Source organism: Euleptes europaea, chromosome 1, assembly GCF_029931775.1.
Source record: "Euleptes europaea isolate rEulEur1 chromosome 1, rEulEur1.hap1, whole genome shotgun sequence".
Lineage (NCBI taxonomy): Eukaryota > Metazoa > Chordata > Lepidosauria > Squamata > Sphaerodactylidae > Euleptes > Euleptes europaea.
The window spans coordinates 125,428,335-125,478,873 of record NC_079312.1 but is presented as its reverse complement, the minus strand read 5'-3'; the positions used below and the strand labels follow the sequence as shown (position 1 = coordinate 125,478,873).

Below are 50,539 nucleotides of genomic sequence, written 5' to 3'. Positions count from 1 at the left end.
AATACACACCGAAACCTTATCATAAGGAAGATGTCACTACCATATTACACAGACAGGAAATGAAGATGATATTTTTATTTAAAACCCTAGCTCCTGCTAGGGTTTTCGACTTGGGATGCTTTCTTTAAGTTGTTTCCAACAAATTCCCCTGCATCATTACTATCAGCTTTCCCCTAATGACTCACAGCTGTGAGTGACTGAAACCCAGGCATAAGAAATCAGTAGTATCTTAGGAAATTTACAATCTCTCTGGAGCACAGGAGAACCCGGTGGGTCGGTTTCATTTTCATTAGGGTAAGACTTTTGACTTTGTTTCTCTGCTAATATGCTTTCTGATCAATAATAATATATAATTGAATTTTCCATGAAATTTCATGTATAAAATATTTTTATTACAGAGGCAATTTTGCCCTGCGGATTGTAAAATCTCAATTGAATTGAACCTTGATAATTTTGAATCATGATTGTGGTAAGACTTTAAACAATATTTGATACTATAATAGTTTTTTAACATTAAGAATTTTTACATTAAATGTACGTTATATATTATTTACAGAGGCAAGCATGCCCTATAGCACACAACTGAAGAAGCTATTGTCAAGCGAAACGATCACCAATCTAGAGGTGTCATCTTGTTGTTGCTGTGGAAGAATACGTTCTCATTTCCTACCTATAGAAAGTTTTATGGTGAATTAACCTGTATAATTATGTTTATGGTGAAGTAACCTGTAAAATTAAGTTTGTGGAGTTCAGCTATTCATGATCTTACCTGTTTATGTTATGTTGAATGGTCAGGAATATACAAGTCTTGGACGTTTTGGTAAACATTTTTTCATGATATTCTTTCAATAATATTCTCTCACAGTAAATTGACATACATATAAGGAGCCTTCATGCTGTTGTTATTGTTATAACCAAATTATTTCAGCATAGGTTTTTGTTTGGGTAGAGTACCTGGAGGTTGGCAACCTTAAATATATGTACATTTTCCCTAGGTCACCCTATTTGGGAAGGAAGGAAGAAAGAAAGATCATACCTCTACTTCCTGTGGGGATCAGGGCTCCCAATTTGTAAGCTATAGCTTTTCAACAAGCTTGAGACACAACACCTTTCTTAGAAAACATAAGTGGGAACCTGCAAGGATTTGTGGGAAGCATCTCATTTTCCCATCCTGCACTATTTTCTCTTTCCCTTTCCTGACAGTCCCCATAGCCTCTCCCCTTTACCTGCTTCCTTCTCTTCTAGGGTTGCCAACCCCCAGGGATCTCCTGGAATCACAACAGCTCTCCCAACTACAGAGATCAGTTCCCTCTGAAGGTTGCCAGCTCCAGGTTGAGGATTTTTGGGGTGGAGCCTTGGGAGGGTGAGGTTTGGGGAGGGAAGTGACCTCAGCAGGGTCTACCCTCTGATGTCACAGAGTCTACCCTCTAAAGCAGCCATTTTCTTTAGGGGAATTGATCGCTCTCATCGAGAGATCAGTTGTAATTCTGGGTGATCTCCAGCCCCCACCCGGAGGCCGGCAACCCAAGTTCCCATGGAGGAAAGGCTATGCCATTATAACTGTTATGTATGCAGCGGGAAGATGAAACTCTGTTGAGCTTGGAGCCTCTCCAGGCTCCTGCGCTTGTGTGTTCCTATTGGCTGTAAGGGTTGCAGCCACCCAATCACAGACTTGGGGGGCGTGGCCCTGCACGGCCGAGCGGGCATATAAGCAAGGGTTCGTCACACAGTTCTCCAGTTCTGTTCCTGTTCTCTAATAAAGCAGTTGCTGTTGCAACTCCGTCTTGTGCCTTGCCCACCCATACATAATAATTCTGAGCTCCCTCCCCTCCCCTCCTCAAACTCCACCCTCACCAGGCTCCACCCCCTGAAATCTCCAGGTATTTCCTGGAGTTTTCAGATTTTTCTTCAAACTTGGGGAGTTCCAAATTTGACGAAACATCTGTTTGGGGGTAAGTATGCCCCCTATCAGCAGATTTAAGTTTGGAATTAGATATATAGATAATATGATGATGATTCACCAATTGAACTCAACAAATAACAAAAAATTATTCCCAGTTCATGCAGAGGCCTGAATCTGCCCTCAAAGGGCCCTTACATTCATGCTCACAACCAACATGACATAATGTTATGCAGACTCACCCCTCAAAGCCTACCCATGGAATTGAAAGTGACATTCTGGCAGCCTCTTCGATCTCTGTCAGTAAGTTTATGAGAACGACAATGGCCTTTCATGTTCAGCTTCTCAACTGCCTCATTTACTCCCACTCAGGTAAAACCTAAGAGGCAGTTGCAGATGTGATGCAGAATCACATCTCTGACACATTGATGTTGTCACATAAACTGAATCCTAAAATGCCTAGCACTAGCATCACCATCAGACAAACGGTTATAGTGTATGGTGGAAAAAGTGCCGCCAAGTCACAGCCGATTTATGGCGACCCCGTAGGGTTTTCAAGGCGAGAGACGTTCAGAGGTGGTTTTCCATTGCCTGCCTCTATGTGAGCTGAGAGAGTTCAGAGAGAACTGTGACTAGCCCAAGGTCACCCAGCAGGCTTCGTGGGGAGGAGTGAGGAATCGAACCCGGTTCTCCAGATTAGAGTCCGTCGCTCTTAACCACTATACCACACTGGCTCTTAAAATGGTTAGAGTACAGAGTGGCTAGTTAGCACAAGATGATCCAAATCCAGACTACCAGCCTGTGTTTTATGAGCCTTTATCCCTATTGCGATATAGAGGAGAATTCCTGTTTGTGAAGGAAAATGTTCTGTTTCCAGGCCCCACTGAAATACTTTTTTGGGATTATCATGAAAAGTAATCGTCTGCCAGTGGCATGGGCTCTCATCTAAGGATTCAAACATTGTTCCTCACAGAAGCTCTATGAGGAACTGTTACATGACAGGCAGAAGTTCAACAAATGCAGCTGTTTCCAGAACATCCCGTTTAATTACTCGCCCACGGCACAGTTCTCCCCCCACCAGATGCCCTGGCAGCCGTGTATGCAGTCCCAACCACAAAACAGAGTCAAGCGCACTACAGGAAGCTGGTTAGTTGGACAAATACCTTAAGGGGTGCTTTTCAAAATATGTTCTCAGGGAGCCTAGAATTCTTAAAAGCGTCTCAGTGATTCTTCTGTAGGAAGAGTAGTCATGATGGTGTACCTTCCTTGAAGGACAGCTTGCTTATCAATAACAATTTTATGCACTATGAAGCCACAGGGAGGGTTGTTACATTTGGGCAAGGCCTGCCTCCCTGTGTGTTTCGTAGCATGCTTGTGTTTTTCTTTAGGTGCTTGACAAATACTACTATTATTAATAATAATAATTATTATTAATAATAACCCATGTGGGGTGATGGCAAGAGCCAATAGGCCTGTCGAGCACCCTTTGTGAACTGTTTGTACCCTAGATAGAAAATGTCTGAGAATATATCCTTTGCAATGTCCATGACAGGGCAGACAATTTTTTGCAGGGCTGACTATGGTTGTTTATGTATGGGAGTTTTACCTGAGGTTCGTTGCTTGCTGGACCCAGCACCAGCAGTCTCCAATCTCAAATCAAGAAGCATTTGAGTCCCCGCCCCTTGAAATGCTGCTTTGTAATTGGCTGTAATGCTTACTATGAGAAAAGTCCCCTCCCGAAACCCAATTGCCGCATAAAAAAGCATCTTAAAAAATTGAGCGCTCTAAAAGGAACCGGGGGGTGGGGATGGGGGACGGACCCAGGCCTCATTTCTAAAATCCTTTCTTCTGCTCAGAAAGAACTCAGAGGAAGCAGGAAGCATTTTAATGCCCACCCCTTGACACACAGCTTTGTAATTGGCTGTAGTGCTGTCTGTGAGAGAAACATCACTCCCCCAAGCTTCTTGTTCCACACTTTGCCTTATGCATGGGGATTTCACCCGTGCTGAGCTCAGAGGATATGGAAGAATCGGGTTAATAGAGGAATGGGAAGTCCCTGGATTTGCGAGGGCTGGCAGCAAGGTCATCTCTAGTGGAGGGAAAACTCATGCATAACCCCAAGAAACAACTGAGACAGACCGGGGGCGAATGTGAGTGAAAGTACCCTTGCATAAACAACCTATGAAAGAGTTCTGTAAAGCTGTTTCTGGTTACATGGCTTCCCCTCTATGCGTCTCTGAAGCTCAAGAAGTCTGGGCTGGCTGCTACTGATGGGAAAGCAAACCATCCCCTTCTTCTCAGGCATAAGGGTGCCTCCATGTTTTCAGGCCTTTATACCTCACCCCCAAACAATGGTGGTAATGCTTGGATAACTGATCAAAACCTCAATATTGGATTAAGATCTTGGACATGATGCTAGATTATCCCTTTCAGTTTAATTTGGCTTGTTTCTCCGTCAGTTTATTGGTGCAAGAAAACAGCCAGGCTGGCTGATCCACACAGATGAGAAACCGTAGAATCAAAGGTTACCTGTATATTAAATGAGTAACCCAAGGTTTTGCCAACGGAGATGGTTCCCATAGTTCTACACAGAGCCATGCCCTATGTTCTGGTAGTGCAGAGGTCCAAAGAGGCTGGTGGAGGCATATGAAGGAGATTGCATAGATCAGGAGAGGAGCTGGCTTTAGGTCTTTGGAGAAACCCTCATCACGGACCCCAAGATGAAGGAATTTAGCAGAAATTCCTCTCACAGACTGTAAAAGAAGCTCACCAGAGTAGTTCAAAAAGTCTCAGTAGCTTTAGAAGAAGAAGAAAAGTTGGTTTTTATATGCCGACTTTCTCTGCCTTTCTAAGGAGAATCAAACCGGTTTATAATCTCCTTCCCTTCCTATGCCCACAAGTGACACCTTGTGAGATAGGTGAGGCTGAGAGAGCTCAAAGAGAACTATGTCTAGCCCAAGGTCACTCAGCAGGCTTCATGTGGAGGAGTGGGGAAACTAACCCGGTTAACCAGATTAGAGTTTGCCGCTCATGTGGGGGAGTGGTGAATCAAACCCGGTTCTCCAGATTTAGAGTCCACCGCTCTTAACCATGCTGGCTCTTTAGAAGAGAACACACTTTTTCTCCATAGTCAGTGATGGCCTGGGTAGATTGATAACAGTCTTTTATATATTGTAAAGGTGGCTATCAATCTGCTCAAAATTAAAGGGTCCACATCAGTAAACATGGAGAACATGAAAGAGGTGATGAAGGCAGGGGATTAAATGTGTTCCAGGGAAAATTTAATCAAGCACCCACTTTGGCCCCTCTAAAAAACCATGTGTTTGGGTATAGAGAGATGTTTTTTGATGTGCCGTGCTGCCCAGTATTTCAGCATTCTGCCCTGGATGAGGACATATCTTGAGGAAGTAACCCTTGAGTACAAATGATGATCAAACGTGCTTCCTCTTTGTTAAGTCTTGTGCTGGATATATATCAAGGAGGCACATGCTGATCTACAATTCAGAATACCAGGGCTCATAATACTGAAGCTGCCAATTAAAGTTTTGAGAACAGGAGAGATTAAGAAGGCCGGCGGGGATCATCTTTTTTATCTGTATCTTTTGATTCCTTTAATCCCTTTTTTTTGGCATCAGAGCCAAAGTAGTGATGAGCAGTACTAGAGAAAGAAAAACAGAATCGTTCAGTATCGTGTGGACTGTCAGTGGCAAACTGCAAAGAAAAGGACGACCAGTGAGCAATTGAGTGAACGTGATCCTTTGAGACGTGGGCCTTGGTCCAGCAAGCAGCCTTCTGCACACATTTCCAGGGTTGATGTGCGTCAGATTATACACCCCCATTGCAATGCTCATCCAAGCCCTATTAAGCTAGCTCTCAGGCATTGCTTGGTACAAAGGGGAGGATTCATATCTGGAAGCCCCAGTTGCCACTTGCACAACTAAGGGCTCAACAGTGTGGCAAAGGCGCTTGGGCAGTGTCTCGTTTAAATGATGCAAAGCTGCTACACATACTTAATTAGCACGCCAGAGGTTCATAGCCTGAGCAAGTGTTGCATTGGCATGCTAATTAAGCACACATAGCTGTTTTGGATGAGAGCAGTTAGGGTTGCCAGCCTCCAGATGGTGTCTGGAGATCTCCCACTGTTACAACAGAGATCACTTCCACTGGAGAAAATGGCTGCTTTGGAATCTGTGGCATTATAGCCCATTGAAGTCCCTCCCCTCTCCAAATCCCACCCTCCTCAGGCTCCACCCCCAAAATCTCCAGGTATTTCCCAACCTGGAGTTGGCAATCCTAGGAGCAGCACAGTTTAAACAAGAAGCCGTGTGAGTTGTGCAAGATGAATTCTTTAGCTTCACCAGCAACGTATGTGAACCAGGCCTCTTGGGCTATGACGACAGCTGGATTGGGGCCTTGATGCCTAGAATAGTTTGTTCATCAAAGAACCCAAAGCCAATCCCCCTTATGGCAGAAAGCAGAATGCAGGTATAAAATCCCCTGTATAAAAGTGGTGGGGTCTACAAAGCTTGGGTTCGGTCAACCCTGCCGTAGAAAGTGGACTGGTGCATATGGGACTTTGGGAAGACAATGCTGCAGCAAATGCATAGAATCAACAGCATATGTCTTGGGAGGCTTATGCAAAAATCCTTCCATTGCAAACATAATACACAAACACAGGAAAAAAATGTGAATGTATTTGCAATGGTAGTTGGCCATCAAACTGAAAATGGCCATGTGTTTAAAAAGAACAGCAAAGAAGCAGATTCAAGCATAAGCTTGTCGGAAGAAGAAATATATCCTGGGGTGCCTTTCGAAGTGGAGTTTAATTTGGAGTCAAGGATTCCCACTATGCAAATTATTGTTAATAAGAAGTATGTGATTAGGGTCCCCAACCTCCAGGGGGTAGCTGGAGATCTCCCCTGCTATTACAACTGATCTCCAGGCAACAGAGAACAGTTCTGGAGAAAATGACCACTTTGGAAGGTGGACTCTATGGCATTATACCTCTATTGCATGTCCCTCACCTCCCCAACCCCCCCCCTCCTCAGGCTCCACTCCCAAAATATCCATGTATTTCCCAGCTTGGAGCTGGCAGCCCTATGTGTAATGGCTTAAAACATTTTCTGGAACTTCCAGTCTATTCTGAAAATGTTCACTGACTGGAATTTGGATTTGAAGCCCAACTCTTCTCTGCTGTTTGGTATTAAGGATTTTCCCTCTTGCAAGTGTGATTCTAGCTACTCTCCCCCTGCGAGGGGAGATAAGGGATGTGGATAGCCCAGTGACTCAAGGAACCGAAGAAGGAAGATTGGACAAGGTCAGGGAAACGCAGAGCAAACAAGCAAGGAGGAGGGAAACAAACTAGGCTGGCAGGGTTCAGGGCACAATCAGAGGTCCCATCTAGCAGTTTAGGGTATCCCCTCAAGGGGAGGCACGACCCAGGGGCTTCTTGCAGATTAGAGTCAAAGAGCACAGGGCAGGACAAGTGGTGTCCAGTGCAGTTGCATTCCAAGGTAAAGAAGGGCTGAGGAACAATCCCTGACTGCTCCTCAGAGGCAAAAGGAACATATGTTGCTTCACACCTCAACTCTCTCTCTCTCTCTCTTGCCCCCCACCTTCTTGTCTCAAGGGGCACTTCTTAAAGGGTGTCAGCTGTGTTGGCCAAGTCCTTTGTTACACCTCAGCAATCAGATTACCTTAGGCATTCACTTCGAGTCAACGTCTGTGGTTTTCAATTGGTCACGTAAGGCGCCTTCATTTTCTAGGTGGCATGGAAACCACAGGATGCAAAACCAAGACTTTAGCAATCCCTTTTTCCTGGCTTTTGTAATAAAGAGACTAAAACTAGGGCTCACATTAAGAGACAAGTACCACTGCAAGAAATGAGAAAGTGTACGGTCTCTTCCTTCTTTCACATATATGCACCCACACATGACACTGAGGAGTCGTGCCTAGATGCCTAGACATATACGTAGGGTTGCCAATCTCCAGGTACTCCCCTATATACACAGCAGCACAAGACAACAAAACAAACTGGTCAAGCTATGCGCTTCAACAACAAGATATTCAATCTTGACAACCTTGAAAGGATTACACATGGACAATGATTCCAAAAGAATAATGCTTCTAAAGAAGGAAGATTAACCTTTGTAAATAGTTCTATTTGTTTAGCTAAGTTCACTGTATATATTAATAAGTGTTTATTTATGTTTTGTCATTGCACATAGAATGTAGCACTTGTTGCATAGCTTGACCAGTTTGTTTTGTTGCCTTGTGCTGCTGTGTATATAGGTGTGTAACTAACATTACAGCAGGCTGATTATTTGTTTTGCTACAATCTCCAGGTGGCGATCTCCTGCTATTACCACAGCTGAGCAGATAGTATCTACACTGCATGTTCACCTATTTAAGCTTTCAAGTGTTCTTCTTTAGGCAAAGGTGGGCCTGGATTGGTTGATCTTTTGTTAGCTCAGTTCAACCAGGCTTAGAGCCAGGGGTCAGCATGGATTGACATATGCCAAGGCCCACTGCATGGAAGAGGGCCTACCATCAACCAGGTCACTTGGTTCCTGTACTCCCACAGTAGGAAACAGGAATGATCTAACAGGAGCCGGCGATCAGCAATTTACTGGTTGGAGAGTCAATGGACAGAACAGTTGCTGCTCACTCCCTTCCATTACTTTTCTGGCTTTTAGGGCTCCTGGCACCTACTCTGGTTGTGTGTGTGTGTGAAAGATGCACCCCGGGGGGAGCCAAATTAATGGAGGAAGCATGGGAGATGTGCTTAGTGGGGATGCCATGGGTGTACTGCCAGGGCCAGACTGGGATATTAATACAACCAAGTGGAGCTAAGCAGCCCCCATGGGGGCTGGCATCGCGGCAGGGTCCACTCAGCTCGGATATGGGCTGCTGCAACAATAATGCCGCCTTGGGGTGTATCAATAGGCACATGATATTCAAATTGCAAGATATTATAGTCCTGCTGTACCCCACATTGGTCAAGCCACACCTGGAGTCCTGTGTGTAGTTCTGGAGGCCTCACTTCAAAAAGGATGTGGACAGAATCAAGCAGGTGCAGAGGAGAGTGGCGAGGATGATCAGGGGCCAGGAGACCAAGCCCTATGAGGAAAGGCTGAGGGAGTTGGGAATGTTTAGTCTGGAGAAGAGGAGGTTGAGGGGGGAATGGATTGCTCCCTTTAAGTATTTGAAAAGCTGTCAGAGGAGGGTAGGGAGTTCTTGTTGGCAGCAGAGGCTAGGACTTGCAATAATAGGTATAAATTATGGGCAGAAAGGTACTGGCTGGAAATGAGGGGAAAACATTTTTACATTGAGAGTAGTTCATCAGTGGAATTGGTTGCCTAGGGAGGTGGTGAGCGCCTCCTCTCTGGCAGTCTTCAAGCAGCTGGCTGGACACTCTAGGCTGATCCTGGACTAGATGGCCTGTATAGCCCCTTCCAACTCTATTTTTCTATATACATGCCAACAAATGAAAATTCAAGACAGGAGGATGGTCTCACACAGACCTAGAAGCATGTTGGCCCACATCCCTACCCTTTCATCTCTATTAGGCATAAAGCCAATAAAACTACCTCTAAAAGTAGTTTGTTAGATTTTTTTTTTAAGGACTACACATGGATATGTGTACAAGCACCCATCTTTTCATACATTTAAAAGAATGTATAAAACACTTTAAGAAATTTTCAAACCTGCTCTGGACACGGAGTGAGCAGAATCCACTGTCATACATAGTGTGTGATAAGCTCCCATGACAGTCACATGAAAATACGCACACATCTGTTGCTGCAATATTAGCTCTGCTTTGGGGATGGCTTCGCCTTTTTCAGGATATAGCATAAATCAGGGCACACTCCAGCATGAACATGTGAGCCCATGCTGGGCAATGTAGCCTTAGGTCTCTGAAAAACAATGTTTGACACCTCTACAGTGTCCAATAATTTATTGCTAGAGATTACACCGTACACAGCATGCTACTTTATGATGATGAACCTTTTCAATTTTTTAGATTTGGAAAAGAAAATGGATGGCTGTGAACTCCCTTGCCATACTATTTGGACATAGGAATGCATCCCCCGCCCAAGTATAGAATATTTGCTACATCTCTGGCACCTAGGCTGTCTTTTCAGTAACCCATCTTTTCAGGAATGCTAGGATAGTGTACTGTCATCACTGAAAAGGCAGTTGATAAAATGCTCTTGCACCATACTTGATATCACTGGGTACAAAGGTTTTTTTTATCTCGATGACACTGGGTGATTGTTCTAGTCACCCAGCATGCTGGGATGAAATGGAAGACATTTATGACCATGTTGATCGGAGGAAGGTGAATGAAAGCATATGGGCCACCTAAATTCCCAGACTGGACCTGGCGACCCGATTGTTCCACTACTGTTCCAGCCGGGTGCCCGCTCCAAACGCTACTGGATGGCCGCTGCGCGCTCCGTTGAAACTGACATGGCTGCTCCTGCGAGCTCCGTGCAGCCGGCAGCTAGAAAACAGAAGCAAGGGCAACCTCCAGTGAACCTGAGGGACTCTGTTCCAGCTGCAGCCATGTCGTGGAAAGCAGACAGTCACGTAGTCAGTGCCAACACACACACCCCGTCCCATTGCAACATCAGCCGCTTAATGGGCAATCAGCAGCGATCCTGATATCAGCGATGAGTCGTTCCTCCAGTGATGCAGCAGCGATCCCCAGACGTTTGCAGAGATCGCGCCTATTGTTTCAGAACGTTAATCACTTCAGCAGAGATCTCCCGGTTCCTCCCGGGTTGCAAAAGCCATTAGAATCAGAATAGATTTCCAAATTCTCACTAGCCCACCCCGGCAGCCACAGATTAATCCTTTTGTCACCTTTTGTCACCTGGGAACCTAGGAGGGATAAATCTCTGCCCCCAGAAAAACAGTATATCTGGGGTGCCCCCAGCCCATAGTGTTACCTTAGGTCTTTCCTGGCATCTTTGCCGTTACTCTGTTGGTTTGGTTTTGCGCAGCCTGACCACGCTCCCTCCCGCCTTGCTGGCCAAGTCTACGGGAACCCCTTGCCCCCGCCTTTGCTCTTAATTTCTTCTATCTTAGTATACGTGAATTTGGACAACACCTCTTCAAGAACGGTAAATATCACCCCATCAACGATCCCTGCCATGTTGGCATCTGTGCTTGTGCTACTCTCTTTTAATTTCTTAGACTTCTCTGTATGTGTGTATGCATCACTGATTTGAAAGAAAACAACATAAACTCTCTTAATTCGGAATCCTTTGCTTCTGTCTTTATTTAAAGGTCACCGTTACCGGCTCTGGTATACAAAGGTTGTTCTCGCTATATAAATATTGTAGTTTTGCCATCTTGCTTGCTAATTCCCCAAGTTAAAGAGCAATTTGGCTAACATGAATTGCCTATTGACTGAGATCTGAACTGAGCTTTGGGATGGGGGCAAATAACTAGCAATGCAGAAGAATCAGGACACTCTCATGGCGGCTGAATCAGAAAGAGAAATGCGGCGTACTTAAACCTGTTAAGCTTTCCCAAGTATAGGATGGCCTGATTGCTCTGCCGTCACCTGAGTTGAAGGACAGATTTAGTAAAGTTCCATTTCCCAGCAGGATCTGCCCTTGTGGGTCTGGCAGTATAGGTACAATAAATCACTTGTTTTTTTTCACTGTCCGTTATTTGAGGTTAATAGACAGAGACTGGTCGAGTCATTTGAGAATGGAAAGAAGGCATTCATCCTTCCTGAATTTTTTAAATAACAAATAAATCAGAGATGGTAAAGACTGCAAAATTTATATGTATTGGCCGGCTATTTTAAAGGATAAGGGGAATACATTAAATATTAAATATTTTTGGCCATTGTGCTTTAGTGTGGCCCTGCTTAAGACCTATTGGTCATTCGAGCAGAATCATTAAAGGAAAAAAAAGAAAGAGGAATGTCCATATCAGCTCTTGTTCCTGCATCCTAGAGGCCCAAAGGATCATGTGATTGAATGGCTACAGCAACCCCAGGAACACAAGCCATCTTCACTCCCTTTAGAACAGGGTGGGGAACCTTTTTCCTGCCAAGGGCCATTTGCACATTTATAACATCATTCGGGGGCCATACCAGGTGTAGATCTCCTGGCGGGGGGGTGGGAGGCTAGGGTTGCCAGGTCTCCAGCCACCACCTGGAGGTTGGCAACCCCAGGGGAGGCCACACAGAGAAGGCCTGCAGGGCGCCCCCGCTCCCCCCTCCCAGGCGGGAGGGCAGCCAGTGGTGGGCCTGAGCAAATGAGGCGCCAGGGGGGCGCAGCCCACAGTCAATCGGCAAGGGAGGAAGGGAGGAAGGAAAACAGACAAAGAGGAAAAGGGAGGGAGGGAGAAAGAGAGAAAGGGAGAAAGAAATGGAAAGGGGGAGAAAGAAAGAAAAGGACGGAGGGAAAGAAAGGACGGGGGGAGACGAAAGAGACAGAAAAAGAGGGAGAAAGAGTGACAGAAAAAGAGGGAGAAAAGCCTTCCTCCACACACAAGCACACCTGCGCACGCCGGCCCCGCGTCACCGGGCCCCAGCCTACCCACCTACCCCGCCCACACCTGGCGGCGCCCTGCGCGACCGGGCCCCAGTCTCCATGATTCCCCCCCCCCGAGTCCACAAAAGTCCCCCCCCGAAGCCCGATCGGCTCCTGCACGCATGCTCTGCTGCTGGGAGCCAATAGCCTCCCCCCCTCTCGCTGCTCAACAGCCAACAGGCAGCGAGAGGGGTTTACAATGTGCCATGGCGTTCCTGCATCCCGCGGCTGTAAGGGGCAGCCTTGGGGGAAGCGTCCCTCCCCCTCCCCTCTCGCCGACCAACAGCTGACAGTAGGGGAGAGGAGGTCCAAAGGGCGCTGCAGCGCCACTATAAGCTGCGGCTCTAGGAACACCCTTGAGGAGGGCCGCCCTGTGCCCCGCCTCCGTGGCAGGGCCCCAGAGCTCCCGAGGGCCACGAAAAATGTCCTCGGGGGCTGCATACAGCTCCCGGGCCGGAGGTTCCCCATCCCTGCTTTAGAGAGTGGAGAGCAAATACCACTAATGGTTACTTATTTACTTTGCTTTATTTAGTAAGTGCTCAAAGACCTATCAAACCAAAATCATGATTACAACAGCTAAATCAATTTAAATAACATAAAAGCAAGAAGGCAGCTTATTCGTGGGAGTGTATTGTTTAATTGCAGAGCTAATGGCATGACGCATGAAGCTCCCAGTATCGTCCATATAGCTCCTGTCTCTGTCTGAACTATGCTGGTCATGCTCAAAAAGTCAAAAGCAGGAAATCCATGAAAGGTGCTACGTTGCTTGCAGGGGGTCAGAGTGCTCGTCCATCCCTACCCTCTTAAGCAAGAAGCATGGTGAACAGATTGTAATGCATTGCAGGAAGGAAATCTGAATGTGAATAGGTCCTATGATATTTTGGGTTTTGGCTGCCACAAGAATTAATTTGACTCTGTTGTTCAGCTTCAGTGATCTACGGGTAATGTCATATGCACTGGAGCACTACGTTTGGCATCACAGTATCACACACTGAAATCCAACCTGGTATAGTGGTTAAGAGCGGTGGTTTGCAGCCGTGGACTCTGATCTGGAAAACAGGGTTTGATTCCCCACTCCTCCAAGTGAGCAGTGGACTCTAATCTGGTAAACTGGATTTGTTTCCCCACTCCTACACGTGAAGCCAGCTGGGTGGCCTTGGGCTAGTCACAGCTCTCTCAGCCTCACCTACCTCACAGGGTGTCTGTTGTGGGAAGGGGAAGGTGATTGTAAGCCTGTTTCATTATTCCTTAAGTGGTAGAGAAAGTTGGCATATAAAAACCAACTCTTCTTCTGCTTCTTTTTGCAGCACTACATATTGCCACGAGAGAAGTGCATTGTTCTATAGGGTGTGGCGTTGCAATAAGAAAAAAATTGTGTATATTTATTACAGGCTAAAATCAATAACATATATAAGGCCCTGCAGTAGCCTACCAAACCCAACATATTTGTGTAAACATGTAACACAAATCGACATACAGTCACAGAATTAGACTTTGACCAAACGCGTTTCAGCCAAACAGCCTTCTTCGGTGGTCAAAACAATCACAGTTCCAGACTACCAACGTACATGACTTTCTAAAAATCTTTATGGCTGTAGGTACGTTGTGTTCTGCAAAACTTCCTAATCTGTTTTATGCTTCCATACAAATGGGCAACTAACCCCCGTGAGTGTTATATTTCAGCCTACCATAAATACAGTTGTCAAAGTATCATAGTCATAAAGATGTCTCCAATTGCTCCAGTACACATTTTCTACTGACATAACCTTTACATTGTAAAATCTTTGGTCTTGAATGTTGATTTTTTTCTTGACCTTTGGGTACTTAATTCTGTTGATTTTAGGGTTAATCCCCCCCTTTGTTGTTGGTGTTGCAATAAAAACACTTTGTGCTGCACATTGATCATCCTTGGTTACATTTTTTGGTTCTGCTGCCAACAAACCAAAAGCCTGCTGCCACCTCATGGGCCAGAGCATCACTGCAGTTCTGCCAGGTGAGGAGAGCCTGGTTTATCACCTACCGTCAACGTGCTGTTATTGATATCCACTTACACTCTCACCCCAAACACTGGATCACCAAGGGCAGGGCACAATCTTAAGCCTTTAGGTTTACTGTCCTTTAGGGCATCCTTTTACTCCCCCTCCCCTGCCAGTCGTGCCTGTGGCACAAAGTAGGACACAGTTGTGGGGCAGAATCTGTCCGCAGTCCCTGCCAATGAACAGCCCAGCCCCCATGGTTAATGAAGGTGCATGCATGCAGTATATACTCCTTGCAATAAAGCCGTCTTTCACTCTGTCCTTCTTGGGATTTCCTAAGTGACCTAATTGTTGTGTATGTATATAGTTGTGGAGTAAGCAAGGGGAGACCTAGGAGCTTGAGTTCTGCACAAAGGATCCTAAACCCTGCTCACCCTATTGGTCAAGCAAACGGACCCCATTGGCTCTAAGCCAGCATGCACCATTGGTCACCAGGAGGTTATGTCCCCCTATCACGGATTAAGGGGGGAGTGGCCGCAGGCGGCCAAGGGGGCATATAAACAGGGGTTGCTCATTGTGTTAACCAGTTCTGTTCCTGTAATCAATAAACGCGGTTGTTGTTTGAACTACGTCTCCGACCTTGTGAATCCTTCCCGCGCGGACTTAACACTAATTATGATAGATGCTAAGTTCAGCTCAAAGAAGAGGAGGAAGAAGACTTGGTATTTATATGCTGACTTTCTCTACCACTTAAGTGAGACTCAAACCTGCTTACAATCACCTTCCCTTCCCCTCCCCACAACAGACATCCTGTGAGGTGGGTGGGGCTGAGAGCGTGTGACTAACCCAAGGTCACCCAGCTGGCTTCATGTGTAGGAGTGGGAAAACAAATCCAGTTCCCCAGATTAGTCTCCTCTGCTCATGTGGAGGAGTGGGGAATCGAACCCGGTTCTCCAGATCAGACTCCACTGCTCCAAACCACCGCTCTTAACCACTACACCACGCTGGCTCTCAGTCCAGGAATGGTGCTGTTGCAATTGAGATGTTTAAAAGAAGCCACAAACCTGCTTTCTTTTTTTTTAACCTGCCAATATCTGCAGAGTTACAAGAGATATTTTTGTGAGCTCCCCTAACCAAGAAGTCCAGACCACTCTTTAAAATCACCTTGAATTTTTTTTTTGCCATCAAGTTGCATTTGTTATGATGACCCCATAGGGTGTTCAAGACAAGAGACATTCAGAGGTGGTTTGCCCTTGCCTCCCCCCACACTTCCTTGGTGGTCTCCCATCCAAGTATTAACCAGGGCTAACCCTGATTAGCTTCTGAGATCTGAGGAGTTCGGGTTAGCCTGGGCTATACAGTCACGGCTTGAAATTCTTATTTACTGATAATAATGATTAAGAAAGTGCTCAGGAAATATCCTGTTGGTGGCAAGCTAGGCAACAATAGATAATGTTCAAAAATAAACATAGGAAGGTGAATATGTCCTGTAAACCAAGTCAGGCTTGTAAAGTTGATATAAAGGAAACATGATCCCCCACCAAAAAAAAAAAAAAAAAAGATTTAGCATGTAGAAACAAATGGGAGCACAATTTCTCAAACTCCTCAAGGGGACAGCACAGAGACCATAATGGGCCACAGACCATCAACTTCCATTTAGACCTCTCATTACTTTCTCTTCCCTTTAATTTTCCCTCCCTCTCTGTTCACCAGCATCATATCCAAATAATTCTTTGTAAACTGGATAGAAGACAAAAAGACGTGATATACAGGTTGAGTATCCCTTATCTGGACTGCTTGGGACCAGAATGGTCCATATTTCAGATCTTTCATATTTTACAATATTTTGGAATTTTTGCATATGCATTATGAGATATCTTGGGAATCGGTCCCAAGTCTAAACACAAAATTCATTTATGTTTTATATATAGCCTGAATGTAATTTTAAACAATATTTTTAATAATTTTGTGTACATTGAACCATCAGCAGCACTGCTGAGGGCCTGTGAGTAATGCCTGCATGCCGGCTCAAAAGGTCCGGTTTTCAGATAGTGGATATCCGGATAAGAGATACTCAACCTGTATATTGTGTTTTACCTAAGAACATAGCTAAACCAATAACCTGCTAATTTAGAAAAATAGCATCAGACGGCTCAGCCCACAGCAGATTACTATTTAAAGAGAGACAACTGGCAGGATGGATACAATTTCCATTGTAAAGTTAAGACATACTTGACATCTTACCCTCGGCTTTTTAGGATTCCAACTTTTGGATTTACTCCATTTAGATTAATTCTGAGATTAATTCTGAGTAGAAGACAAAGTCACCATGTTTCCAAGATTAGACAATTGAAAAAGGTAAAATGCTGAAATTGTTATTGCCCGCAAAGAAAATTGTTTTGAGCTTTTAAAGCTCTGGATCTATATGCAGGGCTCTTTTCTATACATCCCAGCCAAGTCACAAATCAACCTATGAAACTGGAAAGGGTTCTTGGGTTTAGTCATGTTAGAAATTAATATCTTGCCCATGTAGATTTGCCCTGAATTTTTCCTTTAATTTGTAGCCAGCTTTGCTGCTGTGGAGGATTTCCCATCACTTCATGCTGTTGAGGAGGAGGGTGAGAATAATCTCCCTTCAATAACACGCAAGTACAAGGGAGAATGGGCCTTTGAGGAGAAAAAAAACTTCAAAAAGTTCTTGGGAATTGAAAAGGTCCCATTCAGCTTTGAAGAATACAAGCATGGAGAGGGTCACCTAGCAACCTGGAGTAATGTGGCATGGCCTGGATTCCTGGGAGGGAGAAACAATGATTCCTTGCTACCCCACTGAGAATTCAAAGCCTGGGGAACTTCTCCTATACAGCAGGGATCGAGCTCAAGAGATGGGAAAATGTCTTATGAGAGAAATGTCTGTATTGGAGAAATGGCAAATGCAGTGCTCATGCTGCCTATCTCCCTCAAATATGAGGAAAACTTGACAGCTCATAATTGGGTTTTACTCTTCTCTGGCATATATCAAAAGTTTAAGCAACTGTAGCAAAGTTACAGTGGTGCCAACTGGGACGAGAGAAAAGGGGGTGGAAACACCGTTGAGAATACGGTGAGGCCCTTTCTTATTCACGTTCTTGTATTGAGAGCAGCGAAGGAAGGGAGAGTGAGGCCCTTATCTGGAATGGGTAGGCTTGTTTCATCCACAATGTGTAGTTTGTGCCTTTCCTACATAATTTATTTAATGGAAATCCCCTTTTCTAGAGGAAACACATTTTTAAAAAATTGTAAATGGAGATTTCGAGCACCCTGATCGAAAACAAAAACCTCTGTATCCCCCTTCCTTAGCTCTGATTCTTGTACTTTTTGGCCTGGATCTCTCAGCTGTTGAAGCCCAACAAGGACTAGCTCCTCTCTCTGGGTGTCTCTGCACTTTTTGTGAGCTCAATGTCAGTAACCCTTACCTAGAATCCAAATTGGCAGGAACCTGACTGGAAGCAGCGATATGGGGGTCAAGTTTGCGTGGTGAGATAAGGCAAGTGGGGAAAAGGCAACTAAGGCTAGTCAAGGTAGGGAATGAGAGCGGGGTAGGGTTGCCAACTGCCAGGTAGTAGCAGATCTCCTGCTGATTCAACTGATCTCCAGCCGATAGAGATCAGATCACTTGGAGAAAAAGGGCCGCTTTGGCAATTGAATTCTATGGCATTGAAGTCCCTCCCCTCCCCAAACCCCGCCCTCCTCAGGCTCCACCCCCAAAATCTCCCACCGGTGGCAAAGAGGGACCTGGCAACCCTAGAGTGGGGCTATAGTAATGAATCTATAGCAGTGGTTCCCAACCTTTTTTCAACCAGGGACCACTAGGACTTTTTTGTTCGGTGCAGGGACCCCAAGGTTCAAAATAAAAATTCAGAGAATTTGAAAATAAACCTTAATCATAGCTGTTAGTTAAACATTAAACTTAGAATAATATTTGATTATATATTTTTATAATAGAGAACTTTTAATTGAAAATATTAATTTATTATGGGTTTATAACTTTGTTTCGCGGACCTTAATTTAGTTCTCACGGACCCCTGGGGGTCCGTGGACCCCCAGTTGGGAACCAGTGATCTATAGTAATAAAGGAATCGGCCTGTCTGTCCATCTGTCCATTTGTGGCAGGCAGAACTCATCAGAGAGAATAAAGGTAGGAGACTCAAAACTGGCTACTGGCTTCAGGATGATTGTGGGTGTTCCAGGGCCAAAAATGAAAGGTATGGGTATGGGACTATCCTGGCTCAGGTTATCTCAAAACAACCCCCTCCCCATGCTATTTGCAATGAAAGCTAAGGGTCACTGTTTGTGGCAGGCATAACTCATCAGAAAACAATGCTACGTTTTTGAAAACTGGCCACCAATCCCAGAATGATGGTGGAAATTGCGGTGCCAAAAATGACGAGAATCGAAATACCCTGAACCAAGTTATCTTCACCATAGGCAACATGTAATAAGAGAGCTTTTAAGCAACCTGTCACGTGTCTCTAATACTCAGATCTCCACTCTGCCATGAAATGTTTCTGGGTGACATACGGTCAGCCAGACCTTCTTTACAGAGTTGTTGTGAGGATAAAATGGAGGACAGGAGAGAAGTGCAGCTTTGGGTTCTGACTGGGTAGAAAGACTGGGTATGACATTTATTATAAATCTGATTTTGCCTACAGTTCATTAAAAAAATGATAGCGATTGCTGTTGCTCCATCAAGTATTTCTGCAACCCTTTTGTCAGGAGGAAGAACTGATCATTCATTATTCAAACTACTTTTAAATATTGTGATCAGGGGCAGGCCCTCCCTATCTATAGAAGACATCCTAATTGTGTAAAAAAAGCAGCAGTTTTCCTTCCTCTTTCCAGATAAGCTGTGTCTGCCAAAAATACCCCTCATATCTACTTGATTTGCACAGTCTGTGCCTCTCAATGATACTCTCTATAGCAATGTGTCTAATTTTGTAATTTAGTATTTACCCACACTTATATATGTCTACCAAAATAGAATACCCTTCTTATATCTGATGAAGTGGGCTCTAGTTCACAAAACTTCATGTCACAATAATTCTTAAGTAAATCAGTAATAAATCTATTTCAGTTTACTCTTGTAACTTTACCTACCACAAAAGTGGGGCAAACTGGGTTATGTAGTGGGCTGAATGAGAAGTACTGGGACCACTTGGATTGATCTTGCTGACATTAAAAAGATTACATCATTTGTCATACAGCAAAGTAGCCTTTGCAAAGGGCTATACCTCCCGCCAACACAATAATAATGATAAAAAACCAGCATATGAACTGCTCCAACTTCTGTTCCAGGTGTATAACCACTAAAATAGATTAATGTTCCATTGCCATGCATGTAAAGGGTGGAGGAGGTGGGAAGCATCCTTGTACTACTTTGTTAGATCATGGGGAAATATTAACACACACACACCCCATTCTGTTCATAATATTAACAAAGGTTTGCTACTATACTAGTATTAAGTGCATTCTAAGTTGCCAGGCAGGATAGGGGTGTGAAGGAGTTGAGACCAAGACTTGAAAATAAGTGTGTGTGTGGAAAAATTAGATGGAGGGAGAAAGAAATGGATGAGAAATTTGTAGAAAACGGGGAGCTAAATTAAGGAAAACAGAGAGAGAGTTTGTTTTATCTTGATGCAATGTAAGATCTGTTAGGCGAGTTTGCTTCAGTGTTGCAGAAGGGCGAGTCTAGCCAATAGTCAGAGTGCCTTTTACTGTACTCAGACTTCCCCGCATCCCTAGTGGCTGCAGGCAGAACTGCATGACAAGGAAAATAAATGGAAAGGCATTCGGCTACGTGTAGAATGATGCTGACTTCAGGGGCCCTCCTGCTGACTTGCCCCCCCCCCCCGAATATTGTCCCCCCCAGTTCTGTCTCTTGGTGGCCTTGCTGGCTGGCCGACTAAAATCCTTTTCTTTAGTGCTGTCAGACTTAGAATTATGCTTCTGTAAAGGGCGAGAATTTAATATATACCTTTCTGGACCCACAAGGCCTATGAGACTCCCCTGTTCTTTCTCTGTATGCTACTTAATCCCTTAGTGGTTCAAACAAAATTGCACGACTAAGACTGAAAATTCAAAGGAATTATTTTTTTAATTTACTTCATGATTATTTACTATGGCCTTTAAATGTATTTATTCATTCCTATACTATGCAGTAAAAAGAAGGCAAAAATTGGACTTTTGGTGATTCTTCTTTGATATACAAAAAGGATAAGGCACACATTTACTGAAAGAGGGAGGAAATTTCTTTTTTAAAAGGACAAATAGCCACATGGGATAAAGATGTCATTTCTTCATCAAATATTTTGGCTCAGATTCTCCAGGTAGTGATGGCATCAGCGTTGACTACTGGAATTTAAAGCAATTACCCAGGCTAAAGGCTACAAACATTCAGCTGAGCTGATAATGGAATACAGTAACTTCTCCTAGACAGCTGCTGGAACTCATTCAAATCTGAATGCAGTTCCTCCTTGCTGTATCATAAACAGGAGCATACATTAATTGGTGCGACATACAGAAATATAATGCAGATTTTCTAGGCCAAAGAGCCTATATGCCTTTGGTAATCATCCACCTGAGAAAGATTGTTCAAGTCTTTCTCACCGGCTTTCTTGAGTAGTGCTGTAACTTGGAAGCTAAAACTGCCTGGTATACAGTGAGAGATTTGGTCAGTGTCTCCTGTCAGAAGGAGCAAATCTGCTGGGATTCCAAACTGTCTGATTTGTAGTGCAACCTTAGGCAGAGTTACGCCCTCCCCTAAGTCCATTGAAGTAAACAAGTAACAGTCAGTGCAAATAAAATAAATAGGGCACCAGCAGAAGAGAATTAAAGACTTCCAGAATACATCCAAGCCATCCTCTATAAATTAAGATCCTTAGGTCCCTAGAGAGATAGACACTGCACTTTTTGAAGGTAGATTCTTGCTGGAGAAACTCACATCCTAAAGGAGAGAAGGGGCAGGAAGCAAGTGGTCAACCCATAATATCATAATCTTGCAACTGCCCAGAGGATCCCAAATAGAAAACAGGAAGCCACCAACACGATGCATACACTGGGCACCCACGTGCTCCCACAGGATCAGTGCTGTAGACAAGTGCATTTCAAAACTGTATTGGCCCAGAAGGCCCCCCCCCCTGCCCCAGCTGTTCCTGCTACAAGAGGAAGAGATGTGTTACGCTAATAATTCTCCAACTTTGGTTGAACAAATCCTAACTAAGAGAGAATATACAATCCTTGCAACATCTTAGTGGTTCAGTCAGTTGAAACGAAAGAAGGGAATGGGGCTACAGCTCAGAGGTAGCACATAAGCTTTGCATGCATTTGGTTCCAAGTTCAAACTGAGGAACATCAGGTAGCAGCAAAGGGAAGAACCTTTGCCTGAGACTTTGCCAAGAAGTCAGGGTAGGCAGATAAATCTATAGACCTGCCCATTACAATCAAAATGGACTCTCGGGACATAGGTAGCCCGCCAATATGTTCTCAAATAATAGAATTCTTGCTTGCTTGCAGTTTTGTTTTTGTCCTGCAGCTGACAATTGTGTATGGGTACAGTTGTTCCTGCAAGAAGAATGAAACCTTTAGATTCCAAATCTTTAGGGCCACAGAGCTACTCTTCAGCCGTAAATAGTAAAAATATGGTTTAGTTCTGGATGATATCCTTGCTTCCACACACACACACACAAATCTGTCCCCTCTAAGTTTATATCAGGGAGCAAACCCCCCCCCCCAAGGCTGCTGTTGGCATTATGTTTCTGCTGCGCCCTCAATCAGGGTTGTTGGTAGAGCTTTATGATGTTTGCATCGTGAAGCTTTTTCCACAACCTCCGTTCCAGGTCAAAGTCATGGTTGGCATAAAAGATGAAGCGTTTCCATTCCTTGTCGTAATAGTGGTCTGAATACTTCTGGTGACCTTCCGTGATGTACCCATAAGCGCTTACCTGGTGGAGGCAAAAAGTCCAAAACATTAGGGAGATACAGAAGGACAATGCGTTGGCTGCAGATAATTGGGACAGACATGAATTTCAAAAGGGAAAGTATACAAATTATGGGAGGTGGGTGAGGACCAGCTGGCTTACCAAATTGTGGGAAGTGCAGAATTGGCAGATGTTTAGGGTTGCCAGGGCTTTCTTCTCCACCAGCAGAAGGTTTTTGGGGCGGATCCTGAGGAGGGCGGTGTTTTGGGAGGGGAAGGACTTCAATGCCATAGAGTCCAATTGCCAAAGCGGCCATTTCCTCCAGGTGATCTTTGTCGCCTGGTGATCAGTTGTAATAGTGGGAGATCTCCAGCTACCATGTGGAGGTTTGGTAGTCAAACAGAAATAACTAGTGCCCCAAAGGAGACCGTGAAATAAAAAAATTGAGCACTTATGGCATTAAAAAGCTGTTAAGCCAATTTCAGAATAGTTTGTAATTGCACAACTTTGAAAGAATGTACATTATATACAATTTTAAAAGAATTGCATATACCTTAATTCAACACAGCTGGGCTGTGTGTATGCAGCTTTAAACGTAGGGCAGAGTTTGTCCTGGGTTAGATGCCTTATCCAGTCATCCATTAGAAGCAGGAAGTCATACACTGTACGAATGGGTATGTTTATATATTTGTTTATAGACAATGTTTATATGATTTTCAGACCTTATGTGGAGTGTTTTCACTATGCAGTGTGTTAAATATTTGTACAGCGGCAAGGTGCTCCCCTGCTAGCTGGCTTTGTGTGTGTAAAGTGCCTTCAAGTCGCAGCCGACTTATGCCGACCCCTTTTTGGGGTTTTCATGGCAAGAGACTAAGAGAGGTGGTTTGCCAGTGCCTTCCTCTGCACAGCAACCCTGGTATTCCTTGGTGGTCTCCCATCCAAATACTAACCAGGGCCGACCCTGCTTAGCTTCTAAGATCTGACGAGATCAGGCTAGCCTGGGCCATCCAAGTCAGGGCGCTAGCTGGCTACACCCTGTATTTTACAAGTGTCAAGGACCTAGATCAGTGATGGCGAACCTTTTAGAGACCGAGTGCCCAAACTGCAACCCAAAACCCACTTATTCATCGTAAAGTGCCAGCACGGCAATTTAACCTGATTACTGAGGTTTTAGTTTAGAAAAAAAACTCATACGTTAACATCTTATGCTAACAAGCATAAAATGATTCAAACAAAGTAAGGAAAGCAATCCCAAGTGCTTTAATTGATTTAAAATTATTTGGCAGAGAATTCCACACTTTAAGGATTTCATTTTCAGAACTAACTGTACTATCCTTTGTCATCCATAAAATTAAATCATGGCAATGACTGACAAACACCATTTTCCCCATCTGCATTCTCAAAACTCTGCAGGGGGGCTTATTGTTGAGTTGTGCATCTGAGTGGCAAGTCCAAGGCAAAACCTCTCTTTCACAAATAGACACCCCCCCATGCAGTTTTGAGACTCTGGATGGGGTAAATGTGCATCTCAGTGGCAAGTCCAAGGCAAAACCTCTCTTTCACAAATAGACACACACCCCCATGCAGTTTTGAGACTCTGGATGGGGTAAATGTGCATCTCAGTGGCAAGTCCAAGGCAAAACCTCTCTTTCACAAATAGACACCCCCCCATGCAGTTTTGAGACTCTGGATGGGGTAAATGTGCATCTCAGTGGCAAGTCCAAGGCAAAACCTCTCTTTCACAAATAGACACCCCCCCATGCAGTTTTGAGACTCTGGATGGGGTAAATGTGCATCTCAGTGGCAAGTCCAAGGCAAAACCTCTCTTTCACAAATAGACACCCCCCCCATGCAGTTTTGAGACTCTGGATGGGGTAAATGTGCATCTCAGTGGCAAGTCCAAGGCAAAACCTCTCTTTCACAAATAGACACACACCCCCATGCAGTTTTGAGACTCTGGATGGGGTAAATGTGCATCTCAGTGGCAAGTCCAAGGCAAAACCTCTCTTTCACAAATAGACACCCCCCCATGCAGTTTTGAGACTCTGGATGGGGTAAATGTGCATCTCAGTGGCAAGTCCAAGGCAAAACCTCTCTTTCACAAATAGACACCCCCCCATGCAGTTTTGAGACTCTGGATGGGGTAAATGTGCATCTCAGTGGCAAGTCCAAGGCAAAACCTCTCTTTCACAAATAGACACCCCCCCCATGCAGTTTTGAGACTCTGGATGGGGTAAATGTGCATCTCAGTGGCAAGTCCAAGGCAAAACCTCCCATTCACAAATGGCCAATAACCCCTGTCCTGAGCCCAGGCCTCCCCGGGCCACCTCGGGACTTCCCAGACACCGGCGGGGGCTAGCCACCACCCGCAGGGGGAGAAAAGGAGTCAGGACGGCAGGATAAAAGCCCCTCCCACCCGTCCTTTCCTCCGCCCGCCGACAAACCGCCACAGTTGGGCGCCTGGCCGGGGGGGGAGGGGGGCGAAGCGCCGACGACACCACCCCCAGACAAGAGCCGACCCCCACCACCTACCTTTCCCCCGCAGGTTCCCCAAAGGCAAAAAGGGCAGACGCCCCTGAACCGGCCCAACTGAAGAGGGGTGGGGGGCCTTCTGGCAGGCGGGGAGTCCAGCCCCCCCTGACACATGTGTGTGTGTGTGCACGCGCGCACCCTACTCCTCCACGTGGACCCCTCCAGAGGGCCGCGGGGGACAGCCGGCCAGCCGGCTGCTGGGAGTGAGAAGGGCGGCTGGGCGGAACACCCTCCGGGGGGGCGGAGGGGCACCAGACGCCGAAGGAGGCGCGACAGCGTCAGCGAGCGGAAGCGGCAATGGGCTCCCCTCTTCCGGGCAGCGAGAGGCGAGGAGGCCCGGCTCAACGGCCGGGGAAGGAGCAGCGGGAGGCCCTGATGCGCGCACCCCCTGCAGGGATTTCTCCCCCCACGGCCAGGCCCGGGAGTGGAGCGGGAGGCAGCAGGGAGGGGGGGTTCTCCGCCCCCCCTCGGCTCTGGGCAGGGGGGGATCGGGACCGAGGCTGGGGTGGAAAAATTCGGCAAGGAGTCCAGGAAAGGGGGGCTTTGAACCGAGCGGTTCAAAGCCCCCGCGGCCCAGCTGGGCAGCCGCCTGCCTACAGCCTCCCCCATCCGGGGCGGGGCGGAGCCGGAAAGGCCAGCAGCTGGGAGGAACCATGCGTGCCGGCAGAGAGGGCAACGCGTGCCGGAAGTGGCACGCGTGCCATAGGCTCGCCAACACGGACCTAGATAAAGGTTGCACTATTCTGAAATAGGCTTAACAGCTTTTTTATGCCATAACAGCTTTTATATGCCATAAGTGCTCAATTTTTTTATTTCACAGTACCTGGAGGTTGGCAACCCTAAAGAGGGTGGTGGCACTGTTCCAGATCATGGAGAGAAATGAAGAAGGGGCATAAATTTCCCATTTAGGAAAGACAAAGACTGCAACTGGACTAAGACTGAAACCAAATATGTGTTGTAAAGCACAGGAGACGGAAGGGTTACAACATCACCTTTGGATTTCATTTATTTATTTATTTGGTTTTTTACTGACTCCGAAAAGTGCTTTTATGTCCTGTGCAGCAGCCCCGCCCCCAGTCCTTACCTGGTCACAGAGATGGAGTGCAGTTAATAAAAGGAACGCGCCTGTTGAGGGTCTATAGATCCGCCAGTTGGATTGGTCCAAACTTTTGGATTTTAGAAACCTGCAGTGGGACATAAGATAGCAGGTGAGATTCTTGTTGTATGCCTGCATGGTAAAAACGGTGTGCATCCATCTCACAGAATGCAGGCAATATGGTATTCTGCAAACCACCCACGGTACCATGAAGTTGAAGGTTGAAGGTTGAGTGCTTACCAGCAAAACAGAGCCATTGACAGACTGAGAGACTTTCCAGGTATGCAGAAAAAATAGTAGTTGATGAACTAGTCTTGATAAGGACTGGTAATCATTCAGGGAGACCAAGTTTTAATAACAAAACAAGAACCCGCCAAATTGGGGGGGGGGGGAGTTCAACCAGTTGCTAGTTGTTAAAATTGCTGGGGTCCAAGCAGGGCTTTTCCGGGAGGAAAAATGCCTCCTTCAAGGCAGCTGGAACAAGCTCCCTTCTTTAAAGAAGCATTAACAGATTCCTTGATTCAACCGATCACCAAGGGTTGCCTGGGGATCTCCTGCTTTTACAACTGATCTCCGGGAGACAGAGATCAGTTGCCCTGGGGGAAATGGCTGCTTTGGAGGGTCTGGCATTGTACCATGCAGAGGTCCTTCCCCAAACCCCACTCTCTCCAGGCTCCACCCACCCAAATCTCCAGGTATTTCCCAACCCAGAGCTGGAAACCCCACAATCACCCCACAATCACCCCACCCGCTGTGGGGCAAACTCTAATAACTTTATATGGGCAAGTGAAGAGTTGATAGGCTGAATTGTGGATTCCAGGGACGAAGAAGGAGAAGAGTTGCAATGCGTTTACAACCGGAAGTGCCACCTCGCGAGGGGCCTTATACCACTCAAACTCTTAGTGCTTGCGATGCGGCACTTCCGGGTGTAAACGCATTGCAAGGGGGCTTTTAAAGGCCCCTTGCAATGCGTTTACAACAGGAAGAGTTTGAGTGGTATAAGGCTCCTTGAGAGGCGGCACTTCCAGTTGTAAACCGGAAGTGACGTGCCGTGGTGTTTACGCGGTGTAAACCGGAAGTTTACGTGTTGTAATCCGGAAGTGACGTGCCACGGTGTTTAAGCACGTGTGCATGTTCGCCTGCTGACCCTCAGCTGGTCGGTGGGCAGAGGGGTAAATTGCCAAGGGTTTGCCCGCCACCACCAGACACCTGGCAACCCTATTTCACATACAGTTCTGTCATTTGACAGTCATAACACAGAGGAGAAAGGAGTTGATGGGGCTGGCTAGCATTGCCATCATGGCTTTATGGGGCATCCATTCATACCGTGCAATGACCCCTTCCTCTCAAACTCATCAGCAACTACTGCTAAATAAACTCTGGAGTTTTATAAACTTATAGAGAAGCAACATGTTCGGTTGGTGCAGCTACTCCTCCCATTGCAGCATTGTAAATGGAGAAACTGGGCCTGCCCACTGTTGCTACAGTTGTTAAAAGCCCCAAAGCACTCACATCCATTGAATCTGGCAATCACACTTGTTTTGGACATTGCAGTGACAAAGAGTTCTTTATTATTGACATTAACTTTATTTACGATCTACCTGTTTTTGGTGTATCTGAGAAAATCTGGATGAATCACAAAGTATGTATCCAGGCTGAAATTGTTATCAAATTTTTCCCTGGGCTTTTTCCTAGGAAAGGAAGCAAACAAAAATTTGGTTTTAGTTATCTATACCCTGCTTTTATCCCAATGGTGACCCAAAGCAGCTTATAACATTCTCCCCTCTTCCATTTTATCCTCACGGCAACCCTGTGAGGCAGCTTAGGCTGAGAGAGTGTGATTGGCCCAAGGTTACCCAGTGAGCTTCCATGTGGGGTTGCCAACCTCCAGGTACTAGCTGGAGAGCTCCTGCTATTACAACTGATCTCCAGCCGATAGAGATCAGTTCACCTGGAGAAAATGGCCACTGTGGCAATTGGACTCTATGGAATTGAAATCCCTCCTCTCACCAAACCTCACCTTCCTCAGGCTCCACCCCCAAAATCTCCAGGTATTTCCCAACCCAGAGCTGGCAACCCTACTTCCATGGCAGAGTGAGGATTAGAACCCGGGTCTCTCCGATCCTAGTCTGACACTCCAATCATTCTTCTGGGCTGTTACCCCACGCATACACCATACTCTCACATCAGGCAATTTGGCTTCCAATATCCAAACCTGCTTTTAAAATTTAATTGCAGGTTACCGGTGGGTCAGACATTTTTGTTAGCTGCCTTCAGTTACCATGGGTGGTAAGGGAAAGTGGCATATAGAAGAAGCAGAAGAAGAGTTGGTTTTTATGTGCCGACTTTCTCTACCACTTAAGGGAGACTCAAACCGGCTGACAATCACCTTCCCATCTCCTCCCCACAACAGACACCCTGTGAGGTAGGTGGGGCTGAGAGAACTGTGACTAGCCCAAGGTCACCCAACTGGCTTCATGTGTAGGAGTGGGGAAACCAATCCAGTTCACCAGATTAGCCTCCGCCACTCATGTGGAGGAGAGGGGAATCAAACCTGGTTCTCCAGATCAGACTCCACCCCTCCAAACCACCGCTCTTAACCACTACACCATGCTGGCTCCCAGATTTTAATAAATAAAGGGGGAGAGTAGTGGGTAATAGTTAAGAACCACTGTCACAGAGTCTTCTATAAAGAAGAGTTAAAACTGCTACAATGCTTAAGGAAGAGTGTTCTGAACAGGGCCTCGACCACGCAGCCGTCTCACCCATAGTAATCCAAAAATCCTTTCCTGACTTCCTTGTTCAGCAGAAGAGCTTTCAGCCACTCATAATCTCTTTCCCCTTCCAGGAAATGAAGGTACTTGATCTCCTAGGAAACACATCACACATATGTTAATGGGGAACAGAACAGAAGGAACAGAAGCGGTGCCAGAATGCATTTAACCATTGGGCAGGACTGAGCAGACAGTATGCCAGACCCCTCCCCCCACAATCCAAATTCTGTTCCAGACCTCATTCTGAATAAATTATGTAAATGATCCAAGGCCAACCTCAGCTTTTCAGAGCAGCGGAACAGGGTCAAAATGAATGAGGGGATAAAAATGGAATGTTCTGCAAAATTTGGAGTGCTGATTTAAGAATCTGGAGATAGCCCAAATTACGCTAAGCTGAGAGAAATCAGAAACCCAGCGGTCATAAAGACTAGGGTTTTATGACGTAAAACCCACACTCTCATTGCCAAGCTTATTGTCGCTAGATCTATAATGCTCACAGTGTGAGGAACTACTGCCTAGCTTCTAAGTAATGGTTCCTCATCCCGTCAGCATGAATGCCTTAATCATTCAAGGAAGTGGACACAAAGGAGACTATATTTACCTGTTACCACTTCTTCACTCGCAGTGGCTGATTGTTGGTTTGAGGCGAATGGTCAGTCATCTCAGGGGCTCTGTACTATTCTGAGATTTTATGGATTTTTATGCATACTTAACATGGATATCCTTAAATTCATACAGGATGTGTTTGTGTGTAAAGTGCCGTCAAGTCACAGATGACTTATGACGACCCAGTAGGGTTTTCAAGGCAAGAGACGTTCAGAGGTGGTTTGCCATTGCCTTCCTCTGCATGGCGAACCTGGAGTTCCTTGGTGGTCTCCCATCCAAGTTCTACAGTGAGGAAAAAAAGTATTTGATCCCCTCCTGAACTTGCCCGTTTGCCCTCTGACGAAGAAATGACCAGTCCATAATTTTAATGGTAGGTCTATTGTAGCTGTGAGAGACAGAATAACAACAGGAAAACCCCCAGAAACCCAGAAGACAAAAGTCAGAGATTGATGTGCATTATAATGAGTGAAATAAGTATTTGATCCCTTTGCAAAAGATGACTTAGTACTTGGTGGCAAAACCCTTGTTGGCAATTACAGAGGTCAGATGTTTCTTGTAGGTGGCCACCAGGTTTGCACACATCTCAGGAGGTATTTTGTCCCACTCCTCTTTGCAGATCCTCTCCAAGTCAGTAAGGTTTTGAGGCTGATGTGTAGCTACTCGAACCTTCAGCTCCCTCCACAGATTTTCGATGGGATTAAGGTCTGGAGACTGGCTAGGCCACTCCAGGACCTTAATGTGCTTCTTCTTGAGCCACTCCTTTGTTGCCTTGGCAGTGTTTTTTGGGTCATTGTCATGCTGGAATACCCATCCTCAACCCATTTTCAATGCCCTGGCTGAGGGAAGGAGGTGCTCACCCAAGATTTGACGATACATGGTCCCGTCCATCGTCCCTTCAATGCGGTGAAGGTGTCCTGTCCCCTTAACAGAAAAACACCCCCAAAGCATAATATGTCCCCCTCCATGTTTGACGGTGGGGATGGTGTTCTTGGGGGCGTAGGCAGCATTCCTCCTCCTCCAAACACGGCGAGTTGAGTTGATGCCAAAGAGCTCGATTTTGGTCTCATCTGACCACAACACTTTCACCCAGTTCTCCTCTGGGTCATTCAGATGTGCATTGGCAAACTGCAGACGGGCCTGTACATGTGCTGTCTTGAGCAAAGGGACCTTGCGGGCTCTGCAAGATCTCAGTCCTTCACGGCGTAGTGTGTTACCAACTGTTTTCATGGTGACTATGGTCCCAGCTGCCCTGAGATCATTGACAAGTTCCCCCCGTGTAGTTCTGGGCTGCTTCATCACCGTTCTCGTGATCAGTGCAACTCCACGAGATGAGATCTTGCATGGAGCCCCAGACCGAGGGAGGTTGACAGTTAGGGTTAGGGTTGTCACCTTCTCACCAAGCTGCTTGGCAATAGTCTTGTAGCCCAGTCCAGCCTTGTGCAGGTCTACAATCTTGTCCCTGACATCCTTGGACAGCTCTTTGGTCTTGGTCATGGTGGTTAGTTTGGAATCTGATGGAGTGATTGCTTCTGTCGACAGCAGAACCCTAACCCTAACCCTAACCCTAATCTGGTTGGTTGATAGGGGATCAAATACTTATTTCACTCATTATAATGCACATCAATCTCTGACTTTTGTCTTCTGGGTTTCTGGGGGTTTTCCTGTTGTTATTCTGTCTCTCACAGCTACAATAGACCTACCATTAAAATTATGGACTGGTCATTTCTTCGTCAGAGGGCAAACGGGCAAGTTCAGGAGGGGATCAAATACTTTTTTCCCTCACTGTAACCAGGGCCAACCCTGCTTAGCTTCTGAGATTTGACGAGAACAGGCTAGCCTGGGCTATTCAGGTCAGGGCCTCATATAGAATACACTTCCTATATAAGACACATAGTGATAAATGTTAAAGGTACCATGCTAATGGTGTGTAGTTTAAAGGTATCTTTAGGACATGTCCTAAAATACAAGGTTTTTGCACTGGTGTTTTGGACCAAGTATCTGAAATTACAAGATACCAGTTGCTGATAAATCATATGGTGATATTATTATTACATCTGAAAGATTAAGTACTTGGCATAGACTTCCAGGAGAGACAATTCCTGCTTACAGGAAAAGTGTGGACTGACATTTTAATGTCACATAGCGATAACTCCATGTCTACATTTTGATTGTCAGTATTACATGGTTTATTTCCTGCTTTTTTCTTCAGAGAGGCATATTGATTTCCTACCTCCCTTAAACAAGCTGAGTGTAATTTATCAATACTATCAGCCATTGATCTTAAAGCTGCAAAAAAAAATTGGACCGTTTCAGAAATTAAAAGTGTTTTTGTGCTAATAAGGTATAGTCTGAGTTGCTGCTAGTCACAGAGATATCTGTCTGTAAATTAGTTTGAGAGCTTTGAGCAATCATACTAGCGTTGTCTGTCTGAACCCCCACTGATCTTACTGCTGGAGGAGTCACCGTTGGGTCCACAATATTATCTAATCCTTAGTTTATGAATGAATCAAGACTGGTTTTGTCTTGGGATCTATCTTGAGAATAATTGGTTTTCCCCTCATTACTGTTAAACTTAGAAAGAGCAGGGACATCGAGGGCTAGGGCAGTGTATTTATCACTAGTTGGGAAGTTCAAGAGATCATCTATTTTCCGCTGCTTGGATGGGAGACTTTAGGATTAGAATAATTTATAAAGTGTTTGCGACCCATTTAAAGTAAGCGTGTTTTCCCCCCCTCACTTCTCCTTTGTTCCTCTCCCCTTTCCACCTTTCCCACCGCCCCTTTCTACTTCCTTCTCCTTTCCCCCTTTCTTTTCCCTTTTGCCTTTTTTCTTGCCTCCCCCTCCTCCCTTATGATAAAATACGATGAAAAGAAACATAAAATATATATAAAATCAGATATAAAATAAAATATAAAATGTCAAATATAAAAAAGAATATTAATAGATTAAAAGTTTGAGAGTAAAACAAATAGAAAATAAATAAATTAAAAGTAGCCCAAATAAGATAAAATACGATAAAACAAAGAGCTCTGTAGCAGAGTACAGAGTCTGCCTCACACTCTTAGGAACTAAAAAACCATAAGCTCTAATATAATATAAACTCTGAAACTCTAAGACTTAAAATTCGAGTATACTATCAGACCATTCCTGACTTCAGAGCACAAAAGTCCTTAGGAGGCCAGGAAGGGGCTGCACCAGCGTTGGGGCCCCTTGTGGCGGCGCCCAGGCTACTTATGCCGTTGTGTGTAGCCCCAACATGAGCCAGGAGGCCGGGACACTGGTCTCCTGACACTGCTGCGCCGCCCCGGGACACTGGCTGGGCCTTCCACCAGTGTCCCACTGCTGTAAAGGCCCCTGCCAGCGTTCCGGGGGGACGTTCCAGTGTCTGGGGGGTGTTCCCGGGGTGTGCTGGGGCGGGGGCGGAGCTGTAGGTAGGCAGCTTCCTGTCCCCATTCAGCCTGGAACGTCGGCAGTGAGAACAGCGTTGTTGTGCCGGCTAAAAAGATGTTCATCGCTGTTCTCTATGGGGCATAAAGCTAGAAACAAAGATAAGAACTTGAATAAATATAGAAAGGCAATGGGAGATAAAGAGAAACAAATAAAACAAGCCCCAAATAAAGCAAAAACAAGCAAAAAATAAAAACCTTGAGCGTCCTGCAGTATCACAGTGGAAACTGGAAACCCTCTCTGTACATTTGACAGAGAGGAAGTGGGCAGTACTTGACATAGATTTGGTTATAAATTTGGTTATAAATCTTTTGAATGTGGCAAAAATTGTATTGCAAGAAACTGGAAAAAATGCATAAGCACCAAAAAAATCAGAATGGTCTAATAAGATCTGGAAAATGAGTTTAATAATCAAATTAATATACGATGCATGCACTCAAAGTATGTCATTTTTGGGAAATGAACAAATTCTATGAATGATGGCCTATCTTTTACTGTACTGGAACTCTAAATTCCAAGATGGAATCTGCCCATACTTTGGTATGCTATAACAGATGATATTAAATTCAATTGTAAAATGTACTCACAGTGCATTCCTGACTTCTGAGGATGAAAGTTCGCAGTAAGCCAGGAAGGGGCTGTGCCAGTATTGGGCCCCCCATGCCAGCGTCCGGGCTTCTTATGCCACCGTAAGTGGCCCCAACGCTGATGGGGAGGCCCAGACTGCCATGGCAGCGCCACCCCAGGATGCCGGCAGGGCCTTCCGCCGGCGTCCCACCAGCGTAAAGGCTTGCTCCGGTGTTCCAGAGAGCGTCTCGGCCTCCCAGGGGATGTTCCTGGGGTGTTCTGGGGGGCCTACTTTTTAGCAGGCACAGCCTCGCTATTCTCAATGGGGCAAAAAGCCCCATTTGAAAAGAAAAATACTGGAAAAAGGCTTTTTTCAAGGTTTCGGCGGGTGGGGAACTGCTTAGGAGGCGCTGCTGCGGCGCCTCTGCCACGCCATCCCCGCACGCCGAAAACTCAGGAACGAGCTGTCAGAGTTTGTTATAATCTATTCAATAAATAGTATTTGCTAAAAGAATCTGACGCATACCATAGCTCTGCAGTGTCCAGAATTTTTGAATTTGGGTCGCCCATCCCTGAGTAGAGGATCCCCGTGGCACAGAGTGGTAAGCTGCAGTACTGCAGTCCAAGCTGCCCTGAGTTCGATCCCGACGGAAGTTGGTTTCAGGTAGCCAGCTCAAGGTTGACTCGGGATGTGACGTCACCCCATGGGTCAGGAATGACCTGGTGCTTGCACAGGGGACCTTTACCTTTTTTATCCCTGAAAAGCTAAGACACCTGGCAACTATACCAGAAACATGAGTGTGGACCCAAAGCTTTTACTTAATAGGTTGCTTTAGGTCAGAACTGGGATGTAGATCTGCCCTTAGGCAGCCAAATTATAGAGACCAAATTACAAGTAAACCCCCTGCAGCCCCAACAAGGGAGGAAAGGACAAATGTTAGGCATCTGTCTTACCGGTCCCATGGGGATCTTCTTAAATCCATGGTGCCCCAGTACCATAAGTGAAGCCACTAAGGAATAGGATGTGAATCCATAGAAGGATGTTCTTGTTCCAACATCTCTCTCATAACCCTTGATCACGGCCCCACTCACCCTGGATCAAGACACCATATTGAATTGTTAAGTTAGTCATACAAGGCTATAGCATTGCATTTCATTCTCTACTGCAGGGTTGAGGAACTTCAATAGCTGATGAAAAATAACTGTCTCAGGGTTTCTATAATTCCAGAGGAAGGCATGTAGAATGTTTAGTTGTCCTATATAGAAAACACTAACAGAAGCTCCAGTTAAGACCACAGGCCTTACATATGCAGATGGTTCAAGTATAATGGATGTTTGCTGGAATTTGAAATTCAGTGAATATTCCAAATATACTTGAGTGACTTTATAACCAGATCCTGATACCAACATTTGTATAAACTGCTGGAATCCTCTCACATTTTGGAAGAAAAATGTAGGCAAAAGGGTTTAGGGATCTTCACGCTTGCTTAAGGTTTGGAACACTACAATCAGATTTTTGTAAACCCAGCTACTCAATAAAAAGAGTTTGGTAAATTCACCCTCTTCCTACAATTTCAGGAAGAATTTAAAGCCCAAAGAGATTTCATTGCAAACGAGAGTGGAAGAACAGACTGACCTAAATGTCCCTCCCTACTCCATTAGTTAAGTGGGGTTATTGTGGTCATCCCAGTCTCACCATGTAAAAATCACAGAAATGACAGACCAGTGATTGTAAGACGCAATACTAATCAAAAGGATGGCTCCACAAGTAGGGAATCGCCTCATACTGAAGGCATAGCTAAGCTTTGATTACATACCCTGAGGACAGTATGAGCACAACAATAGCCACTATGTTTCCTAGGTAAGCCTGTGACAATATTTGAGAACTGTAATGATTTAAGTAGGGAAAGGGGAGAACTTTGTTAGAATCAGACCTGCCTAATGCATATAAGCCTAATTTATACATGCAGCAGAGTAAGCTGATAGACTCCTGAGTGTAGAATGGTCTATACTATTTCAGACTGCAGTGAGGAATTTCATTTTTGAATGCTCACTCATATAAAATTCCCAATATATAGAAAACTAGCATGTCGGAAACAAAAGGTCTAGCCTAGTCCATTTCCCAATGTACTAGTTCCACGGAGACCCGCTGTGGAATAGTGGTAACTAGAATGTCGGACTAGGATCTCGGAGACCCAGGTTCAAATCCTCACTCCGTCATGGAGGCTTGCTGAAGTGATACAATCCGTTCTGCCCCACCCAAAAAAAGAAGAGAAAAATACCCAACCGAGAAAGATAGGGTAAAGCAAAATGTTGATAAAACAAACCAACAGCGTATGCCAAAATATACAAATAACGGATGATTCAGTTGTGCACATAAAGCACGACACAGATTATTTAATATAATGACAATTCAAGAACAGGATGTGAAAATCCACAGGCAGTGAGACAAAACGGAGTGCCATGTTTGTTTCCGCAAACAGCCTTTGTCGGTGGCTTACACTATAAACATAATTAGTAGTCACATCCCGTTCACAGTGAAAAATCATAACCACAAAGACCAGTTAGAGGACCAAACTGTGTGTGTGTGTAAAGTGCCGTCAAGTCGCAGCCAACTTATGGTGACCCCTTTTTGGGGTTTTCATGGCAACAGACTAACAGAGGTGGTTTGCCAGTGCCTTCCTTTGCACACCAACCCTGGTATTCCTTGGTGGTCTCCCATCCAAATACTAACCAGTGCTGACCCTGCTTAGCTTCTGAGATCTGACGAGATTAGGCTAACCTGGGCCATCCAGGTCAGGGCAGAGGACCAAATTAAAAACCTGCAAAAAATGAAAAAGACTTTAAAAAGCAATAAATAACGTTATAAAAAAATTACATATACATACTTGGAATATGTTATGGACTCCTTATAACAAAACACTAGTGACTGTACTAATTATGCTTATTAGTGTAAGCCACTGATGAAGGTTGTTTGCTAAAATTCTTATGGCACTTTGTTTTGTGTCACTGCCTGTGGATGTTCGCATTTTATGTGTAGTGCTTTATGCACACAACTGAATTGGTCATTATTTATATATTGCAGCGGTTTTTCAGTTATGGAGCACTTTTCAGGAGAGAAATTCATCACAGAGTACTAATTTTCACCTAGCACCTATATACTAAGCCAAACGACAGTCGTATTTTTCTTTCCAATCTCTTCATGGAGCACTAGGAGATGCTTCGCAGAACACCAAGTACTCCATGGAGCACAGTCTGGGAACCTCTGATATATTACATCATACTGGTGATGGTGGGCAGTACATGATGGGAGAACACAATTGAAGAAGCAGGTTCCTCTTACCGGAAGACATAATTATGGGAGTCAATCTCCTGGCCCATTCCGGAGTTGTTCAATATCCCTCCATTTCCTACTACAGCACAGGTGATACACCTGGAAGCCTGGCTGCCGTTGTGTGCCATGAGAATCTGGTGATAGGGTTTTGGAGGAAGCATGGTTATGACTTCTTTTACCACTGGAAAAGACAAAAATACCATTGTTCAGCATAAAGGACTAGCAGGAACACATGCCAGATCCACACACCGTTGGTTATATCGCATGATTGTTGCTCTGTAGTTGTCATTCACCTCTTGATTGTCTTGCTGCACTGGGAATTCCAGCAGGTGAATGGTTATGATGATACGATATCAATGATGTGTCAATCCAGCTGTACTTTGAACTGTGAGGAGAATATAACAGAACTAAGGAAATGAACTGGAGTCCATGAAGTTTGCTGTTGGGGAAGGGGAATGGGCCATGAAGGCTCACTAGTGCATGTGATGCTTGGCTTGGGCTACAAAGAACTCATAGGCCAGAGAGAAACTTCACACGTGGCCTATTTATCTGTCTCAAGCAGATTCCAAGCTTTCAGGAAGAAATGGCTTTGTAGTAGGGTTGTCAGATCCCCCGATTTGGGCCCCCTCCCCCTGGCAACATCCATCTAGCTGGTGGGGGTCTTACCAGGCTTACAATGAGGCCCAATCCCCGTCGGAGCAACAACATCACTTCCGGAAGTGATGTCATTACGTTGGTGATGTCGAGGGAGACACTCTGGTATTTGGGCAAAACTCTATGGTAAAAATAGCCTCTACCATGGAGTTTTTGCCCAAATAGCAGAGCATCTCCTTCGACATTGCCGACGTGATGACATCACTTCCGGAAGTGATAAAGTAGCCAACCTCCAGGTTGTGGCTGGAGATCTCCTGCTATTACAACTGATGTCCAGCTGATAGAGATCAGTCCCCCTGGAGAAAATGGTCGCTTCGGCAATTGGACTCTATGGCATTGAAGTCCCTCCCCAACCCCGCCCTCCTCAGGCTCGGTCCGCAAAACCTCCCACCGGTGGCGAAGAGGGACCTGGCAACCCTAGGAAGTGACGTTGCGTCAGCGCTGACCTCCCTCCGCAGCCGCTAAGTTCCTCCCACCCCCCAATCCCCCACTGGTTGCCAGGGGGGGCCTGGCAACCCTACCTTGCAGCCCTTTCCAAGGACAGGTTTCTTTTTCTATCTGAGAAGATTTCTAGTACTCAATATGTATGATTCAGCTCCATTAGTCCCTAAGGGAAGAAACAGGGATCCTGGCCACCACTTTCCAGGGAGCTTCTGGCCGCAGGTACTGGGAGTTTCAGGGAATAGCTCCCTGTACTCACCTCTTCTGGAAGTGAGCATTGCTGCTGTGTACCTGAGATACCAGAAGCTCCTGGGTCCAAGGCAGATAGCAGTATGACATGTGTGGTTAGGGTTGCCAGGTCCGTCTTCGCCACTGGTGGGAGGTTTTGGGGGTGGAGCCTGAGGAGGGCAGGGCTTGGGGAGGGAAGGGACTTCAATGCCATAGAGTCCAATTGCCAAAGCAGCCATTTTCTCCAGGGGAACTGATCTCTATCGGCTGGAGATCAGTTGTAATAGCAAGAGAACTCCAGCTAGTACCTGGAGGTTAGTAGTATAGTACAAAAGACTCACTCAAAACTGTACAGTTAAGCTGTAATAACAAACAGTAGTCGGCTCTGCAAACAATAATGATAGTGTAATAAAACACCAAAAGGTCAAAAATGACGATGTAACAAAAACCAAGTGGAAGGGTGATACAACAAATGACAAATTACAAGTGTGTACACAAATGAAGAAAATAACAACGACAAGCAACAATATTCACAGAACAAGCGAAAAAGGTGCAAGCCAGCAAACGCAACAGCAAACGGTCACAATACTTTCAATATGTTCACGATAATGGAACAATGTCCAATAGAGTCGGCTTGGCTTGTTGCTGGACACTTGCACAGTCAGGCAAATTTCCTCCGATTTGCCTGACTGCGCAAGCGTCTAGCAACAAGCCAAGCCGACTCTATTGGACATTGTTCCATTATCGTGAACATATTGAAAGTATTGTGACTGTTTGCTGTTGCGTTCGCTGGCTTGCACCTTTTTCGCTTGTTCTGTGAATATTGTTGCTTGTCGTTGTTATTTTCTTCATTTGTGTACACACTTGTAATTTGTCATTTGTTGTATCACCCTTCCACTTGGTTTTTGTTACATCGTCATTTTTGACCTTTTGGTGTTTTATTACACTATCATTATTGTTTGCAGAGCCGACTACTGTTTGGTATTACAACAACACAGTACCTGGAGGTTGGCAACCCTATGTGTGGCATAGGTGTGATTTGGAAGATTCAGGTTCAAATTCAAATTCTCACTCTGCTAGGAAACTTGCTGAGTATTCCTGGGCCAGTCATTTCTCTCTCAGTGTAACCCACCCCATAGGGTTATTATGAGGATAAAACAGAGGCAGGGAGAATGATGTACAGTCACTGCTCTGCGCTCTTTGGAGGAAGGATGGGATAAAAATGTACGGAATAAATAAATAAACCTACTGCAAGCCAAGGAGGAAGAATGCAATATGACTTAACTCACAATATCATTGTGTCTGCCAGCCTCCTCCAAAACAGGGAAGCTTTCACTATTACTTAGTAGCTCAGTGCAACACAATATATGTGTTCTTCTCAGAAGAGGGTCCCTATCAATAAGTGGTCTTCCTGTATACTTAGCACTGATACTGAAGATACTGCAGTAGTTTACTTGTGCAGCAGTATCAACTGTGGAAGTATGCTGAAAGCACAGGCTAGGGTTGCCAACCTCCAGGTGGTGGCTGGAGATCGCCTGCTATTACAATTGATCTCCAGGTGACAGAGATCAGTTCCCCTGGAGAAAACGGCTGCTTTGGCAATTGAACTGTATGGCATTGAAGTCCCTCTCCTCTCCAAACCCTGCCCCCCTCAGGCTCCACCCACAAAACCTCCACGTATTTCGCACCCGGAGCCGGCAACCCTGGCAGAGGAACTTCCTGTCAGGGCCCAGCCCCAGCTTGGCTTCAGAAGTGAAAAATCATTTTGGCTTCAGAAGTGAAAAATCCAAGTGGTGCTCTCCAGTTAAAATCACTGACCATTTGCTTGCCTTTAAAAGCATCCAAAAGTCTTCCACGAGGCAGCCCTCTCACTCTTCCTGGTAGTGAGGACTGGATGACTCTGGGTGCTTTTTTAGGAGCTAGGAAACTTACATTTCTTTCTCAGTCCCCACAGCTCGGAAAAGCTGGCAACTGTTCATTGCTTCATGAGGTGGGAGGGGAGGAAGGCGCAGGTTCTGAGTTGTGGGAAAACTTAACGGGGCCTTACAGCCTGCTCAGTGTACAAGTCAGATTTTTTTGTTCCAGTGGGAAGAAGCCCCATTATTAGCCCCTTCTGTTTCTCCCCAGTTCAGTTACTCACATGAGTAATTTAGCTCCATGAACCCAAAAGGTGGGGAGAAATGCTCCATGCGCTCCCATTCACTGTCACTGAAGTGACTCCTGTCCATAAAGAGTGTGATGTTAGACAGGAAAATGCCCTGCAACCAGTCAGATTTGCCAGCCTTGACCCGCAGTGAATTTGGACAGGTCTTGAAATACAAAGAAAAGGAAACAAAGTTGCGAAGCACTGTGATAATATGCTGTAAATTGTTGGTGCGTTAGGCCCCTGACTTTGATAGACCAAGGATTCAGCATAAGGCAGCTTCATGTGTGTGTGTGTGTGTGTGTGTGTGTGTGTGTGTGTGTGTGTGTGTGTGTGCGCGCGCGCGCGCGCGCGCGCGCGCGCGCGCATGAGGGACTTGGATCAACTGACTCACCACATGGCCAGATGCTATATACCATCAACTTTTCATGGGATATAAGCAACACATGGAAAATAGACATCTGACTCCAGAGAGTCACACATGCAGAGAAGGATGCCATGTCTCCTTTTAGTCTCATGCATGATTTTGAATGGCATGCCAAAAAAAAACACCAGCCTTCTTTTTTATTGTTTTGTAGAAATGCAGTGCCCTGACCTGGATGGCCCAGGCTAGCCTGATCTCGTCAGATCTCGGAAGCTAAGCAGGGTCAGCCCTGGTTAGTATTTGGATGGGAGACCACCAAGGAATACCAGGGCTGCTGTGCAGAGGAAGGTACTGGCAAACCACCTCTGTTAAGTCTCTTGCCATGAAAACCCCAAAAGGGGTCGCCATAAGTCGCCTGCGACTTGAAGGCACTTTACACACACACAGAAATGCAGTAATTTATACACAATATATGCTGAGAAAGAGAGCAAAAACCTTTGGGCCATGAAGAGAGAGTCATAGTAGATACTGTTTGCATTGTTCTTTTGCAAAGATGATGGATGGAAACACAGTCCCTTGTGGCACAGTTAGAACCATGAAGAGATTTACAGTGCATTCCTAAGGAGAGTTACTCCAGTCTAAGCCCATTGAAATGAATGGGTTTAGACTGTAGTAAGTCTCTTTAGGAATACACTGTTAGGGCTGTGCAGCTTTACACTGGAAGTGAAGCTCAGGTCACACGACTGAATGCTCCTCCGAACAGAAAAATATCTTCCGTATAGAAAGCTAACAAGTTAGCAGAAAGGGTCCTAGGCTAGCCTTCTCCCTGGCATGCTAGCTTTCTATATCCAGGGAAGTTTTGATATGGAAAGCATAAGAACATAAGAAAAGCCATGCTGGATCAGACCAAGGTCCTTCAAGTCCAGCAGTCTGTTCACACAGTGGCAAACCAGGTGCCTCTAGGAAGCCCACAAACAAGACGACTGCAGCAGGATTGTCCTGCCTGTGTTCCACAGCACCTAACATAGTAGGCATGCTCCTCTGATCCTGGAGAGAATAGGTATGCATCATGACTAGTATCCATTTTTACTAGGAGCCATGAATAGCCTTCTCCTCCATGAACATGCAGTCATGTGAGCCACCACTTGTGGTTTGAAGGCGTACAACCCAGAAAGAGATATTTACCACTTCAATGAGAACTTGACCCCATTGGCTGTTAGTATTTCCAGTGATGATCTCATGATCTTGGTTGCTGTTGTTGCTGTTTAACCGTTTCATAAATGTCTTATGATCAAAAAAATAAACAAAAAACGGTCTTGTGCTACCACAAAAACCTGTGATCTTGTGGACTAGTGGGTAATTTTACCTTTGCAGAACTGATTTCCAGTCCTAGCTTAGCCATAGTTTCAACGTCCTAAGTGGACAAAATAAAACAGAAGTTCAGCAGCACCTTAAAGACTGACAACATTTGTCTTTAAGGTGCCACTGGACTTCATTTCATTTTGCTACTACAGACTAATATAGCTACCCTGTGGAATTCTCTAGGTGGGCAAGTCACTCTAAGTTCTCCATCTGTACCTCACTGGGATGTTGTAAAGGGGTTGAAATACAAATAAAAACAATGCACCCTGAAAACACTGTCAAATTCTATTATACCTTTGTTTTATTATCATCATCTTGAACCAGATGGTAGGAGCTCAGAGTAAGCCCAGCGTCCACAATGTACAGAAACAAACCTTGGGACAAACACACATGCCACAAGTAACCTTTTTATTCTACCCCAAATTGCTAACAACTGAACCAAACCAGCTTTTACTCTTAAAACATTTGAAAAAGAATAAACCGGCAGAATATTTAGGGGATCTATGATCATGTATCTACTTACTGACTGTGGAGTTGACTTGTCCAGAAGATACTGGTCATCAAAGTCCCAACGGGGCTCAGATTTGAAGTCAGATGCTTTAAACCTCTGATTGTGGGTTGCTTCAGAAATGCCATGTATGCCTTGTAGAGCTCCAGGTAGAAAAAGAAGAGTTGGTTTTTATACTCTGCTTTTCTCTACTGAAATGAGTCTCAAAGCGGCTTACATTCACCTTTCTTTCCCCCCCTCCCCCCACAACAGGCACCTTGTGAGGGAGGTGGGGCTGAGAGATTTCTGAAAGAACTGTGACTAGCCCAAGGTCACCCAGCAGGCTTCATGTGGAGGACTGGGGAATCAAACCCGGTTCTCCAGGCTACAGTCTACAGAACTGTAACTTGCCCAAGGTCACCCAGCTGGCTTCGTATGTAGGCATGGCGAAACCAACCTGGTTCACCATATTAGAGTCCGCTGCTCATGTGGAGGCATGGGGAATCAAACCCGGTTCTCCAGATTAGAGTTCACCACTCTTAACCACTACACCTCGCTGGCTCTGTGATCCACAGCAGCAGCAGCAACTGACTTGGCTTTGGTAAACAACTTCTGAGAAGGAGGACCAGAAGTTACCAAGTGCTCTTCAGATGTGTGTGTTTCCTTTACTTTTCCCTTGGTTTGCAAAGTGGATGGTGGTGTTACATATTTAGCCTCAGATTGCTTCTCTTTGTGATCTTGCAACACGTCTTTATTTTTCTCTTCCTTTGAAACGGATATTACTGCTATGCTCTTACCTTGTTTTTCTTTGGCAGTCTGTGTTGCACCCTTATCCTCAGCAAGGTTTTGATTGGCTGCAGGTCTCACAGCCCTAATTTCAGCTGGCATCTCATTGGCTTGGGGTCTTAATTCCTCCTCAGCTTGTTTTTTATTGTCTGCTGGTACCCCAAAACTATCCCCTGTTTGCTTCTTAATAGATTCAGATATCACTCCTTCTTCCTTGGCGTGCTCTTCCTTGGCATCCAGGTTGTTATTCAGTGCCTGTCTCTTAACAGCACCTTGCTCTTCTGCAGTATTGTCAGGGCCAAGTATCACCTTTAGAGGGTTTACTAGGTCCTGGCGGGTATCCAGAGCTCCTTGGGCACTCTGCTGGATGTTCATTTGTGCTTCTCTGGTGTCATGATGAAAGTAACTGAATGGTCTAAGGAAAGTTCAAAAGACAGTTATCTCCAAAATGCTTTCATAGAGAACTTTGGTACTTATACCAAAGATTTTTGTAGACAGCTGCTTGCAGAAGACCACTGGTAGCCAAGGGAGATCCACCCACTCTGGTCCTAATTAGGGTTGCCAGCTCCAGGTTGGGAAATACCTGGAGACTTTGGGGGTGGAGCCTGAGGAGGGCGGGGTTTGGGGAGGGGAGGGACATCAATGCCATAGAGTCCCATTGCCAAAGTGGCCATGGGGAATCAAACCCGGTTCTCCAGATTAGAGTTCGCCACTCTTAACTACTTCACCTCGCTGGCTCTGTGATCCACAGGAGCAACAGCAACTGACTTGGCTTTGGTAAACAACATCTGAGAAGGAGGACCAGAAGTTACCAAGTGCTCTTCAGATGTGTGTGTTTCCTTTACTTTTCCTTGGTTTGCAAAGTGGATGGTGGTGTTACATACAGAACCAGTACAGGTGCTTCTGCTGGTACAGCAATGAGTATTGTAGAAAAAATAGGGGCATTGATGACTAAACGGATATAACAATCAAAACTGCATATGTACAGTAATATCATAAAGCAATTGTATCCCAACACACTACACACTATGAATAACAATACGTTTATTAAAGAATCTTTGTGAAAGTATATAAATAGTCATATGTATAGCAATATGCATAAGAACATCCAAATCAATTCATACATGCACACTGACAAATCATCTCAAAATCATCAATAAGACATCATGGAGACATCTAAAGCAAGTAGTTCAGTGAATGGCGAGAGGGGAATCTGGTAAAAATCCCATTTCAAAGACTAATTTCTTCAGTTGCCCAATCATTCGCTTCAAAGAAGGAACCACTGGATTCATAATTGCATAAAATTCACGCTAGCAGATCATTGGTCCAGTATGTGTCTTCAAACGGACAGCATATTAGCATGTTCAATTAGCATATTAGCAATGAGATCAGTCTATACACAAAATTTCTGGGATATGATTTACAATGAACTAAGGTTGATAGTACAACATAATATCCCTAAAACACCTGAAATGGTGTTGTTAAGTATAATACTAGACTCTGTAGTAACTCAGAGATCATTTTTGATACATGCCACTATTGCTGCAAGACTGGTCTATGCAATGAAATGGAAAACATCTGAAATACCAGATAAGACCGCTTGGATAGATAAAATGATGGAACTGGCTGAAATGGCAAAACTTACCACATTAATAAATCAAAAAGAAAATACTGAATTTGTGGGAGAATGGGAGGCATGGACAACATACTGTGTAAATGAATTTAATTTGGGAAACATTAAGGGATATGTTTTGATCTAATTTAAATTTTTTGAAGTAATTAAGATAACAAAGTTAAAGAGTAGATTTTAAGATAATGATAAATGTGGTTTATTATAATGAATTAGACATTAAATACAAAGAGAGAAATAAGAATATCAAATGGACAGAGGGGGGGAGAGGGCAAGTCAACTATATATATTTGTTTAGTGATAAGATAGAAAATGTTTATAGTATATACTATATGAATGGAATGATATAATAGAATGTGAACAAGTTTGAAAAACAATAAAAAAAAATTTTTTTTAAAGCGATCAGTCTATACACACATATATCCAGATCCTCGACATAAAGTAAGAAAGGGAGATTTCCAAATATGCCAATCCTTCCCCATTGGAAGACTGGATGTTTGTAACTAAACTTAAAAAAGACACTCCCCCCTCCAGCTGCCTCTATGGGTGACCCATGCAGTTACAACGGTTACACATTATCATAACTGTTGGCTTGCACAAATATGCAGAGTAGCTTCTGGCCATAAAATAGTCCGTAATGATTAACTCATTGCAGGCATGCACGTGCACACTTAATAAAAAAAGGTTTTCCACAGATCGAGGCTTGTATGTGTCAATTTGCAACCAACTGTCATGGCTTTGAATCACAGCCAGAGCACACGATGTGCCCATTTGTCAATCACCAAAGCATAGAGGAAACTTTGCAGGTGTTTAGTTAATGGGCTGAGGTGCTGGCCCCTCATCTGGGGAAACTGTTGCAGCCTCTCTCTCATTCTCTCTCTCATTCTATCTCTCTCACACACACACACAAAACCATGATTTATCATGAGCTCTGAATGCAGCCTGCAGGTATATTCTGAGCTACCTGCAAACAGGAGTAGATGCAGGTTTTTCTGATGTGCAATGAACTTGGCTTTCTCCCACCTTTGCTGCTCAAATGTTACAGATACAGCCTCTAATTATTTGCCCCTCCCCTCCCGTGGCCTCTCCACTGTAGCTTTTTACAAGCAAAATGTATCTGTTCAAACATTTATTCAGCTTTTTAATTTTTTTACAGGTTGTTTTAAATTATTCCAAGGTGGGGTAGAGGCTTTGTGACTGGCACAAGGACTAGTCAATAAACACAATGTTCTGCTCCTTTGGTTGCAAACTTATTGAATGGTTTCCCCCTAGAGTTGCCAGGTCCCTCTTCGCCACCAGCGGGAATTTTTTTGGGCAGAGCCTGAGGAGGGAAGGGTTTGAGGAGGGGAGGGACTTTAAAGCCAAAGAGTCCAATTGCCAAAACGGCCATTTTCTCCAAGTATACTGATTTCTATCTGCTGGAGATCAGTTGTAATAGCAGGAGATCTCCAGCTAGTCCTTGGAGGTTTGCAATCCTATTCCCCGCTGACCATAGCCTGGAGAAGATTGCAAACGTGCCCCAAATATGGTACATTAGTTTTCGTAGCCAGCTCACTGCACCCTAACAACTCATCCACACAAATGTTTGTGGGAGATTGAAGCTTGGGGCCATCCTAAGCAGAGATACACCCTTAGGAGTCTAATGACTTCGATTCACTTTCACATGTGTAACTTTGCTTAGGATGGCACTGCAAATCAACCACCAGTCATCACTAACTATTGGAGGGTGATCCTGGTATTCTAAGCCCTGCTAGACTTCAAGGACAAAGGACTGGCCTTATAAAAAGAGGTGTAATCATGGCAAAACAGAAATGAACACTCCTCCTTTGGAATTTTCTGACTCCCACCAACGTTTTCTGGTTGTGCAGCGAACTCCCAAAGTAGCCCCAATCTAATTGAAGTGCAAATACACTGCTGATTCCTATGGGTGCAGTATGGTGTTTCTGTATTATCTTTTATCCCTTTACCATATACTCTAGTCCAGGGGTGTCAAACACAAGGCTCGAGGGCCGGATCCAGCCCCTTGAGAGCTCTTATCTGGCCTGCGAGCCAGCTGAGGCAGAGCCCCCCACCACCACTCTCGATCTGGGCTGGCAAGGCCTGGCCCAGCCTGGCCTGACCAAGTGAATCTCCAGCCCCATGTGAACAGAACAGCTGCCAAACGGCTGCCATGCTCCGCCTCCAGTGGCTTTAACAGCAGGATACAACAGTCAATAACTGAAGGCACACAACTGCAAACAGAACGGTTTTAACTGCCGGAGTTTATTGCGTTCAACCCATAGCCGACCTAAGGTGACCCCATAGGGTTTTCAAAGCAAGAGATATTCAGAGGTGGTTTGCCCTTGCCTGCCTCCACACGGCAACGCTTGATTTCCTTGGTGGTCTCCCATCCAAGTACCAACCAGAGTTGGCCCTGCTTAGCGTCTGAGATCTGATGAGATTGAGCTAGCTTGGGCCGTCCAGGTCAGGGAGAGTTTGTTCAGATGTATAGAAGATCAAACTGTTCCAAGTAGTTGGTAATTGTCGAAGCCTAAATGCGGATTTGAGGTGAAGGAGGAATGAGGAAACCTAAAGAAATATTTGAACTAATTTCCTCATTTTCAGCAAGGTGTGCATAGATCATACAGTTGTGCAGCAATGGGTGTGGTATGACTCAAGCAAGACCTAAGACATATGCAGACTTAGAACCCTTATAGAGAGAGGCAAATGACTAAGACTTTGTCAGAAAACATTCTTTTAATTTTAGATTGTGTAGAGAAGTTTATTTGCATGTCTATTAAAAATAGGGTTGCCAACCTCCAGGTATTGTAATAAAATAAAACCTCGTGCTGAGATATGGTTATAAAGTAGCAAAACAAGCACTGATGGCTAATTAATAATTCTTGTTGAACAATAAGGTTTACAAAGCACAATAAGGCAACAATATATACATATGCAAAGATGACTGACATCCCAAGTGATTACAATCGCTCACAGTTCTTAGTTTCCAACAAAAGTACTGAAGCAATAATAGCAAATTGTGTGCTTCGGGTGCTGGGATGTCGAAAAATAAGGGTGCCAATATTCCGAAGATTGTTAATCCCCGAGATGGGAGCCCGGTGCTGAGCCCATTTTGCAGAAGCTTTGTCTATCGGGAATTCTTAATGCAATTGATAAACATCTATAGAGATCAGTTCACCTGAAGAAAATGGCTGCTTTGGCAATTGGACTCTATGGCACTGAAGTCCGTCCCTTCCCCAAACCCCACCCTCCTCAGGCTCCGCCCCAAAAACCTCCAGGTATTTCCCAAGTTAGACCTGGCAACCCTAATTAAGAGGAAGAAAGAAATGAGTAAGAATGATACCTTGTATGCCGTTCAGTGGGCAAAGTCAGTGTAGTACAGTGGTTAGAATGTCAATCAGGTTCTGGAAAACCTAGGGTTGCCAACCTCCAGGTGGGGCCTGGCGATCTCTTACTTTTATAATTAACCTCCTGATTTATTTATTTGTACCCTGCCTTTCTCCCCAATTGGGATCCAAAGCCGCTTACATTGTTCTCCTCTCCTCCATTTTATCCTGTGATGTAGGTTAGACTGAGAGAAAACGACTGGCCCAAGGTCACCGAGCGAGCTTCCATGGCACAAGTGAGGACTCGAACACGGGTGTCCCAGGTACAAGTTGAGTCTGACACTCTTAACCACTACACCCTTCTGGCTCACTACAGAGATCAGTTCCCCTGGAGAAAATAGCTGCTTTGGAGGGCGGACTCTGTGGCATTATAGCATGTTGAGTCCCTCCCCTCCCAAACCCCACTCTCTTTAGGCTCCACCCCCAAAATCTCCAGGAATTCCCCAACCCAGAGCTGGCAACCCTAGGAAAACCTGGGTTCAACTCCCTATGTGGAACCATGAAATTCACTAGTGACCTTAGGTCAGTCTTTCTCTCTCAGCTTGATCTATCTCGCAGGGTTGTAGTGAGGGCAAAAGGGGGGGCACATATGCCACCGTGAACACCTTGAAGGAAAGAAGGGAGAGGTAAACAGGTAAATAAAGTACAGCCTAACTGGTTAGAGTAGGCAACCTATAAAGAACATTTAAAAATCAGGTCTCTTCTTACCTGTATGGATGTTTTTCTGAAAAGCCAATGTAAGCAGCAAAAGAAACAAAGAGGAACAAAAAGATTATGCCAAACAGCTTGGTGGATATCCTAGGAAACATCCTCCTGGTTGGTCTCATGGCCCCAAGTGAGACAAGCCCAGAAGTTCTCTCTCGGCCGTCCCTGCTTCTACACAATGATCAGACCTACAGCTCTGCTCCTCTGCTTTCCCCCAGGCAGGGAGGGCAATACAAACATTCCATTCAGGTGCTCTAGGATTATTCAGCGTCATTCTTCTGTCCAAAAAAGGCAGATACGGTTATTGCTTTATGTCAGGCTTCTTTCTTTTGTGGGTAGGCGGTGCAGAACAGAGAAACACCCACAAGTCAAACGACAGCTTCCACATCAGAAACTGCTCTGTTGAAAGAAATGCAACTCTGGTGTTGTAGGTAAATATTATCTGAGCAGATATTATTTGCGCTCCTCCCCCTTTGACAGTTCTGTAAAAAGATGTTAATTCAACAGGGGTGTTTCTTCCCACTGTATTTGACGCCACATCTATTAAAATTCCCTCTTCTACCCAACCGTTGAAGATACCAGTTCTCCTATGGATCAAGTCATCCTGTGTATGAGAGGAAGTGAAAGCTCAGTAGCTGTGTTCCTGAGGCTAAGAGATTAACAATGCTACCCTAAGCAGAGCTACAACTTCTAAGCCCATTGACTTAAATGGACTTAAGACTGAGGGTATTTACACTGCAAGGCTTTAATATATGAACATATATTATTTTAACATGTATTATTTTAAATTATACCGCCTTTCTCCGCAAAATGCAGACTAGGGTTGCCAGTCTCCAGGTGGGCCCTGGAGATCACCCAGAATGACAACTGCTCTCCACATGAAAGAAATCAGTTCAGCTGAAGAAAATGGCTGCTTTGGAGGGTGGATCCTATGGCATTATACCCTGCTGATGTCCCTCCCCTCTCCAAACCCCGCTCTCCCCAGCCTCCACCCCCAAAATCTCCTGAAGTTTCCCAACCTGGAGTTGGTAACCATAATGCCAACACAAAAGAGGTTTCCAAACACACACACACACTAAAAGACCACTTGGTTACATTTGTTGCCATTAAAGAAGCTCTTTAGCAATTTCAGTAGTCCAGTACATATCAAGGCAAGTTCCACATTTTGCTTAACTGCAATGAATGTTTCCTTTCCACCTCCAACAAGGCAATAAGAGTCCCCCCCCCCCCCCGAAATTCTCCACGTTCTGGTCGCATCCAATTTTCGGTCTCCTTCTGAAAAAGATACCCGAGGAGAAGGCACGTGCAGTTTTTTGCAGGGTGCCAAGGAGATGTTTATTGATCTACTTGTCCTGGGAGAAGGACACCTTTCCCCTTTCACAACTGTTGAACAGCAGAAAGCAGCTAAGCCTGTGTGAGGCATACAAGTCAGGTGGTAGCAAGCCGCCCTGTGGCTGCTACCAGGCATGGTCCCAATTTGTCCTCCCTCAAAGGGCAAAACAGCCCTGGAAAGGGCCCTGCCCCCCCCCCTTTTACAGGCAAAAACCAAGACTTGAAGGCTAGCAATACTTAGCAACCCCCACAATGGCCAATGAGTTTCTTAGAGTGGTTAA

The 50,539-nt window shown here is 45.1% G+C and overlaps 1 protein-coding gene across 1 annotated transcript; it reads right to left on the bottom strand.

The window, feature by feature from the left end:
• Window positions 1-22,237: 22,237 nt before the first annotated feature.
• Window positions 22,238-49,048, bottom strand: ST6GALNAC1 (ST6 N-acetylgalactosaminide alpha-2,6-sialyltransferase 1). Its single transcript, XM_056860068.1, has 10 exons — window positions 48,930-49,048; window positions 42,977-43,620; window positions 42,456-42,553; window positions 40,204-40,372; window positions 36,750-36,921; window positions 34,361-34,499; window positions 28,778-28,881; window positions 27,614-27,703; window positions 26,001-26,100; window positions 22,238-22,408 (listed from the first exon to the last, which is right to left on the bottom strand). Exons 1-10 carry the CDS (start codon window positions 49,046-49,048, stop codon window positions 22,238-22,240), a joined length of 1,806 nt encoding a protein of 601 aa, XP_056716046.1.
• Between the last annotated feature and the right edge of the window lie 1,491 nt (window positions 49,049-50,539).

What these genes read in the sequence shown, in the direction of transcription:
- ST6GALNAC1 (XM_056860068.1), bottom strand. Translation starts at nt 49,048, where the DNA reads ATGAGACCAACCAGGAGGATGTTTCCTAGGATATCCACCAAGCTGTTT. An exon ending in ACAAGTCAACTCCACAGTCA is followed by an intron (nt 40,373 to 42,455) that starts GTAAGTAGATAC and finishes TTGTATTTCAAG; the next exon opens with ACCTGTCCAAATTCACTGCG. An exon ending in TCCCATAATTATGTCTTCCG is followed by an intron (nt 34,500 to 36,749) that starts GTAAGAGGAACC and finishes GTCTTGATCCAG; the next exon opens with GGTGAGTGGGGCCGTGATCA.